The following is a 72,089-nucleotide window of genomic DNA, read 5'->3' on the forward strand; positions in this document are numbered from 1 at the left end:
TTTGAGAACGGCTACAACCGCCGACGAGAGGACGATGTGACGTTTGGTTGGTTTAGCTGGACGGAGTTCAGGTTATTTTGTTTCAGAGTCAGGGACAAACACTACAAGGTTACATTTAAGGGAAAGAGTTTTGTTTGGATTAAAAATGTTTGCTGTGTTGTCTCCATTCACAAGAATATCTGCTCAGGTGTTTTGATGATGAGGACGAAGAATAACTAACAGGTTAGGAAGAGGAAGGGCAGAGGGACAACTAGCTGACAGACTTGAGCAGTTTTATATTTGGACTTTAGAGTTTGCGGTGACTGGCTGAGAGGCCACAGATGAGGCCTGCTGGTACTCAGGGTGGCTCTCCAAATGATCGCTGAAGGCTTGGCAGGCCGGGGCTCTGGGTAAATACTGGGCTCAGGAAGCTGAGACACCCGGGTTAAAGGCACCGAGGGACCAGGTCTGCAGAGGCTGATGGGGGAACAGGCCGAGGAGAGCCGGAGAGATTCTGCAGCTGAATGTGTGGAGGAAGTTTATAGACGTGAGGAGCTTTGACTTTCGTTTTATTTTTTCCAATAATCTGTGTCAGTTTGTTCTACTTCCAATGGAAGTGACATGTTTACATGTATTACTGTATTTGCAGAGGTTTTGAATGTCACACTTTTGTAAATTCTCTGAGACATTAATGGACATTTATCATGGCCAAGAAATGAATAGGTGAGATTCTTTAAAAGCAATGTATAATAATATTGAAATACTGCTGTCTAACGGGTAGATATTCTGAAAATGAATTAGGTAGTTATGATGATATAAGTTGATGATGGTTAAATAATTTATCTCAGAGAAATTGGATAATAATAATAATAATATATATTTTCATAGCAAGGTACCAACAGGGAGTTGTTTTTAAAAGAGTTGACACCATACAAAAGATAACAATGCACCCAAATGAATATTGTTGCTAATCACACATCATATATATCATATACATAATCATATATGAGACAAATAAAGATAAATATGCAGCATTTAGTGTACAGAACATGGTGGTCATGATCAGGACTGAAAAAAGGTTTAACTCAGTGAAAGGGCACAAATAACATGAACATTCTGGTGTGATTTAGAAAGATTCATGCAGTGCTGCCTCAATCCTTGCCTACTGTAGAACATTAAAAAAAAATCAAGAGAAGAAAATCGTCACATCCCAAAAGTCTGTTGCAGCTGACCTTTACGTTTAAAATGACGCTGGATGATGATTTCAACCCTCTGAGAGGATCACATCTCTGTGAGCCCCGTTAGTGGCTCCGTCCTGTTTTTCTTGCTATTCCCCAACGACTCCCTGCTCTCCCTCGTATTCTCTCCTCCCCCTCTCACCCCCTTTTTTCCTCCCATCTTTTCTCAGTCTGCTTTTGGAGCCACTTGAGTCATCCCCGTCTCGCCTTCCTCTCCTCAGCTAAACCGGTCTTGTCCTCCCTGAGTCCCTCGTGAGCCACGAGTCCTTCGCCTCAATCCCCGCCCTGCTTCTTCGCTCCTTTCGCTAAGCCTAAGTATCATCTCCTTCCTGTCAACCTTCCTGCCTCTCTCCTTTCTTCTCTCCACCTCCCTCCTTCCTCCCCTCCTACTAAACCATTATCATCTTCTCTCCATCCAAGAATCCCTTTCTCCTCCTCGTCGGAGCCTTCATCCCTCATCCCCTCCTCTCGGTTCTCCATTTCTTTCCCTCACTCTCTCTTCGAGTGCCACATTAATGATTCATGTCGTCTCTAATCTTAACTTGTAAATAGTTAATCAGGGAGCGGCGCTGGGTGACACCTCCTTCTCTGCACCCTGGATCCATACTCTGTGATTCTCCTCACAGTTCCAATGTGAATTTCCACCACACGCTTCTCCAGCATGCACGATGCACGATGCACACACATCTGTTTCTCTTTGCGTATTTTCTACGCAGTTTTCTGAATGACATTATCGCTTTCAGTCGCTGTTCTCTCTTATTCTGAGTCTGTCTCTTTAACCTCATTACAAACACCTTCTGTTAACTTTGGACCTCTTTTAATAATGAATTCTGCACCTCGTGTTATTTATTTATTTGTTAGTTCAGCAGATACCAATCTGATTATGTGTTTTTTGTAATCAAAATATTGAGAAAACAACCTTAACCCAAGTCTCAAAGTGTTCTTACAAAACATTTCTCCAAATGAAACAATGTAAATAATCCTCATTTTACTTTAAGATGTGGGTCAACCAAAATCGATCTGTCATTTTTGACTTTTTGATGCCTAACCCTACCAACACACGGGACTAAAACCAATCCTAGAACAGCTACGGAAACTAAAACTACTCGCCGTGGTTAAAAGAAACGTGTCTGTTGGTAAAAGACGAGATGTGAAGCTCAGTCTCCTTTGTAAAAGTCATATTAATAATTTCTCCCGCAGCTTCCACATTTCCTTGAGGAGAAAGAAAAACATTCACACAATCACAGATTAATAAGAATCCTGTTGGCGGTGAAAATGTTACTGACTTGGCACCGGATAGGAAAAACAGATCATCTCTGCAGTTACTACGTACGACTTTCATTGAATGTAGAATTGCATAAAGAATTGCATGAGTAACGTAGAACAGAATTATGCCAAAAATTGTATCTGTAAAACTTCTTGTGTGATTTAGAAAGATTCACGCAGCGCTGCTCCAATCCTGGCAAACCGTAGAAAATGAAAAAATCCAGAAGAAGAACACCGTCACATCCCAAAAGTCTGTTGCAGCTGAGATGACTTTGCAGTTCTTTGTGTATCAGCCAGTGAACCTCAATGTTCATCAAAGTACAGTAAGAAATCTGCATCGGAGTTTATTATTTACCAGCTGTGTCAGATTCAAATCACTAAAGATTTTCACAAACCACCAGATGCCCTCGGGCGATGTTAGTCCTGTGCAAAATAATAAAAAATAAAAAGGGCTTTTTCTGTACTTGGCTCTGTCGAGTATGAATCACTCGCTTGCTCTTATCCTTTCACATCCTCCTTCCTCCTTCCTACTCCACAGCAACAACGCTAATTTAACAGTCTAGAAAATATAAGCTGGAGGGTAAGATCGGGTTCACAGCATGAAACTAATTGTAGAGTTTTACTTTTATTAAATTATTACTGACTACATGTTTATTTGTACGCTCTTGTTTATCTCTCTTCCACCTCTATTTCTGTACCTCTTGTTTTTCTCTGTTTGAATGTCAGCTTGTGCTGAATCACCCATTTGCTCAATATCGCGGCTACATCTACAAATCTATTTGTCTCAATCTTGCTTCGCTCTCCACCTCTCACTCTTATGAATTCAAATCCAAATGCATTTCACTGCCCCCGGAGGATAGGAAACCTGTTGTAGAAGTGATATACGTATATACTCTCTCAGCTGAGGCCATGTTCTCCCCAGACAGTTTGACATTTACATTTTGGGGTATCTACCTGTGAGCCATAACAACACTGACTTGTGAGTGCGGCAGTGGAATCCATGACTCAACAATGATTTAATATCGAACATAATGTTACATATTTTAACATCAGCATAATATTATCAGTTTCTTCATTCATTTAGTCACACGACCAGCTGGGAGTGATAGTCCGAATGAAAAAAATAATAAACAAATCGTGATGACGTTGGTTATCCCGACTTTTTATCATAAATTTAATGTGAAATTAATTTTAAAAAATGTAATATCTCTGCAATATTGCTTCAGAAACATCATATAACTCAAACTTTAAAGGTACAATATTCTTACAGCTCAGTTGTCAGGAATCAATGTTGGCATTGTACCGTACAAACCACAGATATGTTGACCGGTTGGTAAACGTATTAGCAACCAGTCAGAGCAAGTGACTTTCCCCCAGGATACAGCTGAGGGGCAGCATTCGATTCCTGTGTGAAACAAAAAGTAAATGTAACAACGTAACAAAAGTCAGCGAATTGCAGTTGTTGTTTATCGGCAGTTTACTTTGTTACCATTGTTTTGTTAAGTTTTTATGTTGTTGTCATATGTTGTTACATTACGTTGTTAAGTTATGTTGTCACGTTACGTTGTTACATTGTTACATTGTTACGTTGTTACATTGTTACATTGTATGTTACGTTGTTACGTTACGTTGTTACGTTACGTTGTTACGTTACGTTGTCAGGTTACGTTGTCAGGTTACGTTGTCAGGTTACGTTGTGAGGTTACGTTGTCACATTACGTTGTCACATTACATTGTTACATTACTTTATCCCGTTTCATTGTGATGTTACTTTGTTAAGTTTCGTTGTTAATTTCCATTGTTACGTTGTCAAGTTACTTTGTCAAGTTACTTTGTCAAGTTACTTTGTCAAGTTACTTTGTCAAGTTTCGTTATCACGTTATGTTATCAAGTTACTTTGTTATGTTATGTAGTTACAGTTGTCACACTTGTCTTTTTATGTTGTAATGTTAAGTTCTTGTCACGTCACGTTGTTACATTACGTTGTTACATTGATACAATACATATTCATGAAACATAATATTTGGGTTCAGAAATGTCCACGATCAATGTATCCCTTGGTTTGCAGAAACGTACAATGCCAACATCTTTTCTGGGTTGATTCTTGTTATAGTCCCAAAATGCTTCTCCAGATTTTCTCAAGGTTAACTATGATGATTCAAAAGTCAGGACATCTTTCAGTTAAATGACAGAATATCAGCGGTGAGCTGGAAGAGAATCGTGTGCTTTAAGGGAAAGACCTCCAAGTTGCTACTTGTCACCAGCGAACGTCTGCAAATGACGGACAGGTGACACATAGTTCAATTTGTAAGGGAAAAGCTATATTTAGGTTCACAAACTGTATTAATTAGAACAAAGTTTGTTCTCATGTCCTGCCAGCAATATCCAACCAGTAATGAATGAATATTCATATCACCATAATAATTATAATTAGTTTTGAATGGGTCTCCCTCCCTTCCTTCAGTGATTCAGAAGCCTCCATTTGCTCCTCTGTTTCCACTGGCTTTCTCTGTGTCTCTGCCTCTCTGAATGTATCTCACTTTCACATAAATATCCCTTCTGGTCATTTTAAATCATTCAGTTTCTTTACGTGTTTCTTGTTTTTCCCATTGTCTCTCGATTCCCCTCTTCCTCTTTATTCCATTACCTCCAGTGTTTCGTTCTATCCTCATTTTTTCTTCATCTTGTCCTTTACCTTACCTCCATCTCTGCCTCTCTTGTTCCCACCACTCCCTGCATCTCCCCCTCACCCCACCCCCCAAACGTTTTCCTTCTTTTACTTATCGTACCTCCCTTTTCATGACTGTGACCTTGATACTGTCTAATAATGGCACGTCTTTATGTTGCTGAGGATAAAAGAAAGAGAAGAAAGTGTTTAGCATTCAGCTGAAAGGCTACGCAGATTATCTGAGCAGTGGGAGATGTTGAAGTTATAGATGATTTATAAACTTTCTGTCCCGATACAGATTCTAATAGCTCAGCTCAAAGTACCTGCCCATACAGATCCGATACCAGTGCTCTCGTTTCCCTAAATCTAAAGTCTCACTGTGTTTGTTTCATACAGCAACATGGAAAGCGGTCTTCTGGGTGAAAGTCCTGTGTTTGTTTGACTCGTCTAACCTCCTGTCCTGCACGATCTACGTTCACTTCCTTTCTCTCTTTACTACGTCAGTTGCTCTGACTGTCAAAAGGCCTTTGACGTGACGAATAAACACAAAAATGCTAAATATTTATAACCGATATATTTTAAACCGTTGATACCGATATATCACTTTTCTCAGAGTAGATTAATGGAGGACATCTGATATTTTGTCACCAGAAAAGATTTTTACAAAAGTCTATAAACGTGGCAGGTTTTCACGTCACTGTACTTGTGCCAAAGTCCCTTTTGGGAAAGCCCACACTCGGATAGATGGGGGCCGCTGTAGCTACCGGGGTCACCGCAGCCATAAAGATTTCATGGGTTTTATTTTCTGCCTTTACTGCATCAACATTAGAGCGGAGACAGATCAGATAATATGGTGCTCTTGACCCGGAGGGGATGGACGGGATATGAAGAAAGAGGAGGACGACGATGTGGAAGTGAAAAGAGAGGCGGACGGTAGAGAGCGAGAAAGAAAGAAGACGTATCCTCTTTAATGCTGGGAACGTGTCGTGGCCTCATGAGTTTAACTTAATTCAATGAAGCGTCTTTAATGGGAAGTGCAAATTTAACAACCTCAACGACGTCCACGTGCTCACTCATTTCTTTTATCACCCAAGGCAGGTTTCTCTTTCCAGTGGACAGTAGTTCAGTGCACAAAAGGCCGTGATACGTAAGGTCTCTAAAGGGCAAATTCCTCCCATCCGACTTCACAGACAAACAAAAGCAAAGACGCTCATGAAAATGAAAATGTATGAAATCTCGGCCCTGTTGGATGAAGGTCAACAATATGAATTGTGTTGTGATTTACTGAACTCCCACATTAAAGTCCATCATTTTATGTGATGTCGTCGCTTTACTGCTCTATTTATTTATTGATATTATTGTTTTATTTGACAAAAATATTTAATTTATTTAATTTTATTTATTTATTTATTTTAGTGCTTTGTTGAGCTTTCTGTTGTTTGATTGCTTTGCTTTTGCTGCTTTGTCTGTCAAAGCACTTTGTAAACTCTGTTTTTAAAGGTGCTTTATAAATAAAGTTACTATTTTTATTATAATTGGAATCTATAATAAAATTCTCGCTCCAGAACCGTATAATAATATAATGAGTAAACAAATAAAAGACGACACATTATCTCCAAATAATTGTTGAAGTCCACTGGGTTTGTTGTGACCAAAAATCCAGATGTGCGCACAAAAGCACACAACCACACACACTGACACACTGAGTGTACACACACACACACACACACACACACACACACACACACAGATACGCATGCACACGCTGAAGGAATTGGAATGAGTGAAGCTCCTAAATGTGTCTCCCAGTCTCAGGCTTTAGTCTCAGACTGAGTCACACCAGCGTCAGACGTCCTCGGAGCTCAAGCGATCTCGGCTGGATTAAACAGAGTGTGGATGCACAAAACTAGGAAGACTCATTGTTGTCTTCAGTCCCTCAGCATTAGTCAGGACGTGCCTATAAAAGCCATCGTCATCTAGCAAAATGTCAAAACCCAACATGAACTTGATGGTTTATGGGTTCCTCACAATGAAAATCTGCCAGAACTGACTCTTAAAAATGACGTTCCCATACAGCAAAACTTCATTGTGAACTACGTTTCAAGGGGAAGAGATTTAGTCTTGGATTACGTTTCATTTTGACGTATCACAAATCAGTCTGTGGTTGTTCTCATAGGGAGAAAGGCCGGGTGGTTGATGGGTCAAAAAACACACGACTTTGTGTCCATTTTTTCTGTTTTGTTTCATTTTTGTAGCCATTTTAAGTTAAACCATTATGTTTTTTTAGTAAATCTATCCAAGTAGTTTCATAGCGTTTATGTTTTATTTTTTATCTAAATTGAATATGTTAACCAAGCAGACAGGGTTGAAAGTACAGGTATTTTTGACACCCCTGCTTAGAATATTATATATCTATCAAAGGTAATCCGCCTCATAGATACGAGTGAGAAGGGCCCTGCTCTATAGGTTCAGAAGGCCGTTATCCAATCAAGTTGAACATCGCTACGAAAACAAGAACACGACGCTGACCTCTAGTGGCCGTGGTAATTATGACGGGAGCACAGGAGGAAGTCAGGTGAAAGGGATAATGGACGGTTCAAACAAACACAGGACTTTCACCCAGGAGACTGCTGTTGGTGTTCGAGCGAAACCAAAAGTCAAAGTTGACTTATTTTACCGTAGTTTTGTCTTGCGTACTTATTTTAACCCAAACTACAATATTTTCCTCAACAAAGTGGTTTTGTTTCAATTCACTAAGTTCTTTTCACTTTCAATAGGGTCGGTGCAGGTTCGCCCTCTGAAGCATTAGAATAATAGAGACAGCCACTGCTGACGCACATTTAATCAGGTGATAACATTTGGAATGAGTGTCTTACTGACGCCCATAGATGGTATAAAATATGGACATAGTCTTGGTGACGTCTCCCATAGGTTTCTGAAGAGCGATCATTGTTTGGGTTAGAATAAGTATTTTGTAAAGATTAGAAGAAGGCTGCAGTCACAGTGAAAAGAAGTCCAATTGTTTTCATCCATACCTCTCCACTTCCTCCCTTTGTGGACTTTATGGCAAAAAATTAACTGGTAAAACGTCCTATGTTGCTCCAAATGCACAAGATGGAAAAGTGCTATGTTCTCCGGGGAGAAACGTGACAACAATGTTGTTTTTTCAAATATGTATCTTTCAATAAATGAATAAAAGCTTTCATTTAATATACTTAGAGAACACACAGCAGGCCTGCAGTGTTCTGTGTGATGAGCCTTTAACACATAAAGCAAAATGTAGAATCATATTAAAACCAGCTCCCAGTAGGTTTGGAACTAAAATTAAAAGCAGTGTTTTTGAACCTAAATGCTCCTCAGAGACTGACCGGCACCAGCGAAACAAACGAACAGAAGCCACTGCTGTAATGTTAGAGCAGGTGCACCAACCACACTGTTGGTGACTAAACTTCAGTGTGTTGCTTCTCATTCAGAATTGTTTTGACATTTTCAATGTGACTTAACTGCAGAAAGCCCGATCCTGAAACACTCACAGGCACCAGTCCTCTGCTTCAGCCTGAGAACAGGTGAGGTGTAATCCCTGTAGTCACCTCTAGGTGGGGATGTGTCATCGAAATATCAGGAGAAGCTCTATTAAACACGAGCATGCACTCCTGTTCTCTCTCCTGTGGAAAAGAGACCCAGATTCACAGACTTCTGTACACAACCACACATCATGTTCTTCCTCAGTGGGCCAAGGTCATATTGTTTTAAAGATTCAGCGTGAGTTCATAACGACAACTACGACTTACACAGTGTGTTCTTAGCGTGTTTGCTCTGAATTTAAATGGATTTAACGTGTTATTTCTGCATCTCCAGAGCATCCAGACGTGCTAGAGGCAGGTTTGACATTGACATGAGGTAGAGTTAAATGTACAGTCCTTGGGTGTTCAAAACTTTTATATTTTGATACATTTAGATGATTTTCAACTTGGAAAATTAAGCTCAAGTTACTTTTTCCCCCAAAAAATGATGCAACTAACGAAGAACTCAAAGGTGATCAGAATGGAAAAAGAGCAGCTGTACCTCTTGAACACTGGATGTTCATTTCAGAATGTCCTGCTCTGTTGTTCAGTTGCAGATTGCAGAAGTGTTGCATCATGGTAATTTAACTCATTGTGTGCTGATTAGTCGTATACCTAAAATAAAACCAAATGTTGTTTTGTCTGATTGTTTTCACTCAGCTACTTTATTTCTGTCTTTGTTCAAGTCTCTGCTCAGTATTTACAGCAACAAAGAGTTTTTGTTTCACATGAACGTCGAACCTGCTGAACTGGTTGTAATCACCTGTTTGGACACGTGAATGAATCGGAGCTTCAGTGACAAACTGTCACAACTTCAGAAATGAGTTGAAAGAGCTCGGAAAGCCTTCATTTAGCCATTCATGGTTTAATGGTTTCTTTAGAAAATGCCATAGGTGATTATTATCATTATTATTATGTCCTTGGGAATTATTCCTGATGGTTTTTGGACAATAAACTTCACTGCTTTGTGCTCAAAACTATGATGTGGAGGCAGCATTTTTCTTTCAGATATGAAAAGCAATTCAACTGCTCTGACGAGTCAACGTGAGCTTGTTGGTCTAGTTCAGGGTGTCACCTATAGGCGGACAGCAGTCCGGGTCCAGACCCAAACGCCTTTGTATCCGGACCCCGGACCTATAACCAACCGATAGATAATTGAGAATTATTACATGTTGACGGAGCGCTTCTTTTTTAACTGAGGCAGCTTTTCTAGTAGTCGTACGTGAGTCAGAGAAGTTATTTCACTGGACGTTCTCCAAAAAGAGAAATTTGGACAGAGAGACCAACAATGGATAAACTCTTATATGTTCATTCTTCACGGGCAGTTTAAAACCAGTGTGTCTCATATGTTCAGAGACTGTGGCGATTATTAAAAGCAGTAATGTGAAGCGTCTCTATGAGTTAAAAAAATATCTTTTTAGCAAACATACCCACTCACATCTGAAATGAAGTCACAGATAGAAAACAATCTAAGAGCCCAATATGATCAGAATCCTAACACATTAGTTCACTGTCCAACAATGATGTTAACAGAGAGAATAGAGCTGAAGCAAGATGTTTCAATAACCAAACCCAGTAGTGTTTTATTTCAATTTACAATGTTAACTTTTTCTATTGAAGCCTCAAGTGGCCATTTGGAGAATTGCAGGTTTTTGGCTCTTCCGCATTGGCTTCATTTCTCAGCACCGGAGGTTACCGCTTGCTGACACCACCATCGATGGGACAAAATCAGTTTTAAAAATACAACTCTCACAAGGTTTGGTTCGCTTTAGGGAACAATTTTGGTTAGAATAACTATTTTCTTAAAATTAGAAAAAGGCTGCAGTCACAGTGAACGTGTTGAGAAATCCATTATTTTCATTCAAGCATCTCCACTTCCTCCCTTTGTGGACATAAAATTAACTCATACATTTTTTTTGTTTTTAGAAGATGAGAAAAATATTTATACCCAATATACCCAATATATTTTTGGGTGATACCACTTCACACCTGAACTGAATTTAAAGTTGCAGGGCAAAGACAATTCAGTGAAATTTATTTTTCTAAAATGAAGTACTTCATTTTAAGATGCACATTTTTTCAAAAGCATTCTGTTATGTAATTCATTTTTTTAATCCAGCCCTTATTTTACTTGAAGTGAGAGAAGAACATTTATTTATATTTATTCCCAGTGAGCACTAACCCGGATTTCAACGTTGATTTCTGGTTGAAAACGGTTTGAAATGGGGTCTGAACGTCTTAGACCTATTTTCACCGTCTTTTCAACCGGCTAAAATACGGTTACAATATCAACGTGTCACAAAACACCAATTTCTTTTTAAATATTGATGATTTGTTCAGTTGTAGGTTGAAAGAGACACAATATTGGTTACTTTAAATGTATTTCTCCAAAGTCATATTACGCTGGTCGGTGAAATGCAACGCAATTTCAACGCATTTAATGTTTCATATAAAACGTCGTAAATATGGAACTATAGACTGTGTGCATTCAACAAGAAGCTCCCAGGACATCGTAATGAGAGCAGAGCACATTATGTCTGTATGTTCATGTAAAATACAACTCTGTGTTTACTGCTGGAACACGCATGCGCACGGACTCAGCCTCACAGTTCCTACTTCAACTTTTAAACATGCACCGTCTCTAGAAACATGCCACGGGACTTGGAGAGCGAAGTGAACGAGCTGACGTAATAAACGAGGCTTCACGCTAACGACATACTCTGTAAGTGCTTGAACTACTTTATTCCAATATTGCAAACCGAAATATCATTACCATACCACTAATATCATGTTATGCTCGCCATGCGGGCGAGGCTGCTAGCTTGTAGCGTTAGCATGTTAGCTTGTAGCGTTGGCATGTTAGCTTGTTACGAACAGTAAACAGACATGTGTGTTAGTTAATGTTTGAGACACTTTCTTTGTGGACTGTCCCTGTAGCCCAACGTTATAAAATAGAGTATTTAGGACATTTCACATGTAAAATACACGCCGGACAGCGAGTGGGGCTGTACACAGTTTAAATGTGGAGGACGTGAGTAAAACAAAGTAATGTACGAATAAGAACACGGTCGAAACATTGTTGTTTGGCTTATAGCAATATACAAACAATATAAAGTATATACTGTGTAATATCCAGGTCAGCATCGTTCCGTTGAAAACACGTTTAAAATACGTCTATGGTCTCTGGTGAAGAGACCTTCAAAACTGGTCTAAAAGTCATTATGTTTTTCTAATACTTTTATTTACAGATGTCCAGCTTGAAAATATGGCAGATCTCCCGAAACCGGCTCCTGTGTGGCTTTGAAAATGACATTTAAAGAAGGAAAATGAGATTATGGTTGTATATAAAGAACATTGTTTATATTTATAATGTGCTTAATAAATACAAATGAACTGTTGCCTGTGTCACTTGGTCTTCTTTGTGCTGTAAGTGGAAACAGTTGATGTGTTACTATTAATTATTTAATTGCTATTGAACTGTGAGCATTTCAACTTTTAAAACACGTTTAAAATACAATGACTTGAAAACACGGTTAACAGTGGTTCAAAAGTGAAAGTTTTTTCACCGACTATTTGAAGACGTTGATTAAACGTTCACGGTTAGACCAGATTTCAACGGGATGTGCAATACTGGCTTTCAACTGATAAATGTGGATGTGGTTTCTTAGTAAGCCTCTACCATGATGATATACTATTATTAGCACAATGTAGAGGACGAAAAATGTTAGTATTGCAAATCCAATTGAAATCTGGTCTAAGCGTGAACGTCCAATCAACGTCTACAAATAGTCGGCGAAAAAACATCCTTTTGAACCAATTCTGAACGTCTTTTCAACGGTGGGCATAGACGTCTTTTTAACCGCCTTTTCAATGAAAAAATGCTCACTTGAACGTCCTTTATTTGATCTGACAGTCAGTCGTTGACTACATACAGACGTTAATACAACTGTTGGTTACTTCAATATATATGGGACTAAATCATAGCTCCATTTAGACATTATTGTGATGTTCCGGACCTTTGCACGAGGAAATTCTCTCTGACTGGACCTCGTTGAATTTTAATTGAATAACCCTGATCTAATTTAACATCTTGCAGGTTTACAGTCTGAAAATTTTCAAATCCTGTTAAACTTCTTCAACTTTCAAAGCCTTCTTCTTCCTCATACTTTCAGCTACAGACACCATAGTGAGACATTTCAACTAGAAGGGTTTTCAGCAGTGCAGTTTAAATGCTTTCGGGCTTCAACATTTTTCAGACGGGTAGTCTCCCATTTCTTAATTTTCAGCTATTTTTTTACAATTCATTTCAGCATTCCAACGCATTTTCAGTAGGAAATGCATTTTCTAGTTCAGTGTGTACACTGTATATAATCCATCGGGCTTAATCATGATCTTTATTCGCAGAAAGTTTGCCGCGCTTCTCCTCACACAGCGTTGCCAACACCTGCGCAAAAAATACATCAAAACGTGCAGCCTGATCGGGAATAGTGTGCTAAGTATTTTCTATAGAGATTCGCCCAGCGGTTTTCCTGAAAATCCAGAAAAACGGAGCAAAATCTCTCCATTCACTTGAATGGGATTTCGGCGGGAAGAGAGCATGGCGCGTCAATATGGGCCCAGAGTTAAGTGTTTTTTTTAGCATTAACGTAGAAACATGATTCAAAGTTTAAAACGTAGACAAAACGCTAGACTTTATTGAGCCAAATGGGCAGAGTTTTCATTAAGTCACAGATTAAGTTTCAGGAAAATTTTGGGTCCGTTTCAGATTTTATAATGGGGGTGTATTGCACAGCTCGTTAAGAGCTAGAGTGATGACATCACGGTCAGAGTGGAGCAGAGCATGAAAATAGTCTGTGATTTTTCCAAACAAATTGCTCCAGCTCCCACAATTTTTACTCTTTATACACAATGTTTGGCCAAACAGCTTGAAAATGTTGTGCCGTCGCACACAGATGTCTTTGGAATCCAACGGACTTACACATTTGGCTCAAAGAGCCGCAGAGCGACATGAACTCCAACTAACTGCTCCATTAGACTCCATGTTAAACCTGACCACTAATTTCTCAAAGAAAGCAGACGGTACCAGTTTTGTATATTGCTCTAGAGCTCACATTTCTAACACCACAAACATAAAAACCACATTACCGCGTTTGGCAGAGTCTTATCTTTCTCACAGTATCCATATACTAAGACTCCTGCTAATTTGTTAAAAGGAGTTAGGGGTTTTGTTCAAAATCAGTTTACTGTAACGTTTCTTAATCAGTCTGCCTCTAACACCAGGTGCGTCCTCACCATGGCAACCAGTTACACGCACGCAGGCTCTCTCTCTCTCTCTCTCTCTCTGTCTCTCTACACACACACATGACTTGGAGATATTCAGTCAAAGGCATTGTTAGACCTCCTGTCTCTCTCTCTCTCTGTCTGTCTCTTTCTCCGCAATCTCTCTCTCTCTCACACACACGCCTGTCATTTAATAACCTGTGTGTATGTGTGTCAAACATTATGATTCTGTCTCCTCTCCCCCTCTCTCGCCCACCCAGTCCCACCCTTTCAAAATAAAAGCCCCTTGGAGTAACCATATCTTAACATTAAGCTCAGAATTAGCTTAGTTGTTTTTGTATTTTTTTTTCTATTAAAATGTGTACACTGCACTCTGGTCCTGCCTTGTATGAATTTGTGGCTACTTGTAAGCCCAAGTCGTTACTTGTAAGTGGGTTGGGTGTAGTTATGCATGATACATTGATAATACATTTAAAAAAACATTCTTTCAGTCATTCATTGATTAATTCCCTGTTGCAATGGTAATCAAACAAGGCAATACCATGATTTTATTCTCTACATGTCTCTCACAGTGAAACACAACATGTGTTGTACCTTGAAAATACATGCTTAGTTACTACCGGTAACATTGGCGTGTATATATACATTGCGACGTCTTTGGGCAGTAGCAGCCACACTGTCAAAATTTCCTGCGGAATTTTCTAGTTTCTTTGATTGTTGTGACTTGTGTGTGTGGAGTCATGAAGACCAGCGAGCACTTTGTGGAAGCTGATGGATCCAAATGAAGAATAAAGAATCAATTCATCATGAACTGAATGTTTGAGCTTCAATCATTGTTCAGATCTAACACACTTTATTTCATCTTCTAGATCAGATTATAATGTTTCTAAACTTTAACATCAAGGTTTAATTACATGAAATGTTCACAATTTACACAATTTATTAATATGAAATCATACAAAATATATGAACACATTTCTATTTGATGTAATGAAGACGAGATGATTCTGTGTTCTTCTTCACTTTCCATCAGTTGAAGTCTGCTGTTCAGAGGAGACGTTGGATTTAAGGTGGACGTCTCTGGTTTAAGGTGGACGTGTCTGTTTTAAGGTGGACGCGTCTGTTTTAAGGTGGACGTCTGTGTTTTAAGGTGGACGTCTCTGTTTTAAGGTGGACGTCTCTGTTTTAAGGTGGACGTCTCTGTTTTAAGGTGGACGTCTCTGGTTTAAGGTGGACGTCTCTGTTTTAAGGTGGACGTCTCTGTTTTAAGGTGGACGTCTCTGGTTTAAGGTGGACGTCTCTGTTTTAAGGTGGACGTCTCTGTTTTAAGGTGGACGTCTCTGTTTTTAGGTGGACGTCTCTGTTTTAAGTTGGACATCTCTGTTTTAAGGGTGGACATCTCTGTTTTAAGGTGGACGTCTCTGTTTTAAGGTGGACGTCTCTGTTTTAAGTTGGACGTCTGTTTTAAGGTGGACGTCTCAGACTAAATGTAATTTTAGTGATTTGATAACAGAATATTTCTCTTTCTCTCTTCATAAAACAAATATAAAGATCAGAGAATAAGTGACAAGGTCGACAACATAAACTTGAAAGCAAAGAACAAACAAAAACAACAATCTTAAATGTTTCAGAACACCAAAAACTGAAAGTAACATCTACGTGTGTTTCATCACTTTTGGATGGCTGATGGTAAAGCTAGTTTTTGACTAAATGTTTATTGGGTCTTTTATTTGAGGCTCTTGTTGATTGTTTCATTGAGGATTGGTGGATTGATTTTTTAGTTTTCCATATTAATTGTGTGTTTTGCATCGTTGGTTAATTTACCTTCAGATCAAGATTTTCACTGCATTGGTCTTTCAAGAAACATTTGTGTCACTAAAACTCCAATCTGTGACAAATCATGTGATCTCATCAAAGCTACATAATTCTGACTTCATATCAGAGCCTGTATACAGTATAAATGGACAATAATCACTGTGACGCAGAGTCATTTTCTCATCGACTTCTATACAACCAGAGGAGTAGCCCCCTGCTGGTCAGTAGAGAGAATGCATCTTTAAGACCATTCTGCACAAACCACATCCAGAGCACGTTTGCATGCTAGCCAGATGTTAAAAAAGTGGTAAATGAAGATGTATATGTCATATATATGTACATGTCCCGAGAGCAACCACGTCTCTACAGTTCACTAGGAGATGGGAGGACGGGGGAGACGCGATATCGTATCAATGTGGAGATACATTCATAGTGAAGCTGAGTGTAGAATGAAAAAGAGAGAGAAGTGGCTCCTTTGTCATCTCCTCGCTGCCGACCAATCACGAAGTAAAGTGGGTGTGAATGTTAGATTGTCAAAGGTTGTAGAAATGATCGGGCATCCTCTTGTTGTGGACTTTTTTAGGTAATTTACCGTCACCATCCACCACCCTCATGACCGGAGAGCCGCAACCCTGATTTACATGCAGACGACATAGAAAGACTGCAATCGCATTTGTTTCCCGGCCGACTGAGCCACATATATGTGGCATCAAGTGTAAATGAAAGTGTATTAAATGCCGTCTGGATTTTCTCTGGATACGAGACACTTGAAATGACAAGTGTAAATGGAGCCTTAGTGAGGACAAAGGGCCACTAGACGACTTCAATGCAGTTTGTGTCTTTGACTAAAGAACACAGAGAAGCACACCAGAAGACGGATTCTTCTGTGAAAACATCAAGCATGTTTGATCATCAGCACTTCCAGGACGCTGCTCAGACGAGGTTAGTCCGAGAGAGGGGACGGCTAACACATAGAAGACACGCCGATTCTGAAAACACCTCGGGATCTTTCTTCTCTGGAACCTGTCAGGGACCAGTCCAGGTTTTTGACGTTGACCGATCCTGTGTCCCGTCCCCTTTAGTTACTGTTGCTAGGTCAAACAAACATGGAGACGCCGGTTCTGTTTAGCGGGTAGCCGCAGTGTGAATTAGATACAGCTTCAAGAAGCTGAAAGCAAGGAATACAGTACGCGATGGAAGGATATAGTCACGATGAACGACAGAAATAACATTTAAAAAAGAAGGAATATCAGACAAAATCATGCAGGTTCACCAGAAACTCCTTCAGCTGAGACATACCGGACGGGACAGGAAGTTGAATTGGTAGAAACAAACAAGAGATCTTTGAGCCGTCTAAAACGAGAAGTCATCGTTGATGTTTACGTCACGTAACCTTCGTAACTACTTACGTGGTTATTTTAACCCAAACAACAAACTATGCCTAATCCTAACCGAGTTTCCTGTGAAGGAAGACGTTTGTTTTTAAAAGACCGTATGCTAGTCATAGGAAAAAGCACAAAAAATGAAGAGTAACTCTTCGTAGGTTGTACGAGGATACGTTGAACTGTGACTGTATTCATTCTAATGTGTCTGTGAAGATTGTGACACCAATGTAATGTGACTCACAGAGTAACGTCACCTTTGAACAGACGTAGCTTATCTACGTATAACAGGAAAGGTGAAAATGAACGAGGTTCCGCCTTTAATTTCTGCTCAACTCTTATTGGAGAACAGAGCAAAAAGAGGCGGGACTTAAGAAGGGGTCAATTGTACAAACTTGGATGTGCTTAAAACCGATGACGATATGATGTTATTATGACACATTATCACATAACTGGATTCCAGTTACCAGGGTTGAAGTATTGACTGTTCAAACCTGTTTTTTTCATCCTGCTCACAGGATGGTTTACAGAAGTAAATAAGCATTTATTTCCTTTTGTCTTGTGAGCGTCAAGAAGAAGTGAAGTTTCGAATCTCTTAAGCCAGAAATATCTGAACAAATCTGCAATCATTAAGTTTTCTGTACATTTATGAAAAGGCAGCGATGACCTGTCGACTGCTGCAGAAGATTGGTCTACGAAAACAACACGGACCTTCATTTAGTTAGGACGGGAACATTTATAAATGGAAGGAGAGATCTGAATAAATCGGTTGAATATGTTGAATACGTTGCTACGAGAAAAAAGCTCAAAGTCAGGGGAGGAAAGGCAGCCAGAGTTTACTGCGTTAAAAATGTAACCTAGAAACATAAACAGTTACACAATTTAGCTTCTAAAGTTTGCTGCTTGCCTACTTTCATGGAAACACATTTTTGGGGAAATAAATAAATAAAAAATATTTCAGGTCAGAATAAATGAAAAACGTAAAAAGAGCCAAGATTTGATTTTGCACGATGTGGAGGATTTCTGCAGAAGGTTGTACTTTAAATGTTTTTACTAGTCATGTTGAGTCGGCAGGCTGTCTGTGAACTATTTCTCATCTCCGCTGTAATGCAAATAAAGTGAAACAGCTTCCCTCAGCAGAGAAGAACAAAACAGCAGCAAGCAAAGGTTACATCCTCGGTGAGCGTTTTGCTCGTGTCGGCAGAGATACGTCTACGAACCCATCACGCACCAGAAGAAACACTCAGAGGCACAGAGTGAGACAGATGTATTTAACAGCAGCAAAACAGACATAATCTTTTTTTCTGTGCATGAATACACATGAATCCACACACACACACACACACACACACACACTGCCATAAACAAATCCTTGCACGCACACACCCCTATGCACACACACACGGCGAGCACACACACAACATGTGCTCTGCAAAGCAAAGATGCTTCTGACTGTGTTAAACAAGCCCTTAAATCATCTTTGCTGAAAGGAGGGATTGGAGAAAAGTGAGTGAGAGGGGAGGAAGAGGAAGAGGAGGAAGCGATTTCCCCTCGCAGGCAAAATGCCATAATAAGTATATTGTTTTTCAAAGTGAAAAACCTTGAATCCAAGTCTCATCTCCCCAGAGATGCAAGAGGCTTACTCTTCTGAGCTATTTGCAAATTTCAAATAAACTTCCATGTGTGTGTGTGTGTGTGTGTGTGTGTGTGCGTGCACGAATCTGCGCAAAAAATATGTATGCGGGAGACAGATTCTTGGAGAAAAAAAGAAACGGAGAGCGATGGAAGCAAAGGGACCATTGAGGAGAAAGGGGGGGGGGGGGGGGGGACGCAATTATATTCTCTGCTTCATTTTAATGAAGTGCAAAAGTAATTCCCCAATGAAAGCTGCAGTAATTGCCCAAACAGTCTTATTATGTGACAATCATACTTAGAACAAAATGCAGTATGAAATTGCGAGGGAGTTCAAATCAAGGATTTTTTTTTTTTGCAAGAAGCCTGACAAGTTAAGATAATTAAAATTCATTTTGTTTTTATTTTTGGAACAGAATGACATTTTTTCTCGGCGTGTCAAGCCGCCCCTCCGCTGCGTCTCGTCGCGAGTAAATCGGGCAATTATACGGCAAGAGATTTGGCTCATGTTCCCAAAACAGTCGACATCAGAGGAGGACGGACTGAAGCTCCACACAATGTAATCTCCTGTCCCGACTCTAATCTGGACATTGGGATGAGGAATCTATTATTTTAATAATTTTATGCAACATGTTGATCTTAAAAAGCTCAAACGAGGCTGTCGAGGATAATGGGACTCTTTGGATGTGCGTTTCATTTTAACGACTATAGAATACAGAACCAGTCACAGCACATTTGAATGGATGTGTTGATTCCAAGAAGCCTAATATTCAGGGCCAGTCACGTTGCCGGGACACTTGAAGGAATAATCCACCCTCGAACACCCATAAGCGCTTATGCTTCGTTAATTTCCAATGCAGTCCAGCGTTCTTCTGCAGGAAAGTTTGACTGAATAACCTGCTTCACCTCATTAGTAATTCAGTTTGTGATTTCCTCCTTTTTCTCAGGATGACTCCCAGCAGTCCTCAGAGAAGATGACTGGACCTGTTGGGTTTCAGTTTGTGGATTGCACTTGTAGGTCGAGAGAGCAATTAGTGATAGTGATTATTCGTGATGGAAAGATTATTCCACTCCCATCGTGCTCCTCACTTTAAATTCTAAATCTTGTAGCAGCGTTGCATTCTACTCTATTGAGGCGACCGTGAGAGGAGAAATGATTTTCTTCCTCTTCAGTGATGGATTTCTCAGCACTTTATTGTTGAATGCTGATTCAGAATAATGAGGTGCTAAAAGGAAACTCTTGCTTTTTTTGATGAGTGCCAAAACCATTTTTTTCCATTGATATTTGAGATGGCTGAAAGATTTTATGCAATCAGACTTCATTTAAATAGCTCTGACAAGAGAGAGAGAGAGAGAGAGAGAGAGAGAGAGAGAGAGAGAGAGAGGAGAAAAATGTGACAAAACAACAAAATGGATCCAGATGTGCATGGCGCATTACTAGATGTAAAAAGGCTGGATGAAAAAGGATGAACGTGACTTTGCCTTGTACTTTGGGTGGCAGAGTGTCCCGAGGTACATCATAGACTAGGGCTAACACTATTTCTAAATAATGGAGGTGGGGGGGGGGGGGGGGGGTATCCAGGACTGAAATACTGTCTTTTCTCTAGAAATAGGAAAAGTATTTCTGATGTAATGGTAACTGTAAAGTACGCCCAGAATAAAAAGATATTAAAGTGACTGAACATGTAATTCACTCACTCACAGAAGTGGATTTAGAGTAACGATGGTGTGTCCGGTTTGGGGACCTCGGAATTACGTCTCTGCTCTTTGCAGATGATGTGGTTCTGTTGGCCCCAATCAGACCTTGACCTTTAGTACCCGTCAGTAGGGGAGTCAATGCCCCAAGCGAGGGAGTTTAATTATCTCAGGGTAGAACGAGAAGCACAGGCCGTTTGGTGCGGCGTCAGCAGCGATGCAGCCTTTTCCAAAACTGTTGTTTATGAAAAGGGGGCTGATCCAGAAGGCAAAGCTCTCAATTTACCGGTCCGTCTACGTTCAGAGCCTCACCGATGGTCATGAGCTTCGGATCGTGACCGAGAGAATGAGATCGAGGATACAAAGGGCCGAAATGAGCTTCCTCAGTAGGGTGGCTCGGCTCAGCCTTAGAGATAAGGTGAGGAGCTCAGACTTCCAGAGGGAACTCTGAGTAGTGACGCTGCTCCTTCGTGTCCAAAGGGACCAGGTGAGGTGGTTCGGCCATCTGATCAGGATCTTCCTGGACGCCTCCCTTTAGAGGCTTTTTGGGGCACGTCCAACTAGTAAGAGGCCCAGGGGGACATCTGGAATACCCTGCTTTGCCTGCTGCCACGAAAAAAAGATAATGGAAGGGACATTTACAATTAAATGCCTCTATGGCTGCACTAGATGGCACAATCAGTTTAAACTGCTGGATCACCAACATTAGATATGACCAAAAGAAAGTTCAGAGCCTCTGTATCCGGCACCAGATTTGGGAATGGTAGGTAAGAAAGGATAATTATGCATTCTCCATGACTTTCTCTCTCTCTTGCTGGGCTACGGTTTGTTGTTTTGGCTAGGTTGCTTCTGGTGTTTATTTGATTTTCTTCATCGTACACTCATTCAAAACCCAAACCACCACTATCGTTATTAATTCACATTCTTTATATTGCTGTTGTTTTACTTATATTTTGTGAAATAAATCTTTACTTACGTTGTCCTCTCCACTGTGTCCTTCCCTTGAGCCGGGCTTTGACATTATTTATCTGAATCGAGGGTCTGAGGACAGAGGGCGCCGCACGCTGTACAGACTGAGGCCGATTTGTGATTCATGATATTGAACTGCATGAATAAAATTGACTTGAATTGACACCACGAGGTGCGTTCAAAGACTAGAACTGGAAGCTGAATGTTCCCTGTAATGATGTGTCAGATGTGTTTTGAGATGTCGAGAGAAAGAGCCACCACAGTAAATACGATGTTCCCTCTTCACCGAGATCCCCCTGGCAACAGACCTTTAAGTGACCTGGCTGTTTTATGCAGAGTATGAAATAAAAGAAGAAGAAAAAATCTAATATCCGATATGAAGGAGCCGTCCTGTTCTCGGCTGTATGCAGGAGGCGATCTTTAAATTAATCTGGGACTTAAAGGCTACCAGTGCAGTGAAGCCAATAAAGAGGTAATATGAGCCCTGCATGGGGTCTTTGGGCAGAGTATCACTGCTGCATTTTGAATTTAGCTGTAGTGGCTTCACATTAGCACCTTTACATTAGCGACCAAAACACTCCGACTGAAGCTGTACGCAAATGGACAGCGACAGAAAGTCGATCACGGTTGAGTTATTGGAATAACTCATTGTTTTATAATGACCTCATGCTGATTATTGGATGTTGTGATAATCATTTTGTCCAAATAACAATGCCAAGACAGAAAAAATGCAAATAATAAAACGGGAAAGCTTAAACAAAATGAATACAAAAAAAGGCTAAAGATGTGAGCGAACAGGGCACAAGCACAAACATTATTCCTGATGAAGACTGTCATCTATTATTGGACAAACAAAGGGGAAGCCAGTCCAGGGCTGATTGAGATGCCAGCCCGGTCATACTCTCCAACCTCCAGAGAAATTTAGAAACCAAAGCTGGGCGTCTGGGGGGACGTCCCCCAGGAAGTTTTAGAGACTTTGTTTCCTGCATTCTGGTGGCTTAAAAGAAAGAAGAAGATAATCCAGAGTAGACTTTTACTCGCTGTACAGGAGCAGAAACTGGTGAAATAAGGGAGGATTGGGACCCTGGGAGGAAACGAAAGACAGAAGTTTCCTGGAAAAAGCTGGAGGGTTGGCAAGTGACAAGTGCTTAAGCCCGTCAATCACGATGGCATGATTATCGGTACATATTCTTTACATGTTATTCAGAGCATTTATATGGCAGCAAACACCTATTGTCTATGTCTCTGTACTGCGCTCATCGGTTACAGCTGATAACACCGTGGCAAACGACCGCGTCGTGGTGAAATTGTAGAACCCAACCTCAGGTCAACACTGTTAGCCCCGTCAGCACTGTCGACGCTGTTAGCGCTGTTAGCTGCAATAGATATATTATGAATTTCTTATTTAGCACCTTTAAAATCACCACTCTTATATTAGAAAGTATGTGAATGAATTAATGGATGTTTTTGCTTATAAATAAATGGAGATTTGGAGATCTACTGTATTTTTGGGAAGGGATGAAGTGAAGATTGTTGAGCAATTACAACAGATGCCAGAGGTGAGGACTGTATTTATAAAAAGGAAAAACTGTATAAGGCATAGTTCAACTGAATTTAACTTTAATACACTGACCTTGCATCCAATGAAATTCAAGGATAGATGGGAGGCAGATGCTACGATGGTGATACCTTTTCTGTAGAGGAGACAGAAAGAGTGTAAAAGTTAATTTGGGGTGTCGATGAATTCTAAAAACAGTGTTGGAATTGCATACATTGGGTTTGATTCTTGTGGATCCAATGAGCCCAATTCTATTCATGTGTGGAGATGTTAGGCCCTCAGCCTTTTTACTGCAGAGAGTAAATGACCTGTCGTCACCTCTCGGACAACTACAGCCTCATGAGACTGTACAACTAGAGGATGTTTGGCTTTTCTATGCATATTGACAATAAAGAGGTTTCTGAGCAGTTTCCACAACCGCTCAACAGTGCAAACAACAGCAACAGTGCTGAGAGGTAACAGTGATTACCTGAGGGGGAACAGGACGATGGGTTCCACGGCATTATCAGCTGTAACCGCCGTATGAGCGCAGTGCGGAGACGGCGGCCATCTTTACTTAGACAATAGTTGTTTGCTGTCACAAATGGTATCGACACAAAAATTGCTGCAACAAGCTAAGAGACATAGGTGAGCATCACATGCTTCCAAGCATAGTCTCAAAAGAACATGATATTATTTTGATTCCCAATTATATTCCCAGATATGGCTCTACACAGGGTGATGTGAGGTTGGAGTGTAACGGTACTTCTGGGGTGATATTTGAACGCAAGGGACCCTGATGAGATTCAAAGTGTCAGAGTCGGCTCAATTAGCGGCGCAGACAAATTTAGAAAGTGTTTCAATGGTAAACACAACATCCACGGACCCAACCCAATTATTATCTGACTCTTATTCTTGACTCAGCCGTGCTCTTTGTCTCATTTTCAGCCGGCTTGTAATCCTCAGGAGAGAGAGCGTCGGCCTGGCAGCAACTTCTCTGTTTTTCTTAGTCAGCAAAAACTTCAGTTCTGTGTGTGCGTAAAAGGAACTTTACCCGGTTTTGATCCTTCCACATGCAGAACGTCGTTAAGTAGAAACACTAGTTAACATTCACATGCTCGGGTCTGAGCACTCTGGTTTCTTCTGGGTTGAGTCTCGCAGGACGCCGTAAAGGAAAAGATGAGGTGAGGTATGGAGAAAGTCAGAGAGGAGAAGGAACGAGAGAGGTGTTAGAGAACAAACAAGTACTTCAAGAAAACGCATAGGAGGGAGGGAGGTTGTCAGAGGAAGGCAGGCGGTGAATTAAAGAGATTAGAGGAAGCTAAAGCATACATGTATGGATAAGAGGGGAGGACACGCAGGAGAGCGAGCGGCATGAGGGGAAAGTCGTCCATAAAAACAGACGGAAAAGACAAGACGAGGCTGAAAATAAGAAGAATTCAAAGATTTTGAAAAAATGTGAGACAAAGAAACATCAAAAGGGGGAATAAAAATATGAGTGAGAAGGGACTGAAAGTAAGGGAAAGAAGGCAGGACGAGGAGGGGGAAAGGGAACACGAACAAAAGAAAGAAGACGAAACAAAAGAAGGGGAGGGGGAGGAGGAAAGAGGTGGGAGGAGGGACGAGGAGAAGATGTGAGAGGGAGAACAGAAGATGGAGATGTTAGATGAGCTCATGAAAGTTAAAGAGAGATAAAGAAGAGGAGGGAGCAGAGATGACAAGGATGTGAAAGGAGGTATGGTGAGGAGACAAGGACATGCAAAGTGAAGAGGACGAATAAGGTCCTCTTCTGGATGGAAAGTGGACAATAACAAGGAGCTGGGAAGAAACCCTGCAGGCCAGACGAGGTGGAGAGAGAGAGAGAGAGAGAGGGGGGAAGGGAAATTAAACGCGGCTACGAAGAGGAGAGGAGGAGAGGAGGAGAGGAGCTGTATCTGGGCCAAGAACAAAAAGAGTATTGAACGAGAGGAGCAAATTGGAGAACAGTGAAGATGAGACAAATGAAATAAGAGGTGAGCAGACAGCTTGGGTCTGCAGAAAGTCCAGTCCGTCTCCTGATCAGCAGATTCACCAGGGATTAGCCTGGGCCCCCCAAAAACCCTCCCATGACCAAAGTGCTTCCCTAAGGCTTTGTTAAAGACTTGAGCTCTGACTGAGGCATCGGCCCAGTCGGCTCTGTAAGTTTCAAACCACAGATACTTTTAATGTGGACATCTTTGCAGCAAGTGAACGAGCGGGAGGTTAGTCTCACTACAGCCTGACAGCAATCAATGACTCAAACGCTCTGACAAATAAAAGAAGAACAAAAACTGTTTAGCACGTCCAATCATGTCATTCGGCCCGATGGTACTGATTGGACGAGCTACCTGTCTGTCTACCTCATTACGCGTAACAACAACTTGGCGACTTTCTCTTTAGATTTAGAGAGTTTCTTCAGGTTGGATAACTTTTTGAAATCTTACGTACTGTTGTTTCTCAATCGGGGGTCTCTCACACTCACCATTAATACTTTAGTACACTTTAAATAATGAAACTGGCATTAGTAAGCTTTTAAAAGTGACGTATAATTGTCTTGTGATTTTAGAGACAGTTAGCTATTGAGGCTTATGAATTATTGAGAATTATGAGTCTGCTCTTTGTGTCCATGTGAAACCAAAAGTAAACTTTCATTTTACGCTCGTTCCATGATGCCGGTACGCTTGAAAGTCTGGTTGTTATTTATTTATGCTATTAGAAATGTTCTAAATATTGCGTACTCTCAAACTTCTGTGTGTCTAAAATACGTTGACGGCGGTTCATTACTTTGCTCCCGTGCTGGTCCTCCTGTCTGTTACTCAACAGTGACAGGATCACATCGTTATTATGAGAAAAGAGAAGATCACGGCTACCTTGGCCCCGGGGCCCGTCATTTTTGTGAGGGGCACAAGGCCAACCTGAAGGGCCATCGGCTGCCATGGCCCTCATGGCCCCTGGGGAACGTCCTGCCTTGGTTGGAAGGTGGATTTTCTTTTTGGTAAAAGAAGAGAAAGTGAGATCATAGAAGAGACAGAAGAGGAGAATATGAAGACAGAAAACAGGGATACGTTCGGGAAATCCTCCATTTTATGACGCAATGTGTTTTGTTTCATCACTTCTGTGTTTAATGTGTCTTTTAATGGCAGCAACAAAGCTAATGTCTGATGCATCATTAATGACTTCACACCTTCTACACTATGTTGAAACAACATGCTACTTGCCGTCGGCAACCATTCTGAGAAAAATCGCAACCAGTTCTTCGACTTTGGTGCCATCAGTGGAAACTACTTCTGAACATAAACCATCAGGACAGCAAAACAGCAAAACAGCAAAACGTGCATCCCGAAATAAATGGATCTTTAACCGCAACCAGACGAACGCATTCTCTCGAGATCGGCTGGAAACCAAAATTTGAAAGGAAGAGAACGGAAGAACGAGCAGCCATTCGATTGCTGGATACCTTTTATTTTCGGCAACCGAAAACTGAAGCCTGGTTACCAGCCTGGCGAGTCGAGCCCTTTATCTGTTTGTGTTTCTCTTAATAGACCTCCTGTAACGCTTCTTCTTCCTTTAACGCTGTTATTCCTCCTGAACACCCTTTGATGTCTTGTTCTCTCTCCTCCACACATAGGCAGTAAACAGACTGCATTTCTACGGGCCCCGTTTCTACTTTACCGGACGAAGCGCTTCCCTATTCACCACTTATTCATTCACACACACACACACATTCACACTGTGATGGTCATGCAAGGCGCTGGGGCTGCCCATCGGGAGCAACTTGTCAGTTCTCGGTCAAGGACATGCGGAGCCGGGTGAGCCGGGGATCGAACCGCCGACCTTGTGATTAAAGGACGACCTGCTCTGTTTTTTTTCTGTCTGCTGTCATCACTCCATCATCAGCTTTGTTCTCTCTCTCTCTTCCTGACTGGACTTCAATTATTCCGCTGGGGATCAGGTTGGCCTACTTACCTCTGATTGACACACACACACACACACACACACACACACACACAAACATAATATATATTCATAGATGAAAGCCAACGCAAATGTAAACAAAGTGCACGGCACACACATTTGCATGCAAGTCAGACAGCGTCTCTGTAGCGCACTTTGTAGTGAGTGATTTCGGACCGAGTCTGGAGATGCATCGACCCGATGAACCGTTCACTTCAATCTGATTGAACTTTGACACACAACATCGGGAGGCGATCCGCAGTCCCACCCTCTGGTCAGAGAGGGTGGGACTGAATATTCACTCAGAAAACACTTTGCTGCTTTCATTGGCTGCAACTTATCCTCGTACGTTTCATATGATATGAAGTCAGCGTTGACTTCTGGTATCACACGGGACACTAACAGCTCGCCGTGCTATTTCCTGCCTCGATCCCTTTTTCGTTCTTTTGGTGACGGTGGTTTTAATTTTACCAAGTAAAAAAAAAACGTGTTCTTATTTTGACCGCAACCCAAAAAACTTGTTGCAAGTTTATTTAGAAAAGTGACTTAATGTACCGAGCAGAAACTTAACACGCCGTCCCTGACTGACACGTCCAGACCCGACACATCCAGAACCGATATGTTCACAACTGACACGTCCAGACCCGACACGTCCAGACCCGACACGTCCAGAACCGATATGTTCACAACTGACACGTCCAGAACAGACACGTCCAGAACCGATATGTTCACAACTGACACGTCCAGACCCGACACGTCCAGAACCGATATGTTCACAACTGACACGTCCAGACCCGACACGTCCAGAACCGACACGTCCAGAACTGACACGCCCAGAACCGATATGTTCACAACCGACACGTCCAGACCCGACACGTCCAGAACCGACACGTCCAGAACTGACACGCCCAGAACCGATATGTTCACAACCGACACGTCCAGACCCGACACGTCCAGAACCGATATGTTCACAACTGACACGTCCAGAACCGACACGTCCAGACCCGACATGTCCAGAACTGACACGCCCAGAACCGATATGTTCACAACCGACACGTCCAGACCCGACACGTCCAGAACCGACACGTCCAGAACCGATATGTTCACAACTGACACGTCCAGAACCGACACGTCCAGAACCGACGCGTCTAAAACTGACACGCCCAGAACCGATATGTTCACAACTGACACATCCAGAACCGACATGCCCAGAACCGAAACGTCCAGAACCGACACGCCCAGAACCGAAACGTCCAGAACCGACACGCCCAGAACCGACATGCCCAGAACCGAAACGTCCAGAACTGACACGTCCAGAACCGACACGTCCGAAACTAACACGTCCAGAACCAACATGTCCAGAACTGACACATCCAGAACCAACATGTCCAGAACTGATATGTCCAGAACTGATATGTTCAGAACAGATATGTCAAGAACTGACTACAGAGCTTCCTGGGTAACTTGTTGGTACCGTTGACTCAGATTCCATAAAACAAAAAAACAACTCATATTTGACTCAGCGATGTGTAAAATCTATAACGTTTTCCTGGAAGGTAAAAACATTTTTAAGTGAAAGGATGAATGGGTTTACTGTTGACTGGACGGACTGCACCTTCACAACAGAACACCAGCGTCTCTGTACTAATGAAGCACGTTGTCCACCTCAACAGACCTTTTTCACAGCAGACATGTTGGCGCGTCACAACAGGAAAAGCACAAGTTTGATGAACATTTAAAAAAAAAAAAGACTTTCATTCTGCTGACACACCAGCAGCTATAACAGTTGTGGACTGACTGTGTGTGTGTGTGTGTGTGTGTGTGTGTGTGTGTGTGTGTGTGTGTGTGTGTGTGTGTGTGCCCGTGCTTTCACTCCAGCCGAGCAGAATGGCATCTCATCTGAAGGACAAGGTATTTTTGACAGGTGATAATGGAACTGAATGTACGGCTGATAACTCTCTCTGTCTAACCTGCTGCATATCTGTCAGGGTGTCGATTCACAGTTAAATATTCATTTTTATATGATATAAAAACAAGACAAAGGCAATTACAGTGAAGAGACTGGATGGTTTTAAAGATGTGCATTTTGTGTTTCACGTTCATCATTAAGGGGCCAGAGGATTAATGCATGAAATAATGACCGGATTAGCTTTTTGCTGATGGTCCAGCTGGCTGCGTTTCATTTATGTTCACATTTGCATTGTAATGTAATGACAGGGAGTTTGTCATTACATTTTTGTCTGCGGAGTGGCACCCTTCATCCATCATTCAACGTCAAAGCTTTGTTTGTGTACTGACTCAATCTGTGCATGAATCAGACTCTTGGCATTCATGAATAAGAATAAATAAAAAGGAGTCAGAGGATCATACTGACCTTAAAGGGCCGGTGTGTATAGTGTATAATCACCTGAAAATAACAAATGTAGTGTTTTCTTTAGCTACGGATGAGCCGTTTATATCTACATACTACAGAAGGGAGAAGTTTCAGTTGGTCGCAATCTGCAACCTCACCGCTAGATGGCGCCATATGCTGCACACTTGCCCTCTAAATAAACCTGTGAGTCAGCCAAATTTACTTGAGACAGAAAACTGTCTTCACTGTAAATACCACAGATGTATAAAGAGAACTGCATAGAGCGTCAGAGGCGGCGCCCCATTCATCCTTATGAAAGTTGCACAGAGGTGCATGAAACAAAGAAAGTTTGACTTGTGCTTAGCGTCACATTTTAGTCAGGCGGCAAACCTCCGGTTCTGCAGAGTGAAGCCGATGCGGAGGTGTCTTAAAACTTGCACTTCTATCTCGTGTCCACCAGGGGGCGACTCCTCTGGTTGTATAGAAGTCTATGAGAAAATGACTCTACTTCTCTCTTGATTTATTACCTCAGTAAACATTGTAAACATGAGTTTATGGTCTCAATCTCTAGTTTCAAGTCTTCTTCAATACAGCATGATGTTCATTTCGTACATTATGGTCCATTTAGAGTCAAACAGACCATAAAGCAGGGGATGCTTTAGGGCGGGGCTACACAGTGATTGACAGGTCTCTACCAGAGACGTATACGACATCTCTACGTCATTCTTCAGCTGTCCAAATATGGTCACTTCTGTTCATTGGTTGCAAAAAACAACATAATCCAAGATGGCGACGGCAAAATCGCCAAACCTGAGGCTTCAAAACGACACGATAACTACGTCCACTCCCACAGTCTATGGTTGTAGTACATGATGTGCTCTCATCTTGCTGTTGTATATTAAAATAATAAGTATGCATCATTGTTCCAAGTAGAGTCTCACCCTCCCGCTCTCTCCTCTCCTCTGACTGTAGCTTTGCAGTAATCCTCCATCACCTCTGGTCTGCTGCTGCAGTCAAAGGTCCGCCTGTACAACAATGGATCCCCAGTGTTTTATGGGAACGCTTCGGGGCGAGGCGCGCCGTAAATTTGGACGCCGTGGAACTTTGGCTGGCAGAAACCCTGTCTCTGACACCCAGTTTAATGGTCCACCGGGCGCATCAACCCGCGCTGATCGATCTGAGTCCTTCTTTCTCTGCTCCTTCTCCATCCTTCTTTAACCTCCGTCACTCATAAGTCATGCTGGGCTTTATGTCTTAAAGGCACAACGGTGAAATAACCAACTGCAGGTGCTGAGATTTCTCTTTCTCTGGAGACTCTATAACTCTTTTTTCCCCTCCCTCTGTCCTCTTCCTCATCTCTCCCCATCCTTCATATCTCTGCTCCCCCAACGTCACATTCACAAAAAAAGAGGAGCTAATCGCTTAAATCGCCCAGTGAAGTCTTGAGTTAGACTGAAAGTTGCACTTTCTTGGCACTGCCTTTGCACACGTTTGCCAACCCTCGCTCTGCATCCTGCCTCCATCTGTCTCTCCTTCCACCCTTGGTCTTTTCTTTTTTCACAGATTCTTTCCTACCCCGTCTCTATCATCCTTTTTTATTCTGCCACTGTCTCTCTGTCTTTGTCCTCCTCCCCCTCCAATTCCAGCAATGGAGGGGGGGCATTCCAGCCAAAGCAGACGCGACAGAGGCCTTGTGTTGGAAAAGGCCACTTCAACAAGAGCGAGCATTGTTGAGGTTTCCAGTAGCACTTCAGCCCGCTGGAATACAGACGGCAATAAAAGGCAAGTGGGCAAAAACAGGGTTGTGATTGATGCGCGATGATGTTTCTGTGCAGAGGCTGGAAGGGGAAGATGGAGGCGTTTTGTTCGACTGTTTTCTCTCATATTTCCATGCGGTTTGCCACTTTGGCATTCCGTGTTTTCAACCAAAACAGAGACTGTTGACTTGAGAACAGCTGAATGAGATGAAATGTTGGGCATTTAAAAGCTGTTACAGTTGGTAAATATTTTTTATTAAGAAAAATTGTAACTTGCAAAAGTAACAATCTCATGGATTCAGATATTTTATGTGGATTAAAGTTGAAATAGTCTTGTCATCAGTCATGTATTCAATGAGATGAAATGAGCTTCATGCTGCTGTAAAATGTATTCTAAAGAAAAGGCCTGCAAAACAAAGTTTAAGTTTAAGTGTTTATGCGTGTGAATGCTATATTTAGAATATTTTCACCAGTTCACCTTGCAGAGACAGCTTTACCATCTACGCTTCGCACAGGGGAAAGAAACCAATATGCTCTCTTCTCTTCAAAGCCACCAGACTCCATCGCACATTTAGTAAATCTGAACGAACCCTTTAAAAACACAAACAAAGTAATCGACAATGAATCGATGTGTTCTGTGAGGTAAAATTACTGTTTCTGAGTCTTGTGTAGAGATCATAGATAACAGCTTCAGGTCAGTCCGACAGTGTAGGAAATTTGGGTTTAGAACTGTGCTTTAAGAAATTATAATAGTGTTTAATAATTCATAAATAAGAAATCATAATTAGAAGTGTTTTGGAATACATAATTAGAAGATTCATAATTGTAGAAGTGTTTTAGAATTTGTAGTTAGAAGTGTATCTTAGTAACACCTTTATATTTGCTTGTGAAACTTGTGAAGGTTTTTGCCAAAAGTTGCAAATCTTTATCTTTATATAGAATGTTTACCATAGAAGTGTTAAGCCATAAAAGACAGTCATTGAATGTTTTAAACTGTAAAGAATAGTATGTTGGGAGTAAGGGACAGATAGATTTCTAGACAGGCAATTACAGGTCATACCCGTGCGAGGGTCCTGCGAGGAGGAGGAGCCAACTGGATTTAGCCAATAGGAACTACGGACATTATGGGAGGTTTTTTGAACTATGTAAGGCGGGGGATAAAGAAATTCCGGCCTCTTGCTCCTGTACCACTGGGTGGGTGGTAACGACTTTTGGGGTGAGCAGGTCATATTCGGTGCAACTGTAAATAATGTACTCCACTATGCAATTGTTTTAGCATGAGAGGTATTAAATGCTTTGTTTATAATTGAAACCGGTTCTCTTTGTGTAAGAGGCTGGATTACATGCGGTTTCCACACAGTCTAGAGGTTCCGTGAACCTAACAACAGCAAAGTGAAGAGGTGAAAATATTCTAAGTATAGCGTTCACTTAAACTGATATAGAGTCTAAAATAGGTCCACAGCAGAACATACTGTAGTAAAACACTGACTGAGGTTAGTGTGTCCTCAGGTGTGCTCAGGAACCTGTGACATCACGATGGATGTGGTCTACAGGTGCATCAAAGCCTCTGACAGCGTTTCTAACACACAAAGCTTTCTCATGTTTTATTTCTCTTTTGATGAAGCTGGAGCAAAATCTGGAAACTGTGACAGACATTGGATTATTAACGTAAATAAATAGTTTTTATAATATGTAAAAAATGTGCAAACTGGCCTGAAATGACAGAGATTTGTTGGTGAGAAAACAGTTTTGTTTGATGCTTTTTTGAAAGCTGTGCTCTTTGATTGCAATGAACCGGATCCACAGTTCAGTCCTCACTGACTGTGTGAAGAAAAGAGTGAACACCTGGTGACAACATTAGCTTTATTGGGTCAAACGCTTGGAGAGACACTGACATTGTGCAAAATGCAGGTTGGCGTGCGTGTGTGTGTGTGTGTGTATGTTTGTTTTGGGATTAACGATTATCCACATAAATTACAGACATCTGTTCCGAGGTGTCATTGTTTAAGTATGCAACCTCATGCCTCTCTGAGAAGTGTTTATGTGTGTGTCTGGAGTCGGGGGGGGGGGGGGGGCATAATGACCTCATTTCCTGCAGATATATATGCAGGCCCAGCACCGCCACATAAACCTCCAAATAAACCTTCTAAACAACGGCCTGCTACCCTTGAAACACACACAGATGCAAACACCCTTAGCTACCATTGACATACACACATTTCATCCACCATATACAAACCTGCATACACTGTTTGCATGAACACAGTTGCAGGTTGTATAGGAGGAAACACACACAGTTGTTGTCCTCTCAGCTCCGTCAGTGAACGGAGACAGCTTGACATAAGTCGTCTTGGTTTCAGCAGCTCTGAAACATTAACTCGACGTTAATGGAAGAGCTTGATGTTTGGTGAATCCATCCGTCTCCATCTGCTCCTTTGCTCCCTCTCGTGTATTCTTCTTCCCTGACGATGATTCATAATGTTCACAAAGCTGTTTTTATTACTCCTACATGTGTCAAAGTTTTTTTTATGCAGTCTATTTGTAGGAAGCTGCTTTTAAACTAAATACTACATTATTAATGTCACAGCAGTAATCTATGGCTCAATCAACCCGACACTACGCATTATGTTTATATACTTATTTGTGTTGTCAAATTGCTTTTTAAAGGAAACATAATTAGTGCCACAATAAGAAGAAGTACGAAACTTTTGCACATCTCAGAGGAAGGATGGAAGTTATTCCATCGTAATATAGGTGGTAGAGACCTGTCAGTCACCGTGTAGCCCCGCCCTAAAGCATCCCCTGCTTTATGGTCTGTTTGACTCTAAATGGACCATAATGCACTAAATGAACATCATGCTGTATTGAAGAAGACTTGAAACTAGAGATTGAGACCATAAACTCATGTTTACAATGTTTACTGAGGTAATAAATCAAGAGAGGAGTAGAGTCATTTTCTCATAGACTTCTATACAACCAGAGGAGTCGCCCCCTGGTGGACACTAGAGAGAATGCAAGTTTTAAGACACATAAGAATCCGCTTCACTCTTCAGAACCGGAGGTTACCGCATGGTTAGGACTTGTTGGCTGAATATTCAGACATGATGCTTCGAATCTTTCACATAAAACTTTGTCTGGACTCCGACACAACAAACTCTCTCCGACTCTCGCTCACGTTTCCACCGTCGTCTTCCAGCGACAAGTCACATGACACAACAACAAACAGAAAGCAATCGATAAAAGAAGATGTAGGTTTCTTTCCATAATGTTGTCAGACATTTAGAATAACAGAAAGGCAGAAACAAACTATTAGTGGACGAACATTGACGTTGAGGACTCGACTAGAGCTGTTACACTGCAGCCTGTTTAGCAGCGTTCTCCCTCAGTACCGGACCAATCTAAACAATGTGTGTCCCCGTCAGTCACCCAGACACCAAGAACATGAGGAAGTAGAAACAAAACATATCAGGGTGAAAAATAAAGTTATCTTAAAAAAATATTTCTAATTATGGTGATAAATAAACAGAAAGCAGTATATCAAATGATTCACTCGACAGCATCACACGACACAGACTCTGATCCCAGGTGAGACTGTTTAGTTCCACTTTTTTAAAAATCATGACAACGTCTTCAATTTCAGATATTTGTTTCTCCTCGAAGCCTTTTTCTCTATTTCACTGCTTTCTCCTCTGAGCTGAGGAACAAAGAGCTCGTTTCTGAGCCCTCAGAGGTTTAAGTCAACCACATTAAATCCATTCTGCCTCCAGAGCCGCACAGCCACCGATAAATATTTAGGGAAAAACACAGTTAACATTTATGAGCGCAATGCTTCTCAATCGTTGTATCTGCTTTGTCTGTTTAACTTTATGTATTTCTCCTTTCCTCAGATGTGTTTTTATTATCCATTCATCCCTTTACCTCCTCCTCCTCAGTCTCTGCCCTTTTCCTTTTAATAACCTCTTTCTTCCTGGTGTCATGCAGCATGTCATTAAATGTAATTTGATCTTGCAGCAGGTGTTCAGAGGTCCAGGCGAGAGGTGGCACTGCTGTTTAAAGGCTTCTCAAGAAAACGCTTCGGCCACAAGAGGAATTCAACCAAAGGAATATGCCATTAAATCTCTGTGACGTGGAGTCAGCTGAGGTAAAAGTTTGTTTTTATTTACTTTTTAAGTTACAACATGAAACTTTTAACTGGTCACGAAAAACGGTCTCAATTTCATGCTGATGCCTCTGAATGACCTTCATCAATAAATATAGTTCTTAATGCTCGTTATCGGGTCAGATTCCAAGCGACATACGACAAAACTATTTACGACACGCAGAAACTCATTCAGCTCAGACTCCAGCAGAGTCCGGTCCACCGTGGACAGACCCAGATCCTCCTGCAGAGACCGGTCCACTGTGGACAGACCCAGATCCTCCAGCAGAGACTGGTCCACCGTGGACAGACCCAGATCCGGCTCCTCCTGCTACTCCTCCTCCTCCAGGAGCAGAGCTTCTCCTCTCTGGGAGCCAACACCGACACCACGTTGCTGGAGACCCAGGACGTATTGCCAGACCTGCTGGAGGGAAGGGAGGCACGGGAGAACCAGGACTGAGAGGAGCAGACTGTCAGACCCTGCTGCAGTAGAATGAGAGGTTTTCTAAAGGGACTCTGGTGCAACACTACCACTTTAGTCCACAGGGACCAACAGAACCAACACAAAATAAAAGTTCCTCGTAGTAACTTTAGATAAAAACATAAAACTCCACGCAGTGACAAAACCAAACCAACTTTTTTCGCCATTTTCATTCAGTTCTTCAGGAATAGAGTTTTTCAGTTTAGCAAAGCTAAGTTTTATCTCTTGCTGCTGCATGGGGCTACTTAAGTGTAGTAATTTGAAGAAAAATAAGATTTTAACACTTAAGAATAAACAACTTCATATGTATTTGTTTGCAGGGTGGAGGCTGGCTCAGCATGTTGCATCAAGTCCATGCTGCATCATTCTGAACGTACATAACTGGTTATTGCCCTCGCTGCTTCCTTAGCGTCCTTGACGCTTACATTACCTTCACCGCTCATAACTCCTCTGCAGAAGAGTGACATTCAAAGTTATGGTGATGATTCAGGTTCTGATAGGACGTTTGAAAATAATACTGAGGGACTAACAAAGATGTTAAATAACATGCATAAACCCTGACATGATGTGAGCGTGTCTAAGAGTTTGCCAATCAGAATATCTTGATATGTGGGCGTTACTGAGGCGTGCTGATGGACTGCTCTGCCATTAACAGCAACATGATGAATCTCACTAATCTCAGGGACGACATATCAGTTCAGACAAATAACTGAGACGATAAAACGTTGATGACAGATTGAAGAGAAGGCCACTGACATGACACGACAGAGGAATAAAATAACTAAATATATATCATCATGAAGCACTGACCCGTTGATTACTAACATTAAGATCGCTCTTATTTTTGATCACAAAGTGTATTTTGGATGTTTTCTTGCTGGTAGTCTGAATGAAGACGTCTTATGGAAGTAAAATAGCACTAAATCTGACAATTGACCAGTGCATGACAACGATATTGTCTGAGGCGTGTCGCCATGACTCATAAAGACATAATTACAGAAACACCCAGAGAGTGAGCTGTTTGCCGTCATTAAACCATAGCACAGGCTCTCCTGTGGAGGTAACTCTTATCCGCCACTTGTGTCCCATTAATGAAAACCAACAGCAGGCTTTGTGCACGCCTCACATGCAACACTGAATTGAAGCACGGCAAAATATCCACCGTGGCAACCGGGCGTGGCTAACATTAAGCCCAGACCATCCAATTATCCAATTATGCTGAGCAGTTTGCCTCCTTTAATTAGTGCCTGTGAGGCTGTTTATTCAAGCTTTTGATGAAAAAAAACGTATAGTTAGTGTCAAATTTCAGAAAACTAGAGAGTGCAAGAACGTGATCCTCAAAATATTAAAGAACGTCGAACTTTAAAATGAGCTTCAACGCTTTCCAACCAGAGGTGAGAATATTACGATGAGAGGAAACACTGGATGCTACGATGCCTATAACCACAATAAAATATAGCAAATGTCCTTTCTAGAGATCCCTGATCATGTTTTTTTGCGGATACAGATGACATGTGAACACATCATGATAACGTTATAATGTACCTTCAGCCAGTACTCATGTTCACTGAGCAGAGCCTGAAGGCATCATAATGTAACTGAAGTGAACCTCCGTTGGTTAGCCGTTAGCGGTGCTGCTAACGTTACTAGCTCTCCTCCTGTTGGTTAGCCGTTAGCGGTGCTGCTAACGTTACTAGCTCTCTTCCTGTTGGTTAGCCGTTAGCGGTGCTGCTAACGTTACTAGCTCTCCTCCTGTTGGTTAGCCGTTAGCGGTGCTGCTAACGTTACTAGCTCTCCTCCTGTTGGTTTAAACACTGATTGGTTGTTTACAATGAAACATTATCAGAGACTAGAAACATGTTCTACTGAATGTTGGAGGACAACCATCGTCAGTAAATTAGATAATGCATGATTTGCATATTCAAACATTTAAAACACAATTTCAGGAAACTTGTAATACAAAATGTAACTGTCTTAATATCAGTAATCAATTGGGGATGTTTCATGGTGATATCTATTAGTTATTTCCCTATTCATGCTCATTGTTTACGTTTTGTTTGTTGTTATTGCATTAATTTAATATTTGTTACTTTACTTAAAGTATAATAAAGACTATTACGATAAACTTATAATCACATTAGTGTGCGTTATAACAGTGATTATAAAAAAAAAAGATTTTAATACATTACTAATACTATGGGAACTTTGATCTTTAAAATCAAAGTCAATCAGTAAATCATAAATAAAAGATGTCCAGCAATTATTAAGTATTATAATACTTGACCTTCAAATATGAAATGCTTCACATTGTGTTATGATTAGTTATAAAGCTTTATGAATGTATTGCTTGTAACTATAATTATACAGCGCTAGCAGCAGATTTTAAATTACCATGTGTGGAAAACATCCATAACAGTCTCCGATCTCTCTGTCTGGAAAATCAAACAGTATTTTTTGCTTGCTCTGAATGTCTAAGATTCATACAACTCATTTAACATCAAAGCACACAGAAAGTGACCCGGATGAGGCGTTCACTGGAGCGCACATCAAAGATTACAGGAGTAATAATTAGCCCTCTCTAAAGCAAACGGCGTGAAAGTAGGTTTACTAATTTTGATTCTGATGGGCTGTGATGAAAACAACACACTGTGGTGGAACTTCTGGAGTCTGGCTCTGATACGGCCGGTAAGTGGGTTCCCTGCATTAATGTGCATGTTTTTGTGTTTCAGTTATTATTAATAAACAACAAATATCCATCCAAAAGGATCACCAAGACTGTAGAAATACCGAGGTGATGAGAGCCTTTGTTTTCTCCACGATAGCTACACAACACCATCACTGTTCCAAGATGACTCAAGAGGGTTTTAAAATCTGCCCCTCATGTGGTTAAGGTGGTTTGGTTTAGGAAACTGAAACTCCCTGATTAAAGTTAAAGTAAAGGTAAAATGACTTGTTTAAAGTTGGCACTAAAAGGTTCCTTTTGACAACTGTTGTCTGCGTTTCCACAACGGTCTAAAGACCTATGCTGTTGTTGCCTAAACCTAACTGTTGGTTTTGTTGCCTAAAGTTAATTGTACGCATTGGAATTATTTTAAAACAATTTCCACTCATATTTTTTTTTTCAAAAATAAGTTAGGGAGTTGAAATAAAAGCCAAACTTTTACTTTTAATGTTATCTAACAAATAGAAAAGCTCTCCCCTCATCAGAACATTCTCCTAAATTGATTCTTGAGTACTTCCTTGCTTTTTTAAAGCGCTACAGGAGTTGAAGCAGCAGCACTGTGACCGTCGTGCCTGCAAACAAAACCCTGAAAGTTTGTGTACTTTGAGAAAGTACTACTACCCCCCCCCCCCCCCCCCCCCCCCCCCCCCCCCCCGATCAAGGTGGTAAAATGTAAAACCTAAACTTAATTTAGACTCTGGTCCCTTTGTTCAAAATTAGTTCTATCAAAAGATTCCTGGTCCCCGGGGAAAGTTCCTGCGGTAGAAAAAGTGTCCCACTTCCTGCATTGGGAGCGTACATAAATTGTAAAGTGAAGGATTCATCCAAAGAGAACAAAAATCAGAGGACACTGAGCTTTGTTCTTCTGGTGAGGACGTCTCGACACCGCACGTAAGGATGTGCTTTGCCTCGGCAGACACCTGTTAGCCTGCATGTACTGGGCCAGAAGTGTGTCTGGAGAATCTGTGCACCCCTGGTTCAGCTCGGAGAGAGTGAGACACCCAGCAGCATCCAAACACATCATTAGTGGAGTTCATGGCCTTTTGTTTTCAGGCAGGGAGTTGAATGTGTCTGGTGGTGAAGCCAGGGCTCGTCTCAACTCCGGCTTATGCAATAAATCCAGTTAAAGTTCAGCTTGGCTCTTTAGAATTGGTAGCAGTTTGCATTCTCCCCATGGAACAAACAAAAAATCTGCTTATATTTTAGACTTGGATAGTGCACACGTCACGTAAATGACAAGAAACGTAAAAATATTATTACAGAGTGGTTTCAACATGACGGCCCGCTGAGCATTCCCATTATTTGTAACTTGAAAAACTAGTAATGTGGGTCAATTTGGAGGAATATTCCACCCAAACTATCTTTTTGTCAGATTCGCTCATCCCGATCAATATCAGTGCAGCGCAGTCTTTACTTTTTAGCTAATGCAACTCATCCAGAACACTACACCCCATCTGTCTTCCATCTCCTTGAATCCTCCAGCGTCCCCCCCCCCCCCACACACACACATGTCCGTCCGCTGGCTGGCTGCTCCTATCGAACTCTGCTTCTGATGTACGAGGCTGCTAATGGAACAGCACACCGGGGCCTCCAGGCATTAGTCCGGCCCCATACTGGGGCCGTGCTCTGAATTCAAATACCGCTGGCCACTTAACTCACCCTTTCTGCAGCCTGGTTATCGTCGGGCAGTAGCCACGTCCACACTCTTCCTCCTACGTATTATTAATGAAGTGTAACTAGGGTTGGGCGATGTGGGTTAAACATTGGGTGAAACATATTTCAGCAGCACTGTTATTTTACAGTCCCGTGCAGCTACGTCAACTCAGCGCAGCCCCAACATCCAGTTTAATAATCATTAAAAGCATCTGCACATGACTCCATCTTCACCTGCTGTTTGTGCTTCCTGATAACTGGATACAGCTGACACGTTACATTAGCCTGTTAGCTTCCCAGCAGATAACGACAGACTAAACAAAGTAGAATCCATGCGGTCGACTCCCGTGGCTCCACTTCCTTCAGCCAGAGAGAACAAGGTGGCAACAAACAGAAAAGAACACCTAAGTGTGCAAATCTTTTTTTCAGTCTGCATGTAAATGTGATGACAAGATTTACTAAGAGATGACCAGAGCTAGCTACCTGCAGCTAGCTAGCGACCTGCAGCTAGCTAGCGACCTGGAGCTAGCATTACAGTCATTTTACATTACAGTCATTTAGCAGACGCTTTTATCCAAAGCGACTTACAATTCAGATCAGATTCTATCACATTTCTACACCGTAGGCACAGCTACGGGAGCAATTTTGGGGTTAAGTGTCTTGCTCAAGGACACATCGACATGCGACTAGCAGAGCCGGAGGCCGGGATCGAACCGCCGACCCTCTGATTGAAAGACGGCCCACTTAGCCACAGTCTCGCCCAGTCCAGCTAGCGACCTGGAGCTAGCGACCTGGAGCTAGCGACCTGGAGCTAGCGACCTGGAGCTAGCGACCTGGAGCTGCCAGATGTAGCCAGCTAGCATCTAGGTTTCTTTTTGACTGAATGTTTTTGGTCAAGTTGCAAAAACAACAATTTTCCACAATGTTTACATTTCACACATTGTGTGACAATTAAGTAAAAATGAGTTTTGAGCAAAAATAATATACCTTTATTATGATAAGATTTAGTTTTTAGTGAGCATGGACGGGTAAAAATAACACTGTTACGTTCCCCTTTTAGGCATCTAAGGGATGCGGGGAGTAACGGTGTTATTTTTACCCGGGGGAAGAGAGAGAGAGCACTGCGAAGGGTTTTAACAAAATATCGTTTATTGGAGATAAGCCCGCGGCAAAACAAAACTGCCCTCTGATAGTCAGAGGGCGACTCAAAGTGATAATCGCACCAACACGATGGCGACACCAGCCCACACGGCTGTACCGGAGAGATCCACGGCACCACTCTCTCGGCTTGGTTGCGGCTTCGGACCCGGAAGAAGGCCGTCCTTCCAGAGCTCCTCTCCTTTTAACCACGCTTCCGATCTTTGATTGGGCGCAGCTGGCCTCTAGTAACGAGCGGCACCCAGGAGGACACTGCGTGTAATCAGAGAGAGCACAACAACAACACGTGGCACGTAACACTCCAGATGTTTGAAGATGTTTTCACATTGATATATAATAGATATTATAGATGAATTATGAGCTGTTTAACACTATCTCTTAGCAGATTATAATACATTATTAAAACTACTAATGATCAGATTGTTTTAATCCAAGAAAAGATTCTTATGAAAATACAACATTTGTGAGTATTTATGAACAACGCTACTATAGATGACAAGGCAAAAGGAAAATTATTTTTGGATGCTGGTGAAAAAAGCTGAATGTAGTATGGCACTTACATTTGTATTCTATTGTTTTTCTTGTTATTATTCTGTTGTAATATTTGATCAAAATCTGGCACAATAATTTCCTCCTGGATTAATAAAATTATATCTTATTTTTATGGCATCAAATGGGTTTAAATTTGTCCGATTATATAATTGTATTGAATTCAAGCAATGCAAATGCTGATTTTTGTTCCGTTTTATTTTCTCTTTTGTATATTTACTATCGCTCCTCAATAAAGCAAAACTATTTTCAATATTCAGTAGAATACTAAAATAAATCGATTAGCAGCAGCCCTACACTTTACCACCTGATCATACAGTCTGTTATGCCCAGAACTCATTACAGTCCACACACTGGGTAGTGTGCACACAGTATGTTACAGTTTGGAGACATCTTCTCTCTTGACGTTCATCCGCCCGGCTCATCATCCGCTTTCTGTTTGGTTTATCTTGTATTCGTCCTCGCTGCTCGCTCCCACACACCTGCCCTCCGCCGTTAACGTGTCCTTTTGATTGGTTTGTGTCGTTTTGTAATCATCAGTCCTCTTCTACTTCTGACACTTGACACCACTGATAAATGACTCATCTATGACTCATCTGTGTCAATTGAATAAAGGCTAATAATCAGTTAAGTCCTCCTTTGTTTTCTCTTCTGTATCAAAACACCTCTCATAAGTCATATTATGTCACCTCCCCTGTGAGTCATGGTCCTCTCTCATATGTTCCTCCTCTATGTGATGAAGTACAAAATGAAATCCCTCAATACCTCCAGGTATCTGTAGCATTCTGGCCGTGGCACATTTAGTTGCTTCTTATTGATGTTTTAGTAACTATGAATGTGATGTTTATTTCTATTCTAATTCACATATTTGCATATCTGTTAGTGATACATTTCACGTGCAATCGTGTATTATAAAATTATAATAAAAGCTGAACCTTGACCTCCCAAAAATAAAAAATAAAAAATGTATTTCTTCAGTGGCTTAAATTTGCAATCAGTACTGATTGGTCATCCACATAAAAGGTACCTTCGATAAAGTAGTACATATTTTAACCCAAACCATAATGTTAGCGGTGATGCTAACGTTACTAGCTCTCCTCCTGTTGGTTTAAACACTGATTAGTTGTTTACAATGAAACATGATCAGAGATCAGAAACACAGATTTTACTGAACATTGGAGGATAACGATCATCAGTTAAACTTTATTTACACTCTGTTAAACTGTGTCATTAATCTGAGGTTCACATGCGTGAAGAACCGTGAGGGGGATCAGTACGGATCACGGATCCACAACGATCCCTTACACCACTCAGTGACGTGGTAATGTGAGAGTGACCGCTTATGTTTCACAGCAATTTGACGCACAAAAAGCCTAAAATGTGTATTGACGACATGCTGCTGTCGTGCTATTCATACGTCTTCACATGAGATCAAGTTGGATTAAGACGTAAGATCAGAGAACTCTTTTAGGTGTAGTTCTAAATGGCAGTTAAAAAACAAAGATGGTGTCATTTCATTTGAAGGAGTTGTCGGTTTCAGAGCCTCCTACCACCTCACCGTTAACACCAACATGTCTGATCAAACTCCATGGGGATCCTGTCCCACGACCTGTCGTTGTGTAGGTTTATGCTTCATCTTGATATAAACCAGTCACTTAGACTGCTGCTTAAATCTATCTTTTCTTTTTTAAACACAAGTCTTCTTTGAAGCCAAGACAAGAGTTGCGCATTGATCTCTGCTGAATCATACATGTGCCTCAGGCGGCATGTTTTGTAAGACGCTCCTGATATCAGGTGAAATCCTGAAACAGGAAGATCACAGACAGATTCATCAACAAACCACGAGCGAGTGGAGGAATCGATTTTCAAATAAATCATACATCAAACGGCGTGAAAATGGTTTGAGAGTACAAGGGATTTTTTATTTTTTTTTGTCTGGGAGCGGGGTGATCGGTACAAATGAGAAGCAAGGGGGCAAAGAGACAGAAAGAGAGACGGAGAACACAAATTGGAGAGATTTACGTTTACAAGGGACCTTTATAGAAAGATGTGATCGTTACAGACGAGGAGAGAAGTGAAAAAAAGAGAGCGGGGGAAGAAATACAAGGAAGCATCGAGTGTATCAGCTCGTCGGCTGAATGCAGATTTTCAGAGCTGGGCCCTCGCTCGACGCCCACAGTCAATCCCCTCCTTGTCTCCTTGAATTGTCTTTAACAAGGCGGTGGACGGACAAATAAGACGGAACGCTCCGACGCAGAAAATTACTGCAAACAGCAACAAATCTAATATTCATTTCACACCTCCACTCTAATTTCAGGCACATTACAATCAATAGGCAGGTACTCTGCCAGCTCCTGCTCCGTCCTCTGCCTCGTGCTCGTACACTGCTGCACACAAATAGAATAACATGCAAATAATAACAGAAAAATATAACGAGAGTGCAATTTTAATACCTAGATTACGATGCAATTGTGAAGTTTGTCTGCAGCAGCGATCGTGATGCCGGAAAGAATTTACAAAAGCCAAATTACATATTGCAAAAACACAAAACCCAGTTCTATCTAAGCCAAACATTTTGTAGCTTAGTCGAGCCCTTTTGGCAACCAAAGAGAGGAAGGAGATGAAATGCATGTGGCAAGGACGGAGGCGAGATAAAGAAAGGTGAGGAGAGGGAGCGGAGACAGGAGAGGGCAGGTGTGAAATACTACCATTCTTTACACTGTGTGTGGTGGAAAGGATAGCTGAGGTAAGGGCGAGACAATGTGATGGATAGATGAGTTGAGCAGCGAAGGAGCAGAGCGGGGGAGGGAGGGGAGAAAAGGTGAAGTTAGGTGAGAGGCGGAGGAGAACGAGAGGTGAGATTGGCAAAGATAGCGGAGATGAGATATGAGATGGGGGGGGGGGGAGGTCAGAGGAGAGGAAAGAAATCAAGCAGCGGTGGAGAATAACTAATTACATTCACTAACAACACAGTCACCAGACAAAAATGTTGGCATTGTACGTTTCTGCAAACCACGGGAGACGTTGAATGTCGACGCCTCCGAACCACAAATAATGTTTCATATCAGCCTCGTATCACGCTGCAACAACGTGACGTCACAACGTAGCAGAACGACGTAGCAGAACAAAGTATCATCGAGCGACGTAGCGCAGCGACGTAGCGCAGCGACGTAGCGCAGTGACGTAGCGCAACATAAATACATAACAATTGCGTAGCAGGCATAACAACGTTACATAACAGAGCATTTCACATGGGACACAAGCATCGGCCTCTTGCGTTTATTCGACTTAACGTGTATTTCATGCGACTGTATACCTCTATTTAATACATCAGTGAGAAATACTGTTTTATTCCAATTCATTTATCTGACAGCTGCAGCTAATTGATGGTCCTTTAAAGCACAACAACAAAACAATCAGTGTGTAAAGAGGACAGGTGGTCAAGGACGCAGGAGAAGATAAGATGGAGAAAAGTACGGCCAACTCTCACTCACACACACACACACACACACACACACACACACACACACACACACACACACACACTCACACACAAGCTCACCCACTCTCACTTACAACACAAAGGGAGGCCGTAGAGTTGTTGACCTTTTAACTTGATTTTTCACCGTAATACAAATGCTCGGCGAGCCATTGAGAGCCTTTTGAAAAGGAGCAGCTTGAGACATCGGTGGGATGTCTGTGTTCGATACGTGCCTGAATGGCTGACCTTTCCCTAATGGGCCGGGCTGCTAATGCAGCGACGGCGCGCACTCGGACTCTGCGGCGTTCGGTAGAAGTTCAGCATCGCTAAAAAGGGGGAAGGCCGAGAGCGACGGGAGGAGAGAACGGCAGACTATCAGCTCTCTTTTGTTCATGAGTCCTTTCTCGTTCACGTATTTGATTTTTTGTTTTGTTTCTGTTCCGTTTGTCCTTTGCTGTTTTGTTGTTCGATAGTGTCACTAAATAACAGAAAAAAGTCACTTTCTTTCCCATTTTTTTTTCGCTTCTGTCTCTTTGTGTGAATATTTTACACTCGTGAAGATCAAAGCCTGCAGACAAAATCAGCATCACCTGACATCCAGAACATATCAAAGAAAAAACACTGACTTCATGTCGAACCCCCGACCTTCTGACTTCAACTCTACACTTGGCCCTTCATCCGGTTTTTACAGTTAGAGGTGAAGTATTTTTTTATTTATCTCTTCTTATTCCTCAGGACATTTCTGACCTTCCCTCTGTAAGAAGAGGTGTGTGTGTGTGTGTGTGTGTGTGTGTGTGTGCATGTGTGTGCGCACATGTCGGTTCCGTTATATATTTATTTTTATATTATTTGAAGTCTTTGTATCATTCTGTAGCTTCCCAGTGGTGTTTCTTAAGGTAAATGGACTGTACTTGTATTTCTCTTTTCTAGTCTTCCGACCACTCAAACTACTTTAACACTACATGTCATCATTCACCCATTCACACCCTGACGGCAGGTTCTATCATGCAAGGTGCCCATCAGGACTCCAACTATCCATTCACACACCGCAGCCTGGCGGAGTGTCTTGCCCCAAGGACTACCATGGACCGGTGGAGCCGGAGATCGAACCACCGATCCTCTGATTGAAGGACGACCCTGCTCGACCACTGAGCCACTAAATTGTCTTTAAAAACATTTTATTATATTTCATAACGACGTTGCTTCACACACACATAAATAAATAAATATATATATATACAAACAAACTAACGATGGAGGCAGTGGCCGGCAGACCACCAACTCCTGTGTTTGTGAGGTAAAATGACTGTTTTTGTTGATTGAGTCTGGTGCTTTGCGCAGAGCAATATAGCGGCATGGTAAAGTGCTGAGAATACTCTGAATACACTCAAATTGATTGTTTTGAGTGGGCCTTTTTGTGGCTAAAATATGTGTCTCAGCTGCTCTTGTCTACAGCCGCTTCACCCTGACATCCGACCAGCCCTGTCACAATAATTAATATATCGACTACAATATATGGACATGACCTAAACTCTCATTTCTCCCGTTCTTTATCGATACCCCTCTCTTCTCTCTCCTCCTTCCTTCGCGCTCCTTTTCTCTTCCTGCTTCTTCCCCGTTCTTCTCTCTTAACCCCGCCCTCTGCTTTACCTTCGACCAATCACCACTAGTGGGGCTGAATGACACCTCGATTAATCAATCAAAACACATTGCTCAAACTGACAACACGTCAGTGTTTTTTTCTTCTTTCTTTACTCTGGTTTAACTCATGGTTTGCCCTTTATATTGTTTTAAGCTGTTTTCTTCAGAAACCTAACGTATTACACCAGGGCTACACATGTAAGGGATCACAAGGAATGGGTCACATGTAATAATTAATGGAATAAAGACAATGTCTTTGTTTGGTTGGTGTCAGAAAGTGATTTTTGATGAATTGATTAATGCTGAGCCCCTCTGCCTGCAACAAATCCTCAAACAACGGTTCGTATGATATCCTACGAAAAGTTAGGATACATATATGATTCTGAAATGGGCTATTCTACATAATGAGTATACTTTTGGGACTTTCAGTATATTTTGATGCTCACAGTTTTGTACTTTGAATGCAGGACGTTATCTTGTAGCAGAGTATTTATACTCTGTGGTATTACTACTTTTTCTTAAGGAACAGTTCACCCCAAAATCAAAAGTACATACTTTTACCCATGTAGTGATATTCATCAGTGTAGATTGTTTTGTGACTTGCTGAGTGTCGGAGGTGTCGACCCTACAGACGTCTGCCTTCTCTGAGATATAATGGGACTGTATGGCACTCGGCTTGTGGCGCTCAAAGCTCCAAAACATTTGAAAAAGTCAACATCACTGTCTGTCTCCAGACATCATGAGCCGGTTACTGAAGATAATCCACAGACATTATTGTGATTAGTTTAAATTTAAAGGTGTTATATTCCCAACAGATCCCCTTCAGGCTGTAACACACTGTTTCTTCAATTGTAATATTTTGGTCTAAAAAATATTATTCAGCGACGGTTGTATTTAGCTCCACCCTCTCGTGTCTCTTCTGGTTACAAAAAACAAGATGGCGACGCCCAAAATGTCAAACTTGAGGCCTCAGAACGGTGGTCCACAAAGCAGTGAGTGACGTCACAGTGATTATTGTCCATTTATATTCAGTCTCTGATATGAAGTCAGAGTTATGTAGCTTTGATGAGAGCTCATGATTTGTCACAGATTGGAGTTTTAGTGACACAAATGACACAATGCAAGTTAAAAACACACAATTAATCAGGATACAAATCAATCCACCAATCCTCAATGAAACAATCAACAACAGCCTCAAATAAAAGACCCAATAAACATTTAGTCAAAACTAACTTTACCATCAGCCATCCAAAAGTGATGAAACACACGTAGATGTTACTTTCAGTTTTTGGTGTTTTGAAACGTTTAAGATTGTTGTTTTTAAGCCTGAAATGCAGAACAGAGAGAAGCGATATCTCGATTGAACCTCAAGGATACAACTGGTAATATCAGCGTGTATATATATTGCGGCGTCTTTGGGCAGTAGCAGCCACACTGTCAACATGTCTTGCGAAAGTTTTATTTACTTTTTGTCTTCTTCACTTTCAAGTTTATGTTGTAAATCTTTTAATATCAAGAGTCATTTCACTTATTCTCTGATCTTTATATTTGTTTTATGAAGAGAGAAAGAGAAATAATCAGTTATCAAATCACTAAACTTACATTTAGTCTGAGACGTCCACCTTAAACCAGAGACGTCCACCTTAAACCAGAGACGTCCACCTTAAACCAGAGACGTCCACCTTAAACCAGAGACGTCCACCTTAAAACAGAGACGTCCACCTTAAACCAGAGACGTCCACCTTAAAACAGAGACGTCCACCTTAAAACAGAGACGTCCACCTTAAACCAGAGACGTCCACCTTAAAACAGAGAGGTCCACCTTAAAACAGAGACGTCCACCTTAAAACAGAGACGTCCACCTTAAATCAGAGATGTCCACCTTAAATCAGACGTTCACCTTAAATCAGAGACATCCACCTTAAATCAGAGACGTCCACCTTAAAACAGAGACTTCCACCTTAAACCAGAGACGTCCACCTTAAATCCAACGTCTCCTGTGAACAGCAGACTTCAACTGATGGAAAGTGAAGAAGAACACAGAATCATCTCGTCTTCATTACATCAAATAGAAATGTGTTCATATATTTTGTATGATTTCATATTAATAAATTGTGTAAATTGTGAACATTTCATGTAATTGAACCTTGATGTTAAAGTTTAGAAACATAATCTGATCTAGAAGATGAAATAAAGTGTGTTAGATCTGAACAATGATTGAAGCTCAAACGTTCAGTTCATGATGAATTGATTCTTTATTCTTCATTTGGATCCATCAGCTTCCACAAAGTGCTCGCTGGTCTTCATGACTCCACACACACAAGTCACAACAATCAAAGAAACTCAAGTTTAAAATGACACAGTATCCATAACAAGAACTAGAATGACCGACTCACGGCTGTATTCCTCCACCAACCGCTCAAGTTACAGTTTACAAACATGTCTGTTCAAAACATCACCACTTCATCATCTGTATGAAATTATAATGAATAATTAGATGAATTCTTGATTGTTTTGTGAAGTCAAACAAGATGACAACATGAAGCCTCTGGTCTCGGCTGTCGAGGACTAGAACGGCTAAACAAAGCACAACATGAGCAACTAAGTGATATATTTATATATGAAAAGGTAGAGAATAGAAACAAACAGCTGATTGTCAAACTAAATAACAACAAAAACAATAATACAACAATAACTGAAATAATAAAGATATATTTAGAAGAATGAGACATCAGGAGGACAGGTGCAGCTTTAAGGCTTTAAAACATAAACATCATGAATATATTTATGATCTTTATCTCTAACTGCTCTGTTCCACTGTCACACACACCTTCATTGGTAACATATTCACTTTATCTCTCGTGCTAATGAATGGAAACATCCTCTCAGTGAAAGTGTGTGTGAAGGTGTGTATGTGTGTGTTAGTATCAGGATCAGAGAACGACAGCTTTCCTCTGTTCCAGTCCAGATTCACTCTGATCCTCTGGAGCTTCTTCTGCACTTTGAGATCAGTGAGTGGAGCTGATGGTGAATATGCTGAATATTTATCTTTATAGAACCATATTGTCCGTAATCCAGACAGTATGTCTCCTTTCCTCTGGACAGACTTTGCTAACACACCCAGTGCCCAGACTGTACTGTCTCCTACCTCGACATCCCAGCTGTGAGTCCCTGAGTTAAATCCCTCAGAGCCCAGAACAGAGATGTGTTTATCAAACCTCTCTGGATTATCAGGAAGCTGCTGTCTCTCTCCTCGTCTCACACTGGTCAGATCTTCAGACAGGATGAGTCTTGGATCAGCAGTGTTTGGGTCCAGAATCACAGGAGTGTAGGAGACCATGTCCTTCATCTTGTTCCAGATGTTGAAGGTCAGGTTGCCCAGGTGTTTGGCCTCGTCTATCAGAGCTCCTGAGAGCAGCTGTGGATCCTCCAGCAGGGGGCGCTGCTGGACTCTTTCCACTGCAGCCTTGTAGTTGTTCAGGAATGAGACGTCTTCAGCTCTCAGCTCGTCCTCTGTGGCTCTGACTGTGTCTGAAAGAGCTGCTATCTCTCTGCTCAGAGCCTCCATCTTCTCCTTCATCATCTGACTCTTCTGCTCCTCTTCCTCCCTCAGTGCAGCCATCCTGGCCTCCTCTTCCTCCTCTAGAAACTGGTGAAGCTTCTTAAACTGCTCCTTAATCTGCCTCTCTGTGCGTCGGGCCTGGACCTTCATGTGTTCTGCTGTTTGATCAGACTTCACTTTAACTTCTTCATAAACCTTTAACTTCTCCTTTAAGGTCTCCAGAGTTTCCTGAAGGTTCTTCTTGTGTTGTGGAGCAGCTTCATCGATGGGTCTGAATCTGTGGTCGCTGTGTTTCTCTGAATCTCTGCAGACGAGACACACTGGCTGCTGATGGTCCAGACAGAAGAGTTTGAGTTTCTCAGAGTGCAGACTGCAGAGAGGCTCTGAAGCTCTTTGATCTCTCTCCTGTAAGAAGGACTCACACAGGTTCTTTAACACCAGGTTACAAGGTGGATCTGACCTTGAAGATCTTCTCTTACAAACTGGACACTCCTGAGTTGGTTTCTCTCTCCACCAGCTCTTCAGACAGTCTTTACAGAAGCTGTGGCTACATGACAGAAGAACAGGATCTCTAAAGACTTCATGACAGACCGGACAGCAGAGATCCTCCTCTGATCTGGAAGACATTTAGTCTCTGAGTGAAGCTGAAAACACAGAAAGTACATCAGTCATGGCTCCCCTCCCTCCTCTACTAACTTCACTGTTTTTAGTCAAACTCACATTCAGTGTGTGGAGCGTCAGCAGGTTGAAGCAGCAGTGTTGTAGTTTTCCTCTTTTCTCTCCTGTAGCTGAACTCACTCAGATGAAGTTGTTAGTTTGTTCTGAAGGTGAATCTGATCGTCTGTTTTCAGTCTGTGTGTCTCTTTAGTGAGGGAGGAAGACAAACTGTTTCCTGGTTTGTCTCAGGTGAGTCAGGTGAGGGGAGGAGCTTTGTCACACCTCCTCTGATGAATGTTGATGCTTCACATGTAACACTGAGGCGTTTCTCAGTCCAAAGTACTGACTCATTGCTGGATGTAGACTGATAGAGTGCAGCAGGCTGTTGTAACAGTTATCTTTGTGTTTAAAGGTAGTCTGAACGTCAGTAGCATGTAGTGGAGGAGTTAAATATAATTTAGTAAACTCCTGAGAGTATTCTTTGAATGAGGAACCATGGAACATCAAGGGAAAGGAGTAACGTGGAGTATTGTTGGAGAAGGGTAGTATGTGCAGTAAGGAATGATGTGTAGCACCCCAACACTCTATAGAGAGTAGACCTACACTGGAGTGATGGGGTGTATTACCACCAAGGTTTACCTGAGTTTGGTGACTTTATATTACCCTCCGAATAACAAAGAAACTGCCAAACTTAGCAATAATTAAATAACTGACCACAGACAACTGATTGGGATGAAAAAATAAATACAAGTTTTGTGACAGCTTTTGAAAATGTTCAAATAATAATTACTCTTTCGGGGGACAAGAAAACAAAACAACAATAACACCTTACAGCATACTAAGGGTATGACAGAACACTCACATTGACTTTAAAACACTCATGGGCCCACACACACGCACACACTACAATAAGAACACGTTGCAGGCCTGTGTAGCTCGGGTGCGGTGTTGCCTCCCGAATCCTCTTCCTCAGCAGAAACCGTTACAAAGCAAATCCAAGATCACAATTCAATGTCAGTCCTTGAGAAAAACAGAATGTCGTCCAAAAAAACCACGGCGACAGCGGAGGTGACGGCCACGGCGGTGAAATCCTCACCCGGAACACACCGACAGTCTGTCTCGGTCCGCAATCGCGTCCTCCGGTCCAGTGACTCAGCAACTTGTACTTTAACACGCAGACTCTCCGAAAACTCTACTGAGATTAACAAACGAGGTACCGTACTGTCTAAAACAGCTAAATAGTTTAAAACAAAACTATCTAGATAATTTACGCCGACGTCGTCTTTGCCCGTTCTGTGTTCATGTATGGTTGTTTGCCTTAGAATGTCGCGCACATTTGAGCCAACATTAAACGACATTTGGGGTAGGCTATTGCACAGACATCGTACATTTTTGTCAACAATTTATTTCTGTTTCATTTAGTTGGGATATATTTCTTTTCATATTCACATTCCAATGTCTGAGTATTCCTAAGAATTTAAAGTGCGTTGCTCTTTGCAAGGGTATACTTGCATTATAACGCAATTGTATTATCATCATATCAGTGGCATTAAAATGTTCTTAAAATGACATTAATACAGTGTATTGCAATTATTTTTGGAACAATTTATTGTCCAACTAAAATAATTACCGTGACACGAACTGACACGATTGTATCTCTCAAAGCTACCAGACTATTGTCAAAAACAGTTATTTTCCCTTTTAGACTACGGAGTTTACCTAAAACTCCCCTTCAGGTGATCTGAACTAACGATAGCCCTTTTAGTTATTTCCAAACTGAGAACAGCGAACCTAGACCTACTAATCTTATTGATCACTGCATTTTGCTAACAGCTGAGTTTCCATGTGAAAGACCACTGTTGAGTACATTGACATTCTACTTCCACTGAATACTTCTACAATACCTTCTATACCTTTGCTACCTCGATAATTCATTCACACACATGCTTTACTCATTCGTCTCTTCTTTAAACATCGGTTCTCGCTGGTGTGCCACGGCACATATTTCTACAAGTCTTGGGTCCTGTCACAGTCATGTTAGCACGCTGACTTCTTAATCCAACCGCACTCCCACCAGATGAGCAGGTGTGGTAATTGAAATGGCAACAGGAGCCGGAGAGTAACATGATTCATATTAAGTGTGAAAAAAGATCAACACATTTCTGCACCTGTCAAAGATCTCTCTCTGGCTGCACCTCGCCAACATTGCATATGAATCCGATGGTGTTTGTACACCTTGATGAGTCTCAACTGTATGTATGTATGTGGACGAGGCCGTTTCATTTTGAATCTGTCATCTGTTGGTAAATGAAAAGTCTTGAAAATCAGAGACATTTGTTGACAAAAGACACATGACCAGAAAAAGTGGTTAGAGGTTAGAGCAGCTGGTTCGATTCCCAAATCACAAAAAACAAAATGTCACACTGAGCTAATCAGAGTGAACCATGACCATGTTTACCTCAAGGTGTCAGAGCTTCTCTGTGATTTGTTTAAATAGCCGGCTGGCCGCCGCGTGCGCAACCTTTTAGCGTGAGCGGTTAGCTAATGGTCGCCGCTCTACACGGCTCTCATACGGCGGTTTGACCTCATAACGCCGCCGTCATCATGGAAGCGTAGCACCGCGTCCTCCGGTTCCCCCTCAGGTAAACACTTATCTCTGCCAGCACTGTTCTCGTTGTTTGCACTGTTTGCTGCAAGCTGCCGACTCAGCCTTTGAGTTCAGTTTGTTTTGCACATTAGGGGGAAGAAAGCTATTTCCAATGTGTTTTAACAATTATAAAATATACAATTAGATAGATTTATTAATTCATGCTGCTTCATGGTTGTTCAGATACTGTCCTCTTCAATGTCTGGTATCTCATCAAAACATTATCAGGCCTGTATTTAATAGTGGCACAACGGTTCAATAAGCAGTTTGTTTGTCATTGAACGGTAGATATGCTCAGAATATCATAATCAGCTCCTTTCAAATAGCTTTAACAAACCAAATACATAGATAGATGGATATGACACAAGATAACTTTACTTTGAATATACATTTAAAATCCATATTTGATCGAGAAATTCTTTATTTTTCATAACTTGGGGTTATCTTCAGTTTCTAAATAGATTTTCTTCTTTCCCTCAGAGACAAGTTGAGTTGTTTTCTTCTGGTGGTGAGTAAGATTCATTTCATTTCAACAAAGTTTTCCATATGTTCCAGTCACACTGTTGAGATATTAATAACCAGCCGCGTGGGCTCGTTAGGTGTCCGAAGCAATCCTTTCTCATCCCGTTGACCTTTTGCCGTTGCCCTTTTGTTCCTCCCCCCGAAACATGAACGTGTTCATTCTCCTGTCTCATCTGTATTACAGAGAGTGTTGTCACTAACCAGACACAATATGAATCCCAGCGCTGCCTTTACGTTGCTCTAATTAGGGACTTTCACACTGCTCAAGTTCTGACCCCCTGAGCAAAATGCCAGATTACCCTCGGGACAAGTTGTCCTTTAGCTTTGGGATATTTAACTGTGATTGATTTGAAAGGGAGCACGCCTCAGTCGTCTACTGCGCTGCATAGATGCTTCTTTTAAATGAAGCTGCGGGAGGTCCTCTGTGTCTACTCACATTCACTTTGTCTTTCAAATTGCCTCCTAAAAGCTGCTGGTTCTTCTCCTCGGAAACTTCACTCAGAGGTCCACTTTGGTAATCACCAGCCCATCGAGGCTGTTTATAGAAGTTAGGAAACAATTCATTTTAATCAGAGTGAAGAACCTCTTTCATAGAAAATAGACACCATTTCTCCTGTTCATGGTTCAACGGATCCTTTCTGCTTTAATTACATTTGTGTAATGACTAACGTGCAAACTCTCCAAAATAATTGCCTTATTCATTGTCAGCTGTATTTAGTCTTAATAGGAATATTCAGATGATTCTTTCTGATCTCTGTGATGACCCGGACTACAGGACTATATAGGACTACAGGACTATATAGGACTACAGGACTTTTGAAAAGCTGGACGTTGGAGATTTACACGTCCAGATTTCTGGAGTCTCAGCTGGTTGCCTGGTAACTGCTCAGAGCCGAGAAACAGTCCGGCACATGACGCCTTTAAAAATAAAACAAGACATAACGAGTTGATTAAGGAGCTTTAGAGGTGGTAGGTTATTTTAACTGTAGGGCAGAACCAGGCTAGCTGTTTCCCTCCGTTTCCAGTGTTTGTGCTAAGCTAGGTTTTTTGAATTTTGATATGATGTTGCATATAGTATGTATTGCTCTGTATAAACTTATTGGTCTTGAAGCTTTTTTGTATCTATTGTCTGTTTTAATTTTTTTACTCTGCACTGTTTGTGTCCTAAATAACATATTTTCTAAAGCTATTGTTAGTCATTATTCAAATTTATGTTGTTATAATTATCAGTCATTATCGTCATTATGTCCTTTATCGACCAGAGCATCTACAGCAGGCGTCCCTACACACCGGTCCGTGTCGCAGCGCCGTTCCCTCTCACTCCTCCGCTCTGTTTGAGTTAAGATGAGGTCACAGCACCAGATTAAATGTGTCACATTTATATAGATCCATCACTCTGTCCTTTGTCCCACCGGAATGTGGAATAGAGATGTTGTGTTTTTAGGAAATAGAAATGTGAATCACGTAGATGTACTGTATAAGCTCCACGCTACTGCCCAGACTAAAGAGTATTGTACTGTATATAGATTAAGTGAATTACTCTTCTCAGTTCAAAGTCAATGAAAAGTGACATGCACTTAATATTGCAACTTTTAAGGTACAGAAGCTGCAGCTGGGCGTTGTTAACACTCTGTCCACTAGGGAATCTGCAGGAAAAGGTGAGTTTTCATGAATATGTCATGCGTGTTTGGCACAAATAAATAATCAGACAAATATGTTGGCCAAAATTTAAAAAATCTGGCGGGAACGTAATTAAATCATTTTCTAAACTAAATCTATGATCAAACATCAAGTGTTAAAATAATAATGCAACAATGTAACGCAACAACTTAATGTAACAGCGTAAAGTAACAACGTAAACTAACAGCAAACCTAACAACGTAACGTTACGACACTTAACAACGTAAGGCAACAGTGTAACGAGACAGCGAAATAAGAGTAGAACGGACATGTAAATCAATGTAGCAGGTTAGTCAGAGTGGCGAACATTTGTATGTGTACTGTTGCCATTAAGACAGCGGCAGAGCTGAGTGTAGCGATCCCTCCGCCTCACTCCCCACCGCTCAGGAGAAGGACAAGCTACCTAACGTTAACTAACTAGCCAATCAGTCACCAGCTGTCTTTCCAGGGAGCTGAGACAACACTTCACGCCCCCACTGACGTGTGTTGCTTTCTCTTAGTACTAATCAATTGAACACGGAAAAGAGTTCAATGCCTAGAAATTCTATTTCTATGCTAACAACATAACAATGTAACGCAACAACGAAACATAACAATGTAAACAGCGTAAATAAAAACTCTCCTTAGCGGACTTCCTTGTGTAAAATTACGTAACAAGTGTAACAATGCTACGCAACAAGCGTTTAGTCAACGTTTACTTTTGGTTTCACGCGGCCTCCTGCGTAAAAGTCCTTAGTTTGTTTGACCAAACCATCTTTCATTTGCTTTTTTAACTCTAACTTTCATACAACGTCACTTTGCTCGTTATCACTTGCTCTGACAGAATGCAAAACACGTCCTCATTCAACGTATCTGTGGATTTGCAGAAACATTGCCAACATTTGGCAACACAAGACAATGGCAATGCTTTGGTGTGACTGAATGGGGGGAGACAAGCAGGAAACTAAGACGGAGGCAATGACAGACAGGTGAAAAGAAAACCGCATAACCAGATATTCACCCACCCAGCCAAACAATATCACAAGAACACACACAGAGTGACAGACAGCCAATCAGAGAGTCACAGGCAGACACTCACCCAGCCGGCGAGCCAAACACTCTCTCACTCACACACACACACACACACACACACACACACACACACACACACACACACACACACACACACACACACACACACACACACACACACACACACACACACACACACACACACACCTGTCTGATCTCATTCACCACAGAAGGATCTCCCACTTTAGATAGTAGAGGAAGAGAGAATTGAGAGTCGGTATTGGAAGAAATCCAGCGATGCCATCACATTCTTACCTAACAGTGGCCGGTGCAGACTAAATGAGCAGCTGACAGCCAGTCCAGCACCGGCCAATAGAGCAAAGAGACAGTTGGGAAATTGTCTCCGTAATATAACGGCCTGGAGCCTCTTGTGGTTTTGAGCCTGCCATGTCAAACTGACTTTTTATGTTCCTCCACATGCAGGAGAGGAAAGACTGACTGGATAGTCAGTGTGAAGAACCTCATGACTACAGTTATTTCCAGGCTGTTCTTTCCTGCCATTGTAGTGGATACAACAATAGTTATTTTACACACAACACAATTCCTTATTTGCTGAAGTGCCTTTTACAAAGTTGATTAAACGTCATTGCACAGAGAATGTCACTTCACATTGAAACTGGGACATTTTAAGATGCATTCAGGGCACATGTGGGTTTTACATTGCTCTGTGAAAGAGGATTTAAACTTACACATGAGAGCTATTCAGAAGTACTGTACATGGATGTCAGTCAGGAAATGTGATTTATTTTTACTTTTCATGGCAGAATGCTGAGAAAGTGACACTAGGTTGATAACAGAAGAGAGAGAAAAAGATGCAGAGTCTACTTTCGGTTGCTGACAGATATGCCGAGTGGCAGAGGAATCAACTACGTGACATAATTGAAACGGCAATCTGGCCGCAAGTGACAAGTGTTTGATGAAGTCAAAAATCTGGGAACATAAAGGAAACAAACACACGTACAGTGATGAAGAAAAGCATGCACACACGTACATGTTCAACCCGCAGATAACATAAATCTATGGATAAGGATATTACATAACAGACATTCAGATGACAGATTGTCCTTTTATTTATTTTAGTTTGAAATAGAACAAACAACCAGGGATTTACATTTCTGAGATTTCATGAATTTTGGAGACATTTTGGATAAACAAAAAATGTTCATTAAATCCCAACGCAATATTTGAGAACAGCCGCTGCTGTCATGCTTCTCCTGCTGATAAACACCCAAACAATCCTTCAAACAATCTAACGTAGCAAGGTAACTTAACAACAAGAAGCCACAACATAAAGCAACAACGTAACGCAACAACTTAACGCAACAACGTAACGCAACAACGTAACGCAACAACGTAACGCAACAACGTAACGCAACAACGTAATGCAACAACGTAACGCAACAACGTAACGCAACAACGCAACAACATAACAACAACGTAACACAACAATGCAACAACGCAACGCAACACAACAACGCAACACAACGCAACACAACAATGGACCACAACATCGCAACACAACAATGTAGAGCGACACTGTAAAACAACTTTATGCAACAATGTAAAACAACAACCTCACGTAAAGCAACAACGTAACAACAACGTAAAACAATGTAACGCAACAATGTAACCTAATAACGTAACACAAAATTACATCTTAGCAAAAATATTTTTGTGTTTGTGCACTAGTTAACAGAACGGCAAACATTGTCAGCACAAATGTGTAATACTGGAGAGACAGAGAGAGAGAGAGAGAGAGGGGGGGGGGGGGGGGGGGGGGGAGGTTTGGAAAAGTGGAGAAAGACAGAGAGGAGGAGAGAGAAAGACTCCGGAGACTGAGACGTGAGGTTTCGTTTCAGGGACAGACAGACGCTCACTGGGGAATTGACTTGATCAAAATAGCAATCAGACTGCAAGTGACAGAGTGACTGAATCTGAAGACACACACACCCAAACAAACAAAACATGCAAATGAAAACACACAAACCCATCCCAAACTATTTTCCAGCTGTGGACCAGCGACACATTGGTACCCCTCCTCCCCTCAGCCATCTCCATCCTCCCATTGTGTTGATGAATGTAACATAATAGTGTCATTTTACCATTCTCCGCTGCAGTGGATTCCCCACGGGCCGACCACCAGGGAGGCAGAACGAGGACGGCGAGGATCTTATTACAGAGACAGACGGACTGACATCAGCGAAATAGTAATCAGATGGTGAGTGACAGTCTTTGTGTTGCATTTTACTGCCTGATGATCAGCAACAAGTGAGGAAGTGAAGCAGCCCACAGTTGGGAAGAAAAATTTTGCAATATTATTTCAATGCAAAAACAGAAACTGCAGCAATAGAAACAGAGTAATCCATATTATTCTGCTCAAAATCCATAAATCCTGATAATACATGTATTGATTTCTAACAGTATACTGTGCTGTTTTCCATACTCTACGATGCAACCAAATGACCTAATCACACAATGTGATCATTAATATTATATCTCTACTTTACTGATAATATAAAAATAACAGTATTCTCTATAAGTCACATAATAATGGGCTATTGAAACCCATTTTTACAGACTGACTTTGATGTGATGTTATCTTTTTACTGCGTTATTGTATTATTGTTCTTATTATTCTATTTATTAACTATATTTGTCAGTTTGTTCTTATCGTGTTGATTGTTTTTTTGGTAATGTTTTATCAGGGTTAAAGTTTCCACCGTAGTTTGTCTTGCTTTTCTTTGTTGTCAATGCACTTTGTTTTTAAAGGTGCTATATAAATAAAGATTATTATTATTTTAACATTGAACATACAGGAAGCTGGAAGGTGTTTTGTTGGAACACATTTAGATACATTTACATATTAACTTACAGAAGAATTAAACATTCTGGCTATTATCAAAGGCAAATTCTAGAAAGGATGTCTGTGTGGACATTAAACCTGCATTCTCTCTAGTGTCCACCAGGGGCGACTCCTCTGGTTGTATAGAAGTCTATGAGAAAATGACTCTACTTCTCTCTTGATTTATTATCTCAGTAAACATTGTAAACATGAGTTTATGGTCTCAATCTCTAGTTTCAAGTCTTCTTCAATACAGCATGATGTTCATTTAGTACATTATGGTCCATTTAGAGTCAAACAGACCATAAAGCAGGGGATGCTTTAGGGCGGGGCTACACAGTGATTGACAGGTCTCTACCAGAGACGTATACGGCGTCTCTATGTCACTCCTCCTCAGTCCAGATATGGTCACTTCCTGTTCACTGGTTGCAAAAAAAGATGGCGACGGTCTTCAGTCTAGTTGAGTGAAGCGTTTAGAGACGGACTTTGTGACTACAGTCGACGAGGTAATACAACTACTCCTGCTGTGTGTGCAGAGGCTACCTACCAACACACAGAAGAACTGGGGACTTGAACCGGTGGCACAATCAAAAAAGCAATCACACAGAGTGGAAGAAGTGCGTGGTAGCACACGTACACACACGTACACACGTACACACACACACACACACACACACACACACACACACACACACACACACACACACACACACACACACACACACACACACACACACACACAGATGGGTTCAGTGTAGTAACGTGTCCTGTTTACTTTTGTATTCACTGAGAATAAAATAACTTAAACGTGATAAGCTAAGATCAACATTGATTTAGCTCATCTTCACAAAAATCTTTCTTAGTCTTTGTGTGTGTGTGCGTCTGTTTAAAGGTATCAAAGTGTGTTTTGATCCACATACTGGATACTGAGCTGGTGGGTGTTTTTGCATGTCTGCATCAGAATTCACAAGAGTTCATGCTTGTGCATGCAAATGTGTGTTTATTCCTAAAAGTGTGCATGTTGTTTGCGTGCTGCTGTTTTGCATTTAAATGTGTGAGTGTGAATCAGAAGACGCTCCACGGAGCAGCGTGACGGGGTTCTGTCGTCAAGCTGTCGGTGATGCTTACGGAGGTCATTCAGCTAGTTTTAATCCTCCCAGACAGAGGTGAAGAAAGTAATACTCCACACATCATCACGCCTATTGCTTCCTCTGTGTGTGTGTGAGGAGAAATGCATCTATGTGATCATCAGCATTTAAATGTTTCTCCTGTTAGCCGATGATGAAAGAAATAATGCTGCTGTTGTCACTTCAAGTGGAAATGAGGGTGTTTTCATTCCACTAATGACCAAGAGTGTGTGTGTGTGTGTGTGTGTGTGCGTGTGTGTGGAGAGATTTATATATTCATGATGTTGTAATTATGAATGCATGAGTGTATTCTGTGTGTCTCTGTGGACAACCAATGATTATGAAACTCTGTCACGAGACACCTGAAGGTCACATCTAATCAGGACATAAATTGTCTGGATGAAACGTGAAGCATGCGGATGTTTGCAGGTTGACTTTATTATATGTACGAGGAATGCAGGAGGAGGTGTTGTGTGCTCATCTGTTTTAGTTTTTGTTGGGATTAAAATACATACAAAATTTGTATTAAAAAAATTATCAAATTTTTCTCTAACATGTTTGTTTTTTTGCAGTGTGCTCATTCAATTAAGACTTTGTTTAGTGTGAACAAGGCAGCAACCGCTGGTTCTTTAAAGTGAAGCCAAAGCTTCATGTGTTAAAGCTGCATTCTCTCTAGTGTCCACCAGGGGGCGACTCCTCTGGTTGTATAGAAGTCTATGAGAAAATGACTCTACTTCTCTCTTGATTTATTACCTCAGTAAACATTGTAAACATGAGTTTATGGTCTCAATCTCTAGTTGCAAGTCTTCTTCAATACAGCATGATGTTCATTTAGTACATTATGGTCCATTTAGAGTCAAACAGACCATAAAGCAGGGGATGCTTTAGGGCGGGGCTACACAGTGATTGACAGGTCTCTACCAGAGACGTATACAGCGTCTCTGTCACTCCTCAGTCCAAATATGGTCACTTCCTGTTTATCGGTTGTAAAAACAACAACATGGCGACGGCCGTAATCCAAGATGGCGACGACAAAATCGTCAAATTTGAGGCTTCAAAACATCAGTCCACAAACCAATGAGTGACGTCACGACGACTGCTCACCCTTCTTATATACAGCCTGTGGTGTAAACTGTGGTGAAAAGAGTTTTCGTGACAGAAATTATATATACAACAGTTCTTATGATATCTTATGAAGAAGTGGCTTCTCGTTTTTTGTGCTTTTTCCTACGAAAGTACAGCAACACGTGTCTGTTTCCATTCGTTACATGCAGACAGTCTTTTCAAAATAAACCTCCGTCTTCACAGGAAAATGATTAGTTGTTTAGGTTTACAAAAAGTTTGTGGTTCGGGTTAAAATAACTACGGAAGCGATGTTATGGGACAAATAAACCAACGTAGACTTCTCATTCCACACGGGGAACGAACGGCCTCTTGGGCCAGAGACCGGTGTTTGTTGACCCCCCCCCCCTCCCTGTCTCCCTCTCTGGGTGTGTCTTTAGGTCTTTATACTTCCTGGTTCATGATGATGTGGATTACATACCAACTGATTTTGTGGGATATCTGCAAGTTACAGCACTTTCATTCTCGTAGGTAAAGCTACCAACGCTGTATGAGAACAGCCTGCATCATGACATAGAATCTGGATGAAGGTCAGTTTGAACTGATCCGCCTTCTTCAACACTTGCATTTTGTTCAAATTCATCAATTCAAAAAAATCATATCTGGGTATTTGCGTGAAAACAAGAAACACAGAGCTGAACAGTATTCATGTTTACTCTGGAGTGACAGTAATCATGTGTGAAGGTTCGTGTGGACATATTCGTCTCAATGATTCATGAATGTGCAGCTTAGACTCGTTTGTGAAATCGTTGAATCATTGTGTCTCATTGAAAAGCATGTTTTCTTTAAATGATCGTAGTCAGAAGCTTTACATCAAAAACATTTTACTCTACATGTCTCGTATAAAATCAGGCCCCAAATAAACCGTCTGATTTTAACCAGATTCTGTAAAAAACATTAAATGTTGAGCTCTTCAGTGCAACTAGGAAGCCATGATTGATTCACCTGAGACCAACAGTCATGTGACGACACATCTGTGAAACTATGACTGAACTTCAGGAAGTGAGCACAGAGGAGAGAGGAGAGAGGAGAGGAGAGAGGAGAGGAGAGGAGAGGAGGAGAGGAGAGAGGAGAGGAGAGAGGAGAGGAGAGGAGGAGAGAGGAGAGGAGAGGAGGAGAGGATAGAGGAGAGGAGAGAGGAGGAGAGGAGAGGAGAGCGGAGAGGAGAGGGGAGAGGGGGGAGAGGAGAGAGAGGAGAGAGGAGAGGAGAGGAGAGAGGAGAGGAGAGAGAGGAGAGGAGAGAGGAGAGGAGAGAGGAGAGAGAGAGAGGAGAGGAGAGGGGAGGAGAGAGAGGAGAGAGGGGAGAGGAGAGGAGAGGAGAGGAGAGGAGAGAGGGGAGAGGAGAGAGGGGAGAGGGGAGAGGAGCGAGGAGAGGGGAGAGGAGAGAGGGGAGAGGAGAGGAGAGGGGAGAGGAGAGAGAGGAGAGAGGGGAGAGAGGAGAGAGGGGAGAGGAGAGAGAGGAGAGAGGGGAGAGGAGCGAGGAGAGGAGAGGGGAGAGGAGAGAGAGGAGGGAGAGGAGAGGAGAGGAGAGGGGAGAGGAGAGAGAGGAGAGAGGGGAGAGAGGAGAGAGGGGAGAGGAGCGAGGAGAGGAGAGGGGAGAGGAGAGGGGAGAGAGGAGGGAGAGGAGAGAGGAGAGGGGGGAGAGGAGAGAGAGGAGAGGAGAGAGGAGAGGGGAGAGGAGAGAGAGGAGGGAGAGGAGAGAGGAGAGGGGGGAGAGGAGAGAGAGGAGAGGAGAGAGGAGAGAGGAGAGGAGAGAGAGGAGGGAGAGGAGAGAGGAGAGGGGGGAGAGGAGAGAGAGGAGAGGAGAGAGGAGAGGGGAGAGGAGAGAGAGGAGGGAGAGGAGAGAGGAGAGGGGGGAGAGGAGAGAGAGGAGAGGAGAGAGGAGAGAGGAGAGGAGAGAGGGGAGAGAGGAGAGGAGAGAGGAGAGGAGAGAGGAGAGAGGGGGGAGAGGAGAGAGAGGAGAGAGGAGAGGAGAGGAGAGAGGAGAGAGGGGAGAGGAGAGAGAGGAGAGAGGGGAGAGGAGAGAGAGGAGAGAGGGGAGAGGAGCGAGGAGAGGAGAGGGGAGAGGAGAGGGGAGAGGAGAGAGAGGAGGGAGAGGAGAGAGGAGAGGGGGGAGAGGAGAGAGAGGAGAGGAGAGAGGAGAGAGGAGAGGAGAGAGGGGAGAGAGGAGAGGAGAGAGGAGAGGAGAGAGGAGAGAGGGGAGAGAGGAGAGAGGAGAGGAGAGGAGAGAGGAGAGAGGGGGGAGAGGAGAGAGAGGAGAGGAGAGGGGGGAGAGGAGAGAGAGGAGAGGAGAGAGGAGAGAGGAGAGAGGGGAGAGGAGAGAGGAGAGGAGAGGGGAGAGAGGAGAGGAGAGAGGGGAGAGGAGAGAGGGGAGAGGAGCGAGGAGAGGAGAGGGGAGAGGAGAGGAGAGGGGAGAGGAGAGAGAGGAGAGGAGAGGGGAGAGAGGAGAGGAGGGGAGAGGAGAGGAGAGGAGAGGGGAGAGGGGCGAGGAGAGGGGAGAGGAGAGGAGAGGGGAGAGGAGAGAGGAGAGGAGAGGAGAGGAGAGAGGAGAGAGGAGAGAGGAGAGGAGAGAGGAGAGAGGGGAGAGGAGCGAGGAGAGGAGAGGGGAGAGGAGAGGAGAGGGGAGAGGAGAGAGAGGAGAGGAGAGGAGAGGAGAGGAGAGGGGAGAGGGGAGAGGAGCGAGGGGAGAGGAGAGGGGAGAGGAGAGAGAGGAGAGGAGGGGAGAGGAGAGGAGAGGAGAGGGGAGAGGGGAGAGGGGAGAGGAGCGAGGGGAGAGGAGAGGGGAGAGGAGAGGGGAGAGGAGAGAGGGGAGAGGAGAGGAGAGGGGAGAGAGGAGAGGAGAGGAGAGGAGAGGGGAGAGGGGAGAGGAGAGAGGAGAGGGGAGAGGAGATAGAGGAGAGAGGAGAGGGGAGAGGAGATAGAGGAGAGAGGAGAGGGGAGAGGAGAGAGAGGAGAGGAGAGAGGAGAGGAGAGAGAGGAGAGGAGAGAGGAGAGAGGAGAGGAGAGAGGGGAGAGGAGAGGGGAGAGGAGAGAGGGGAGAGGAGAGGAGAGGAGAGGGGAGAGGAGAGGAGAGGAGAGGGGAGAGGAGAGAGGGGAGAGGGGAGAGGGGGGAGAGGAGAGAGGAGAGAGGAGAGAGGAGAGGAGAGAGGAGAGGAGAGAGGGGAGAGGAGAGGAGAGGAGAGGGGAGAGGAGAGAGGGGAGAGGAGAGGGGAGAGAGGAGAGGAGAGGGGAGAGGAGAGAGAGGAGAGAGGGGAGAGAGGAGAGAGGGGAGAGGAGCGAGGAGAGGAGAGGGGAGAGGAGAGGGGAGAGGAGAGAGAGGAGGGAGAGGAGAGAGGAGAGGGGGGAGAGGAGAGAGAGGAGAGGAGAGAGGAGAGGGGAGAGGAGAGAGAGGAGGGAGAGGAGAGAGGAGAGGGGGGAGAGGAGAGAGAGGAGAGGAGAGAGGAGAGAGGAGAGGAGAGAGGGGAGAGAGGAGAGGAGAGAGGAGAGGAGAGAGGAGAGAGGGGGGAGAGGAGAGAGAGGAGAGAGGAGAGGAGAGGAGAGAGGAGAGAGGGGAGAGGAGAGAGAGGAGAGAGGGGAGAGGAGAGAGAGGAGAGAGGGGAGAGGAGCGAGGAGAGGAGAGGGGAGAGGAGAGGGGAGAGGAGAGAGAGGAGGGAGAGGAGAGAGGAGAGGGGGGAGAGGAGAGAGAGGAGAGGAGAGAGGAGAGAGGAGAGGAGAGAGGGGAGAGAGGAGAGGAGAGAGGAGAGGAGAGAGGAGAGAGGGGGGAGAGGAGAGAGAGGAGAGAGGAGAGGAGAGGAGAGAGGAGAGAGGGGGGAGAGGAGAGAGAGGAGAGGAGAGGGGGGAGAGGAGAGAGAGGAGAGGAGAGAGGAGAGAGGAGAGAGGGGAGAGGAGAGAGGAGAGGAGAGGGGAGAGAGGAGAGGAGAGAGGGGAGAGGAGAGAGGGGAGAGGAGCGAGGAGAGGAGAGGGGAGAGGAGAGGAGAGGGGAGAGGAGAGAGAGGAGAGGAGAGGGGAGAGAGGAGAGGAGGGGAGAGGAGAGGAGAGGAGAGGGGAGAGGGGCGAGGAGAGGGGAGAGGAGAGGAGAGGGGAGAGGAGAGAGGAGAGGAGAGGAGAGGAGAGAGGAGAGAGGAGAGAGGAGAGGAGAGAGGAGAGAGGGGAGAGGAGCGAGGAGAGGAGAGGGGAGAGGAGAGGAGAGGGGAGAGGAGAGAGAGGAGAGGAGAGGAGAGGAGAGGAGAGGAGAGGGGAGAGGGGAGAGGAGCGAGGGGAGAGGAGAGGGGAGAGGAGAGAGAGGAGAGGAGGGGAGAGGAGAGGAGAGGAGAGGGGAGAGGGGAGAGGGGAGAGGAGCGAGGGGAGAGGAGAGGGGAGAGGAGAGGGGAGAGGAGAGAGGGGAGAGGAGAGGAGAGGGGAGAGAGGAGAGGAGAGGAGAGGAGAGGGGAGAGGGGAGAGGAGAGAGGAGAGGGGAGAGGAGATAGAGGAGAGAGGAGAGGGGAGAGGAGATAGAGGAGAGAGGAGAGGGGAGAGGAGAGAGAGGAGAGGAGAGAGGAGAGGAGAGAGAGGAGAGGAGAGAGGAGAGAGGAGAGGAGAGAGGGAGAGGAGAGGGGAGAGGAGAGAGGGGAGAGGAGAGGAGAGGAGAGGGGAGAGGAGAGAGGGGAGAGGAGAGGAGAGGAGAGGGGAGAGGAGAGAGGGGAGAGGGGAGAGGGGGGAGAGGAGAGAGGAGAGAGGAGAGAGGAGAGGAGAGAGGGGAGAGGAGAGGAGAGGAGAGGGGAGAGGAGAGAGGGGAGAGGAGAGAGGGGAGAGGAGAGGGGAGAGAGGAGAGGAGAGAGGGGAGGCTGTACAAATGTGAATATTTCAATATATTTAGCATGTTTAGCCTCCATTTTTTCCAATATTAGTAACACTTGTGGACACTTGGAACAATGTTGTATTTTAAATTCCACTGTTTTCCAATTTTTGTAAAATGATTTATCAAACAAATAATAATAAAAGACATGTTTGAGTTCTCTCTTCTTCTAGTCCTGGTTGTTGTGTTTCCATGGAGGAGCAGGACTTTTATATACCGCAGTGAAAATCGAGGCCACAGAGAGTAAGATGTGAGAGGAGCAGAGGTTTCAGGTGTTTGGGGTTCAGAGGGTCTTTCAGGCTGAACGTACATGTTTGTTGGTTTTGGTCACTTGGCCTCCGTTACGTTTCTCTCCTCGTGGTTCCTGTCGTACATTTAGTCTGAACGCTCTGCAGTTCTGCCTTCACGGACTGTAAGTGTGGGAGCATATTTCTGTTAGATTAAATGTGTGTGTGTGTGTGCGGAGGAGGAGGAGGAGGGAGGTCATAACCCATTACTCACAGCTAGCTGTGTTTACTCTCATCTAATAGGAAAAACAACATTGATGGCTTCCACCACATTATAAATCGATATATTACCCAAGCGCGTTATAAATCACGTTGCCGTTGCTTCGCCTGAGCAACGGACTCTTCTGCATTGATTCCTCCACAGATTTAATAACGGCGTAGAGGATCAGTCGGCTGCAATCTAAATTAAGCTCTGCAGGATGTAATCACACCTCAGCCCATTAAACGGGCTGCCTCAGCTCATGGACTCTTACCCGAGGGACTCGGGGGGGCCTGGGTTTGGAGTCTCGGGCCCCTCACAGAGCGAGGACACACTTAATGCTGCGTTCACACCAAACACGGCGCATTACTCGCGGGATCATGCGTTCACGGTGGCTTCCTCCACGTAGACGTTTCATCACTCACGCTGAAACTAAACGCCGTTGTGTCTGCTTTACTGCAGCTGCAGGAACACAAAATAAACAGATTTTGCTGTAAATTAATTGCAATAAACCGTTAAAAAATGATGCGGAAAGAACTACATAATGATGGTGATTTGTAAAAAGTCTGAATTCATGTTTTGTTCGTTCTCTCCTCAAGAAGACAAGCAAACAACTTTTAAAATATTTGTTTTCTGAACGAATTGATCAGTGCTATGCTAAGCTAACACTGTAGCAGCTCCATCAACACTCAAAACATCATCGAGCGTAAATACGGCAGCGTGGTTATTGTTTATACCACATGGTTTATATACATATTTATACACATAGTGTCGTCCGGTCTCTACTAATATGAGGTCGTGTAGATGTTTTTTCCTCCATCGTTTCTGATTCAACAGCGTCATGACGTCAGTGATGACAGAAGGAGAATCTCAGCTGATACGCTTTAAAGACACAGCGTCACGGGATGAGTCCTCGTTCTCAACTCAAATAACATTTATCTTTACAATCAACACTTGAAATGACGAGGTAGTACGAAACGTAAACCATACTTTGGTGTTTTTATTTTTACCTCTTTATTTATGATTTCATTAAACTTCATTTTTGTCTTTTTACTAAATGTACCAAAACACTGACAACGAGGAATATTTCGTATGTAAAGTCGCGTTTGGTGAGAACAAAGCATAAGAAGGAAAAAAGTGACGTCTCTGTACTAAAAGGTCTGAAGACGACTTGATTCGATGATGAAGTAAATGCTGCGTCCTCGTGTCGAGAGGAGTTGTTTCTTCAGTCGTGTAGAAACTAAATGAATGTAAACGTTCATGTAAACGTTCATGTGTAAGCATGTGTATCCTTTACAGTTTAGAATCATTTTGTAGAAATAAGAATACATTTTTGACCGTGTTAAAGTTCAAACTTTATAAAACTGGGTCAGAACTCTCAGAGTCCATTTCTAACGCACTGCTTTTTATGTGTATTACTGTAATACCCGTCCGCAACTTTACTGTTTAGCTTCAGTCTTCTGTTTCCAGCAGCAGCAGGAAGAAACACGTGAGCAGTCCAGCAGCAACTACCGGACAGACACAGACGAGCTCCTCACTATACCTGTCCTCACATGTGTCCCTCTGGAGTCGGAGGACACTTCAGGATTAATAAAGTTCTTCCTTCTCCTCGTAGACTCTGTTCAACAACAGCTTGGTCGGCTTTAAACCGTGATAGTGTTCACACACATCACAGTAACATCTCCCCCATGGGTTCATGTGTAACAGATGCAGATACATGGAAGGAGATGACTCAAGAGACAACATACAACACATGAGCTCCCTTCTTAGCGCTCTCTCTGCAGAATTTACACAAGGAAGTGAATGCCAAAATATCTGCAGGGCTGTGTTTTTGTAACAGTTGTTTTTACATGACAGGGCGTGAAGTGGCGCCAAAAAAGTTCAATGAAAACAGCCACAAACGTATATTTTAAGAGTCAAAACGGCACGAAACAGGTGGGTCACGTGAGCTCATTAACGGTCACTAAAGTGTTACAATCTCAAAGAATTCTATGAACTTCTGCACAACTTCCCCTCAGCGACGCAAAGCAACACTGAGCGGAGACGAGGCCATGGAAACATCAATAATAATAATAATAATAATAATAATAATAATAATAATAACGCAAAATGAAAATAACTTGAAGATAAAATTCACAGACTCAACAGTTAAATGATGAATACATTTCACAAATTGCAAATTGGAAATAAGAACTAATAAAGTGCATTGTTTACTCTGTTACACGTGATCCTATTTCTGTTGTTTTCTCTGCCTGACGTCACGCTAATGTGCTGAAACATGAAACATGAGCATGAACACACCTGAGAGTCACAGGATGTCCTCACGGCTAAGATGACCGATCAATCAGCATTAAAGACGGGGAAGATTTAAACGTGTGGACGTATCCAGTCTTAAAGATGGTGTGTGTGTGTGTGTGTGTGTGTGTGTGTGTGTGTGTGTGTGTGTGTGAGCCACTTAACACGAGAGCTGTGCGGCCTGCATAAATCCACGAGCGTCTAATTACATGCAGAACACAGATGTTTTTGTTGTCGTCCGTCAGCTGTCAGGCGCTCGGAGACGCCATCACAGGAATAAAAGCTCTGCTGTTGAAACCAAACCGGCGTCTTCTGTCCCGGACACAAGACATAAATAATAAGAAAGAAAACGGTGACACTTCAAAACAGCATATGTTGAGATAATTAGCTAAACCCAAACAATTTGCATCTCGGACACCTCGCTAATTATTTTCATGTCGGCATTCCAGAGAAGTGGAGACAGAGTGAGGGATGGAGGGAGACAGAAAAGAGAGAGAGACAGAAAAGAGAGAGACAGAGAGAGAGAGACAGAGAGAGAGAGAGAGAGAGACAGAGAGAGAGACAGAAAAGAGAGAGACAGAGAGAGAGAGAGACAGAGAGAGAGAGAGAGACAGAAAAGAGAGAGAGAGACAGAAAAGAGAGAGACAGAGACAGAGATAGAGAGAGATAGAGACAGAGAGAGAGAGACAGAAAAGAGAGAGACAGAGACAGAGACAGAGACAGAGAGAGAGAGAGAGAGGGAGACAGAAAAGAGAGAGACAGAGACAGAGAGAGAGAGAGAGAGAGAGACAAAGATGCAGAGAAAGGAAGCGACAGCGAAGGGGCAAAGAGGGAAACATTCATCCCTCCGATGCGAGCTCTCCTTCGGCCGGCACGGCAAAGGCGTAAATAAAGCAGACAATTAATTGGAGATGGATGCAAGTGGGTGGAAAAACTCCCTCAAGGGCGATAAACACTCACTGCAGGAGTTGTTTTCACTCGATGGAACATAACAGCAACTGGTGAGGACCATGTTGGTCTGAAGTAAGAGGCTCGTTTATCACGGCCTCCCCGAACATACGAACACTAAAAGAAACAAGTCGTCGTCACGCGCAGAACGGACGAATCCACAAAGCCTCCGATTACATTCAGTGAGAAGCTTTAGTCGCTTATCTTTTTAGTCAAAGAATCTTGAATTTTGTTGTTTTCTTTAATTTCTGCAGAGCTGCTTTGAGGTTTGGGTTATGTATGGTTCAGGTTCTGAAAAGATCTTGTTCATAAAGAAGTAACTACGGTTAAGATCACCCACCGATTACATGTCAGTAGTCTGCAGTGGTGAAAGTTCCTCACAGTAACTTTAAACGGTCTAAAATATCAACGTTTTCCTTTTATGTCGGCTGGTTGAATCCAAGCAAAATGATGTGCATCACAAAGTGCATTTCATAATTGATGCTTCATGAATGTTATTTTTAAGGGACAGGGTTGACGACCCTCGAATGCTTTTCCAGCACCCTCTGCTTCACGTTCATACACTCACAGTCCACTGCAGCAGTTAGGGGGAAAGTGCTTCGCAGGGAAATAATCTATTGTAAATAGAGAGAGATAAATGTCTTTCTCTTGATGGATTTCTCCCAAATAGATTCTTCCGAGGCGACTGCAGAACGTGGATTCCATTAATTCCTCTTCGTCTCAGTCTCAGAACTAAGCGTTGGTCTCGTGGCTTCATTTAACACAAAAACAAAAATACATAAAAGATGTTTGGAAACAGTCAAGACGTGAATGCTGTGAGCCTCTTCAAGTCTTTACATGAAGATCTGTGAGCGTCTGTGGTCAGCGAGGACACGTCTTTATGGACATCAAGTCTGTGAACATCAGGAGTCTGTTCCTCCTGGACGAAGTCGTGAAGGAACCTAAAGATCAACATGACATCTTCATTTCCCCAGCGTGTCTCTCTTCATTCTGTCTTTAAGTACCACTGTAGTAGTGTCTGTCTACTGTACTACTGTCTCCGTCCTGCTGTCTCTCACGTCTGTATCAGAGCTCTCTCTCTATTAAATAGAAAACCACGAGGCCTTAAAGGTGCACGAGATTGGGAGCAGATTGATTGCCTCTTGAAGGGAGTCAACATGGCCAAGGCCAGTCGGCGGCTCATAGCTAACAGCGCTAACAGCTCTAACGACAGCACGCTAACAGTGCTAACAGCTCTAACGACAGCACGCTAACAGTGCTAACAGCTCTAACGACAGCACGCTAACAGTGCTAACAGCTCTAACGACAGCACGCTAACAGTGCTAACAGCTCTAACGACAGCACGCTAACAGTGCTAACAGCTCTAA

At 42.6% G+C, this 72,089-nt stretch overlaps 1 protein-coding gene across 2 annotated transcripts; it reads right to left on the minus strand.

Annotated features, from left to right (window-relative positions):
* Positions 1-49,671: 49,671 nt before the first annotated feature.
* On the minus strand, positions 49,672-52,030 carry LOC142954654 (zinc-binding protein A33-like). Of its 2 annotated transcripts, none has more exons than XM_076095805.1 (2): positions 52,011-52,030; positions 49,672-51,107 (listed from the first exon to the last, which is right to left on the minus strand). In XM_076095805.1, exons 1-2 carry the CDS (start codon positions 52,028-52,030, stop codon positions 49,730-49,732), a joined length of 1,398 nt encoding a protein of 465 aa, XP_075951920.1. In that variant the 3' UTR covers positions 49,672-49,729. The 2 variants fall into 2 exon arrangements, with proteins under 2 accessions (XP_075951920.1, XP_075951919.1); XM_076095804.1 differs by lacking the exon at positions 52,011-52,030 and adding an exon at positions 51,212-51,331 and having other exon boundaries at positions 49,672-51,135.
* Positions 52,031-72,089: the final 20,059 nt, after the last annotated feature.

Source organism: Anarhichas minor, unplaced genomic scaffold, assembly GCF_050575085.1.
Source record: "Anarhichas minor isolate MPS153535 unplaced genomic scaffold, ASM5057508v1 ptg000021l, whole genome shotgun sequence".
Taxonomy (NCBI): domain Eukaryota; kingdom Metazoa; phylum Chordata; class Actinopteri; order Perciformes; family Anarhichadidae; genus Anarhichas; species Anarhichas minor.

What these genes read in the sequence shown, in the direction of transcription:
- LOC142954654 (XM_076095805.1), bottom strand. Translation starts at nt 52,030, where the DNA reads ATGAGTGTTTTAAAGTCAAT. An exon ending in ATGAGTGTTTTAAAGTCAAT is followed by an intron (nt 51,108 to 52,010) that starts GTGAGTGTTCTG and finishes AATGTCTTCCAG; the next exon opens with ATCAGAGGAGGATCTCTGCT.